Below are 72,089 nucleotides of genomic sequence, written 5' to 3'. Positions count from 1 at the left end.
TCAAAACAAGTGGCGGTACCGTCTCCAGATAGGGCCGTCCTCAAGGAGCCAACTGATAGGAGGCTGGAAAAAATCCTAAGAAGTATATACACACATACTGGTGTTATACTGCGACCAGCGATCGCCTCAGCCTGGATGTGCAGAGCTGGGGTGGCTTGGTCGGATTCCCTGACTAAAAATATTGATACCCTTGACAGGGACAGTATTTTATTGACTATAGAGCATTTAAAGGATGCATTTCTATATATACACGAGATGCACAGAGGGATATTTGCACTCTGGCATCAAGAGTAAGTGCGATGTCCATATCTGCCAGAAGATGTTTATGGACACGACAGTGGTCAGGTGATGCAGATTCCAAACGGCACAAAGAAGTATTGCCGTATAAAGGGGAGGAGTTATTTGGGGTCGGTCCATCGGACCTGGTGGCCACGGCAACTGCTGGAAAATCCACCGTTTTTACCCTAAGTCACATCTCTGCAGAAAAAGACACCGTCTTTTCAGCCTCAGTCCTTTCGTCCCCATAAGAGTCATATCTGCCCAGGGATAGAGGAAAGGGAAGAAGACTGCAGCAGGCAGCCCATTCCCAGGAACAGAAGCCTCCAGCGCTTCTGCCAAGTTTCTCAGCATGACGCTGGGGCCGTACAGGACCCCTGGATCCTACAAGTAGGATCCCAGGGGTACAGATTGGAAAGTCGAGACGTTTCCCCCTCGCAGGTTCCTGAAGTCTGCTTTACCAACGTCTCCCTCCGACAGGGAGGCAGTATTGGAAACAATTCACAAGCTGTATTCCCAGCAGGTGATAATCAAAGTACCCCTCCTACAACAAGGAAAGGGGTATTATTCCACACTATGTTGTGGTACTGAAGCCAGAAGGCTCGGTGAGACCTATTCTAAATCTGAAATATTTGAACACTTACATACAAAGGTTCAAATCAAGATGGAGTCACTCAGAGCAGTGATAGCGAACCAGGAAGAAGGGGACTATAGGGTGTCCCGGGACATCAGGGATACTTACCTCCATGTCCCAATTTGCCCTTCTCACCAAGGGTACCTCAGGTTCGTGGTACAGAACTGTCACTATCAGTTTCAGACGCTGCCGTTTGGATTGTCCACGGCACCCCGGGTCTTTACCAAGGTAATGGCCGAAATGATGATTCTTCTTCAAAGAAAATGGACGACCTCCTGATAAGAGCAAGGTCCAGAGAACAGTTGGAGGTCGGAGTAGCACTATCTCAAGTAGTTCTACGACAGCACGGGTGGATTCTAAATATTCCAAAACCGCAGTTGTTTCCGACGACACATCGGCTGTTCCTAGGGATGATTCTGGACACAGTCCAGAAAATGGTGTTTCTCCCGGAGAAGAAAGCCAGGGAGTTATCCGAGCTAGTCAGGAACCTCCTAAAACCAGGAAAAGTGTCAGTGCATCATTGCACAAGGGTCCTGGGAAAAATGGTGGCTTCTTACGAAGCGATTCCATTCGGCAGTTTTCACGCAAGAACTTTTCAGTGGGATCTGCTGGAAAAATGGTCCGGATCGCATCTTCAGATGCATCAGCGGATAACCCTGTCTCCAAGGACAAGGGTGTTTCTTCTGCGGTGGCTGCAAAGTACTCATCTACTAATGGGCCGCAGATTCGGCATTCAGGAAGGGTCCTGGTGACCAGGGATGCCAGCCTGAGAGGCTGGGGAGCAGTCACACAGGGAAAAAATTTCCAGGGAGTGTGATCAAGTCTGGAGAATTCTCTCCACATAAATATACTGGAGCTAAGGGCAAGTTACAATGCTCTAAGCTTAGCAAGACCTCTGCTTCAAGGTCAGCCGGTATTGATACAGTGGGACAACATCACGGCAGTCGCCCACGTAAACAGACAGGGCGGCACAAGAAGCAGAAGGGCAATAGCAGAAACTGCAAGGATTCTTCGCTGGGCGGAAAATCAGGTGATAGCACTGTCAGCAGTGTTCATTCCGACGCCCGGGAGAGTGGGGATTTCATCGGGAAGTCTTCCACATGATTGTGAACCATTGGGAAAGACCAAAGGTGGACATGATGGCGTCCCGCCTGAACAAAAAACTGGACAGGTATTGCGCCAGGTCAAGAGACCCTCAGGCAATAGCTGTGGACGCTCTGGTAACACCGTGGGTGTACCAGTCAGTGTATGTGTTCCCTCCTCTGCTTCTCATACCCAAGGTACTGAGAATTATAAGACGTAGAGGAGTAAGAACTATACTCGTGGCTCCGGATTGGCCAAGAAGGACTTGGTACCTGGAACTTCAAGAGATGCTCACAGAGGACTCATGGCCTCTGCCGCTAAGAAGGGACTTGCTTCAGCAAGTACCATGTCTGTTCCAAGACTTACCGCGGCTGCGTTTGACGGCATGGCGGTTGAACGCCGGATCCTAAAGGGAAAAAGGCATTCCGGAAGAGGTCATTCCTACCCTGGTCAAAGCCAGGAAGGAGGTGACCGCACAACATTATCACCACATGTGGCGAAAATATGTTGCGTGGTGTGAGGCCAGGAAGGCCCCACGAAGAAATTTCAACTCGGTCGATTCCTGCATTTCCTGCAAACAGGAGTGTCTATGGGCCTCAAATTGGGGTCCATTAAGGTTCAAATTTCGGCCCTGTCGATTTTCTTCCAGAAAGAATTGGCTTCAGTTCCTGAAGTCCAGAAGTTTGTCAAGGGAGTACTGCATATACAACCCCCTTTTGTGCCTCCAGTGGCACTGTGGGATCTCAACGTAGTTCTGGGATTCCTCAAATCACATTGGTTTAAACCGCTCAAATCTGTGGATTTGAAATATCTCACATGGAAAGTGACCATGCTGTTGGCCCTGGCCTCGGCCAGGCGAGTGTCAGAATTGGCGGCTTTGTCTCACAAAAGCCCATATCTGATTGTCCATTCGGACAGGGCAGAGCTGCGGACTAGTCCCCAGTTTCTCCCTAAGGTGGTGTCAGTGTTTCACCTGAACCAGCTTATTGTGGTACCTGCGGCTACTAGGGACTTGGAGGACTCCAAGTTGCTAGATGTCGTCAGGGCCCTGAAAATATAGGTTTCCAGGACGGCTGGAGTCAGGAAAACTGACTTGCTGTTATCCTGTATGCACCCAATAAACTGGGTGCTCTTGCTTCTAAGCAGACGATTGCTAGTTGGATGTGTAGTACAATTCAGCTTGCACATGCTGTGGCAGGCCTGCCACAGCCAAAATATGTAAATGCCCATTCCACAAGGAAGGTGGGCTCATCTTGGGCGGCTGCCCGAGGGGTCTCGGCTTTACAACTTTGCCGAGCAGCTACTTGGTCAGGGGCACACCCTGACTGAGGAGGACCTGGAGTTCTCTCATTTGGTGCTGCAGAGTCATCCGCACTCTCCCGCCCGTTTGGGAGCTTTGGTATAATCCCCATGGTCCTGACGGAGTCCCCAGCATCCACTTAGGACGTCAGAGAAAATAAGAATTTACTTACCGATAATTCTATTTCTCGTAGTCCGTAGTGGATGCTGGGCGCCCATCCCAAGTGCGGATTGTCTGCAATACTTGTACATAGTTATTGTTACAAAAATCGGGTTATTATTGTTGTGAGCCATCTTTTCAGAGGCTCCGCTGTTATCATGCTGTTAACTGGGTTCAGATCACAGGTTGTACAGTGTGATTGGTGTGGCTGGTATGAGTCTTACCCGGGATTCAAAATCCTTCCTTATTGTGTACGCTCGTCCGGGCACAGTATCCTAACTGAGGCTTGGAGGAGGGTCATAGGGGGAGGAGCCAGTGCACACCACCTGATCCTAAAGCTTTTACTTTTGTGCCCTGTCTCCTGCGGAGCCGCTAATCCCCATGGTCCTGACGGAGTCCCCAGCATCCACTACGGACTACGAGAAATAGAATTATCGGTAAGTACCGTATATACTCGAGTATAAGCCGACTTTTTCAGCACTTTTTTTTGTGCTGAAAAAGCCACCTCGGCTTATACCTCGAGTCAGTGCAGGCAGAGGCAGAGCAGTGTGAAGGAGGGACATGGAGCGCACAGCGCGCGGCGCTCCTGTGTCCCTCCTGCATCTCCGGCGGCAGCAGCGGCGGTTCTATTACAGGAAATACCCGTTCGTGACCTCTGATCACGAACCGGCACTTCCTATAATAGACCCGCCGCGGCCGCCGAAGATGCAGGAGGGACACAGGAGAGCCGCGCACGCTGTGTGCTTCGTGTCCCTCCAGAAGACAGCGCGGGATCGACGGAGGGGTAAGTAACAACACTGTGGGGCATACCTGGCACTTGGGGAGGGAACGTATCTGGCAGCACTGTGGGGGCATATCTGGCAGCACTGTGGGGGCATATCTGGCAGCACTGTGGGGGCATATCTGGCAGCACTGTGGGGGCATATCTGGCAGCACTGTGGGGGCATATCTGGCAGCACTGTGGGGGCATATCTGGCAGCACTGTGGGGGCATATCTGGCAGCACTGTGGGGGCATATCTGGCAGCACTGTGGGGGCATATCTGGCAGCACTGTGGGGGCATATCTGGCACTATGAGGGCATATCTGGCACTGAGGGCTGTGTACGGCTAGAGCTGCATTTCCCACCCTAGGCTTATACTCGAGTCAATAAGTTTTCCCAGGTTTTTGTGGTAGAATTAGGTGCCTCGGCTTATATTCGGGTCGACTTATACTCGAGTATATACGGTAAATTCTTATTTTCTCTAACGTCCTAAGTGGATGCTGGGGACTCCGTAAGGACCATGGGGATTATACCAAAGCTCCCAAACGGGCGGGAGAGTGCGGATGACTCTGCAGCACCAAATGAGAGAACTCCAGGTCCTCCTCAGCCAGGATATCAATTTTGTAGAATTTTACAAACGTATTTGCTCCTGACCAAGTAGCTGCTCGGCAAAGTTGTAAAGCCGAGACCCCTCGGGCAGCCGCCCAAGATGAGCCCACCTTCCTTGTGGAGTGGGCATTTACAGATTTTTGGCTGTGGCAGGCCTGCCACAGAATGTGCAAGCTGAATTGCACTACAAATCCAACGAGCAATAGTCTGCTTAGAAGCAGGAGCACCCAGCTTGTTGGGTGCATACAGGATAAACAGCGAGTCAGATTTCCTGACTCCAGCCCCCTGGAAACATATATTTTCAGGGCCCTGACAACGTTTAGCAACTTGGAGTCCTCCAAGTCCCTAGTAGCCGCAGGCACCACAAATAGGTTGGTTCAGGTGAAACGCTGAAACCACCTTAGGGAGAAACTGAGGACGAGTCCTCAATTCCGCCCTGTCCGAATGGAACATCAGATAAGGGCTATTTCAGGATAAAGCCGCCAATTCTGACACGCGCCTGGCCCAGGCCAGGGCCAACAGCATGACCACTTTCCATGTGAGATATTTTAACTCCACATATTTAAGTGGTTCAAACCAATGTGACTTTTGGAACCCAAAACTACATTGAGATCCCAAAGTGCCACTGGAGGCACAAAAGGAGGCTGTATATGCAGTACCCCTTTTACAAACGTCTGAACTTCAGGGACTGAAGCTAGTTCTTTTTGGAAGAAAATTGACAGGGCCGAAATTTGAACCTTAATGGACCCCAATTTCAGGCCCATAGACACTCCTGTTTGCAGGAAATGTAGGAATCGACCCAGTTGAATTTCCACCGTCGGGCCTTACTGGCCTCGCACCACGCAACATATTTTCGCCAATTGCGGTGATAATGTTTTTGCGGTTACATCCTTCCTGGCTTTGATCAGGATAGGGATGACTTCATCCGGAATGCCTTTTTTCCTTCGGGATCCGGCGTTCAACCGCCATGCCGTCAAACGCAGCCGCGGTAAGTCTTGGAACAGACAGGGTCCTTGCTGGAGCAGGTCCCTTCTTAGAGGTAGAGGCCACGGATCCTCCGTGAGCATCTCTTGAAGTTCCGGTTACCAAGTCATTCTTGGCCAATCCGGAGCCACGAATATAGTGCTTACTCCTCTCCATCTTATCAATCTCAGTACCTTGGGTATGAGAGGCAGAGGAGGGAACACATACCCTGACTGGTACACCCACGGTGTTACCAGAGCGTCTACAGCTATTGCCTGAGGGTCCCTGGACCTGGCGCAATACCTGTCGAGTTTTTCCCAACAGTTTATAATCATGTGGAAGACTTCTGGGTGAAGTCCCCACTCTCCCGGGTGGAGATCGTGCTGAGGAAGTCTGCTTCCCAGTTGTCCACTCCCGGAATGAATACTGCTGACAGTGCTATCACATGATTTTCCGCCCAGTGAAGAATCCTTGCAGCTTCTGCCATTGCCCTCCTGCTTCTTGTGCCACCCTGTCGGTTTACGTGGGTGACTGCCGTGATGTTGTCCGACTGGATCAACACCGGCTGACCTTGAAGCAGAGGTCTTGCTAAGCTTAGAGCATTGTAAATGGCCCTTAGCTTCAGGATATTTATGTGAAGTGATGTCTCCAGGCTTGACCATAAGTCCTGGATATTCCTTCCCTGTGTGACTGCTCCCCAGCCTCGCAGGCTGGCATCCGTGGTTACCAGGACCCAGTCCTGAATGCCGAATCTGCGGCCCTCTAGAAGATGAGCACTCTGCAACCACCACAGGAGGGACCCCTTGTCCTTGGTGACAGGGTTATCCGCTGATGTATCTGAAGATGCGACCCGGACCATTTGTCCAGCAGGTCCCACTGGAAAGTTCTTGCGTGGAATCTGCCGAATGGGATTGCTTCGTAGGAAGCCACCATTTTACCCAGAACCCTTGTGCATTGATGCACTGAGACTTGGCTCTGTTTTAGGAGGTTCCCGACTAGCTCGGATAACTCCCTGGCTTTCTCCTCCGGGAGAAACACCTTTTTCTGGACTGTGTCCAGGATCATCCCTAGGAACAGAAGACAAGTCGTCGGAACCAGCTGCGATTTTGGAATATTGAGAATCCAACCGTGCTGCAGCAACACTACCTGAGATAGTGCTACACCGACCTCCAACTGTTCCCTGGATCTTACCCTTATCAGGGAATTGTCCAAGTAAGGGATAACTAAAATTCCCTTCCTCTGAAGGAATATCATAATTTCGGCCATTACCTTGGTAAAGACCTGGGGTGCCGTGGACCATCCATACGGCAGCGTCTGAACTGATAGTGACAGTTCTGTACCATAAACCGGAGGTACCCTTGGTGAGAAGGGTAAATTTTGACATGAAGGTAAGCATCCTTGATGTCCCGAGACATCATGTAGTCCCCTTCTTCCAGGTTCGCAATCACTGCTCTGAGTGACTCAATCTTGAATTTGAACCTCTGTATTTAAGTGTTCAAAGATTTTAGATTTAGAATCGGTCTCACCGAGCCGTCCGGCTTCGGTACCACAACAGTGTGGAATAATACCCCGTTCCCTGTTGCAGGAGGGGTATCTTGATTATCACCTGCTGGGAATACAGCTTGTGAATGGCTTCCAAAACTGTCTCCCTGTCAGAAGGAGACATCGGTAAAGCCGACTTTAGGAAACGGCGAGGGGGAGACGTCTCGAATTCTAATTTGTACCCCTGAGATATCACTTGAAGGATCCAGGGGTCTTGAAATTCATTGAGACGGGCCCCCCACCGTGCCTGATTCTGCTTGTAAAGCCCCAGCGTATACTGAGGGCTTGGCAGAGGCGGGAGAGGGTTTCTGTTCCTGGGAACTGGCTGATTTCTGCAGCCTTTTTCCTCTCCCTCTGTCACGGGGCAGAAATGAGGAACCTTTTGCCCGCTTATCCACGAAAAGACTGCGCCTGATAATACGGCGTCTTCTCATGTTGAGAGGCGACCTGGGGTACAAACGTGGATTTCCCAGCTGTTGCCGTGGCCACCAGGTCTGAAAGACCGACCCCAAATAACTCCTCCCCTTAATAAGGCAATACTTCCAAATGCCGTTTGGAATACGCATCACCTGACCACTGACGTGTCCATAACCCTCTACTGGTAGAAATGGACAACGCACTTAGACTTGATGCCAGTCGGCAAATATTCCGCTGTGCATCACGATATATAGAAATGCATCTTTCAAATGCTCTATAGGCAAAAATATACTGTCCCTATCTAGGGAATCAATATTTTCAGTCAGGGAATCCGACCACGCCAACCCAGCACTGCACATCCAGGCTGAGGCGATTGCTGGTCGCAGTATAACACCAGTATGTGTGTAAATACATTTTAGGATACCCTCCTGCTTTTTATCAGCAGGATCCTTAAGGGCGGCCATCTCAGGAGAGGATAGAGCCCTTACAAGCGTGTGAGCGCTATATCCACCCTAGGGGGTGTTTCCCAACGCACCCTAACCTCTGGCGGGAAAGGATATAATGCCAATAACATTTTAGAAATTATCAGTTGTTATCGGGGGAAACCCACGCATCATCACACACCTCATTTAATTTCTCAGATTCAGGAAAACTACAGGTAGTTTTTCCTCACCGAACATAATACCCCTTTTTGGTGGTACTCGTATTATCAGAAATGTGTAAAACATTTTTCATTGCCTCAATCATGTAACGTGTGGCCCTACTGGAAGTCACATTTGTCTCTTCACCGTCGACACTGGAGTCAGTATCCGTGTCGGCGTCTATATCTGCCATCTGAGGTAACGGGCGCTTTAGAGCCCCTGACGGCCTATGAGACGTCTGGACAGGCACAAGCTGAGTAGCCGGCTGTCTCATGTCAACCACTGTCTTTTATACAGAGCTGACACTGTCACGTAATTCCTTCCAACAGTTCATCCACTCAGGTGTCGACCCCCCAGGGGGTGACATCACTATTACAGGCAATCTGCTCCGTCTCCACATCATTTTTCTCCTCATACATGTCGACACAAACGTACCGACATACAGAACACACACAGGGAATGCTCTGATAGAGGACAGGACCCCACTAGCCCTTTGGGGAGACAGAGGGAGAGTTTGCCAGCACACACCAGAGCGCTATATATATATATATATATATATATATATATATATATATATATATATATATATATATATATATATATATATATATATATATATATATATATATATATATATATATATATATATATATATATACACATACACATACACACACACACACACACAGGGATAACCTTATATAAGTGTTTTTCCCCTTATAGCTGCTGTATAGTTAATACTGCGCCTAATTTGTGCCCCCCTCTCTTTTTTAACCCTTTCTGTAGTGTAGTGACTGCAGGGGAGAGCTAGGGAGCTTCCCTCCAACGGAGCTGTGAGGGAAAATGGCGCCAGTGTGCTGAGGAGACAAAGCCGCCGATAAGGGGGCGGAGCCTATCTCCCGTTTTTTTATGTATTTTGGCAGGGGTTAAATGCATCCATATAGCCCAGGAGCTATATGTGATGCATTTTTTGCCATCCAAGGTGTTTATTATTGCGTCTCAGGGCGCCCCCCCCCAGCGCCCTGCACCCTCAGTGACCGGAGTGTGAAGTGTGCTGAGAGCAATGGCGCACAGCTGCAGTGCTGTGCGCTACCTTGTTGAAGACAGGACGTCTTCTGCCGCCGATTTTCCGGACCTCTTCTGCCTTCTGGCTCTGTAAGGGGGCCGGCGGCGCGGCTCTGGGACCCATCCAAGCTGGGCCTGTGATCGTCCCTCTGGAGCTAATGTCCAGTAGCCTAAGAAGCCCAATCCACTCTGCACGCAGGTGAGTTCGCTTCTTCTCCCCTTAGTCCCTCGATGCAGTGAGCCTGTTGCCAGCAGGTCTCACTGAAAATAAAAAACCTAAACTAAAACTTTCACTAAGAAGCTCAGGAGAGCCCCTAGTGTGCACCCTTCTCGTTCGGGCACAGAGATCTAACTGGGGCTTGGAGGAGGGTCATAGGGGGAGGAGCCAGTGCACACCAGATAGTCCTAAAGCTTTCTTTAGATGTGCCCAGTCTCCTGCGGAGCCGCTATTCCCCATGGTCCTTACGGAGTCCCCAGCATCCACTTAGGACGTTAGAGAAAACTATGTACCAGTATTGCAGACAATCCGCACTTGGGATGGGCGCCCAGCATCCACTACGGACTACGAGAAATAGAATTATCGGTAAGTAAATTCTTATTTTCTCTAACGTCCTAAGTGGATGCTGGGGACTCCGTAAGGACCATGGGGATTATACCAAAGCTCCCAAACGGGCGGGAGAGTGCGGATGACTCTGCAGCACCAAATGAGAGAACTCCAGGTCCTCCTCAGCCAGGGTATCAAATTTGTAGAATTTTACAAACGTATTTGCTCCTGACCAAGTAGCTGCTCGGCAAAGTTGTAAAGCCGAGACCCCTCGGGCAGCCGCCCAAGATGAGCCCACCTTCCTTGTGGAATGGGCTTTTACAGATTTTGGCTGTGGCAGGCCTGCCACAGAATGTGCAAGCTGAATAAACCAATGTGACTTTTGGAACCCAAAAACTACATTTAGATCCCAAGGTGCCACTGGAGGCACAAAAGGAGGCTGTATATACAGTACCCCTTTCACAAACATCTGAACTTCAGGGACTGAAGCTAGTTCTTTTTGGAAGAAAATTCACAGGGCCGAAATTTGAACCTTAATGGACTCCCATTTCAGGCCCATAGACACTCCTGTTTGCAGGAAATGTAGGAATCGACCTAGTTGAAAAATTCCTCCGTCGGGGCCTTACTGGCCTCGCCCCACGCAACATATTTTCGCCAAATGCGGTGATAATGTTTTGCGGTTATATCTTTCCTGGCTTTGATCAGGATAGGAATGACTTCATCCGGAATGCCTTTCTCCTTCAGGATCCGGCGTTCAACCGCCATGCCGTCAAACGCAGCCGCGGTAAGTCTTGGAACAGACAGGGTCTTTGCTGGAGCAGGTCCCTTCTTAGAGGTAGAGGTCACGGATCCTCCGTGAGCATCTCTTGAAGTTCCGGTTACCAAGTCCTTCTTGGCCAATCCGGAGCCACGAATATAGTGCTTACTCCTCTCCATCTTATAATTCTCAGTACCTTGGGTATGAGAGGCAGAGGAGGGAACACATACACTGACTGGTACACCCACTGTGTTACCAGAGCGTCCACAGCTATTGCCTGAGGGTCCCTTGACCTGGCGCAATACTTGTCGAGTTTTATAAACATGTGGAAGACTTCTGGGTGAAGTCCCCACTCTCCCGGGTGGAGGTCGTGTCTGCTGAGGAAGTCTGCTTCCCAGTTGTCCACTCCCGGAATGAATACTGCTGACAGTGCTATCACATGATTTTCCGCCCAGCGAAGAATCCTTGCAGCTTCTGCCATTGCCCCCCTGCTTCTTGTGTCACCCTGTCTGTTTACGTGGGTGACTGCCGTGATGTTGTCCGAATGGATCAACTCCGGGTGACCTTGAAGCAGAGGTCTTGCTGAGCTTAGAGCATTGTAAATGGCCCTTAGCTTCAGGATATTTATGTGAAGTGATGTCTCCAGGCTTGACCATAAGCTCTGGAAATTCCTTCCCTGTGTGACTGCTCCCCAGCCTCGCAGGCTGGCATCCGTGGTCACCAGGACCCAGTCCTGAATGTGCGGCCCTCTAGAAGATGAGCACTCTGCAACCACCACAGGAGAGACACCCTTGTGCTTGGTGACAGGGTTATCCGCTGATGCATCTGAAGATGCGACCCGGACCATTTGTCCAGCAGGTCCCACTGGAAAGTTCTCGCGTGGAATCTGCCGAATGGGATTGCTTCGTAGGAAGCCACCATTTTTCCCAGAACCATTTCCTTGATGTACTGAGACTTGGCTCGGTTATAGGAGGTTCCCGACTAGCTCGGATAACTCCCTGACTTTCTCCTCCGGGAGAAACACCTTTTTCTGGACTGTGTCCAGGATCATCCCTAGGAACAGAAGACGATCGGAATCAGCTGCGATTTTGGAATATTGAGAATCCAATCGTGCTGCCGCAACACTACCTGAGATAGTGCTACACCGACCTCCAACTGTTCCCTGGATCTTACCCTTATCAGGGAATCGTCCAAGTAAGGGATAACTAAAATTCCCTTCCTTCGAAGGAGTATCATCATTTCGGCCATTACCTTGGTAAAGACCCGGGGTGCCGTGGACCATCCATACGGCAGCGTCTGAAACTGATAGTGACAGTTCTGTACCATAAACCTGAGGTACCCTTGGTGAGAAGGGTAAATTGGGACATGAAGGTAAGCATCCTTGATGTCCCGAGACATCATGTAGTCCCCTTCTTCCAGGTTCGCAATCACTGCTCTGAGTGACTCAATCTTGAATTTGAACCTCCGTATGTAAGTGTTCAAGATTTTAGATTCAGAATCGGTCTCACCGAGCCGTCCGGCTTCGGTACCACAACAGTGTGGAATAATACCCCGTTCCCTGTTGCAGGAGGGGTACCTTGATTATCACCTGCTGGGAATACAGCTTGTGAATGGCTTCCAAAACTGCCTCCCTGTCAGAAGGAGACATCGGTAAAGCCGACTTTAGGAAACGGCGAGGGGGAGACGTCTCGAATTCCAATTTGTACCCCTGAGATATCACCTGAAGGATCCAGGGGTCTACTTGCGAGTGAGCCCACTGCGCGCTGAAATTCATTGAGACGGGCCCCCACCGTGCCTGATTCTGCTTGTAAAGCCCCAGCGTCATACTGAGGGCTTGGCAGAGGCGGGAGAGGGCTTCTGTTCCTGGGAACTGGCTGATTTCTGCAGCCTTTTTCCTCTCCCTCTGTCACGGGGCAGAAATGAGGAACCTTTTGCCCGCTTGCCCACGAAAAGACTGCGCCTGATAATACGGCGTCTTCTTATGTTGAGAGGCGACCTGGGGTACAAACGTGGATTTCCCAGCTGTTGCCGTGGCCACCAGGTCTGAAAGACCGACCCCAAATAACTCCTCCCCTTAATAAGGCAATACTTCCAAATGCCGTTTGGAATCCGCATTACCTGACCACTGTCGTGTCCATAACCCTCTACTGGCAGCAATGGACAACGCACTTAGACTTGATGCCAGTCGGCAAATATTCCGCTGTGCATCACGCATATATAGAAATGCATCTTTTAAATGCTCTATAAGCAATAATATACTGTCCCTATCTAGGGTATCAATATTTTCAGTCAGGGAATCCGACCACGCCAACCCAGCACTGCACATCCAGGCTGAGGCGATTGCTGGTCGCAGTATAACACCAGTATGTGTGTAAATACATTTTAGGATACCCTCCTGCTTTCTATCAGCAGGATCCTTAAGGGCGGCCATCTCAGGAGAGGGTAGAGCCCTTGTTCATACAAGCGTGTGAGCGCTTTATCCACCCTAGGGGGTGTTTCCCAACGCACCCTAACCTCTGGCGGGAAAGGATATAATGCCAATAACATTTTAGAAATTATCAGTTGTTATCGGGGGAAACCCACGCATCATCACACACCTCATTTAATTTCTCAGATTCAGGAAAACTACAGGTAGTTTTTCCTCACCGAACATAATACCCCTTTTTGGTGGTACTCGTATTATCAGAAATGTGTAAAACATTTTTCATTGCCTCAATCATGTAACGTGTGGCCCTACTGGAAGTCACATTTGTCTCTTCACCGTCGACACTGGAGTCAGTATCCGTGTCGGCGTCTATATCTGCCATCTGAGGTAACGGGCGCTTTAGAGCCCCTGACGGCCTATGAGACGTCTGGACAGGCACAAGCTGAGTAGCCGGCTGTCTCATGTCAACCACTGTCTTTTATACAGAGCTGACACTGTCACGTAATTCCTTCCTACAGTTCATCCACTCAGGTGTCGACCCCCTAGGGGGTGACATCACTATTACAGGCAATCTGCTCCGTCTCCACATCATTTTTCTCCTCATACATGTCGACACAAACGTACCGACACACAGCACACACACAGGGAATGCTCTGATAGAGGACAGGACCCCACTAGCCCTTTGGGGAGACAGAGGGAGAGTTTGCCAGCACACACCAGAGCGCTATATATATACAGGGATAACCTTATATAAGTGTTTTTCCCCTTATAGCTGCTGTATTTTTAATACTGCGCGTAATTAGTGCCCCCCTCTCTTTTTTAACCCTTTCTGTAGTGTAGTGACTGCAGGGGAGAGCCAGGGAGCTTCCCTCCAACGGAGCTGTGAGGGAAAATGGCGCCAGTGTGCTGAGGAGATAAGGCCGCCGAGAAGGGGGCGGAGCCTATCTCCCGTTTTTCTGTGTATTCTGGCAGGGGTTAAATTCATCCATATAGCCCAGGAGCTATATGTGATGCATTTTTTTTTTTTTTTTGCCATCCAAGGTGTTTTTATTGCGTCTCAGGGCGCCCCCCCAGCGCCCTGCACCCTCAGTGACCGGAGTGTGAAGTGTGCTGAGAGCAATGGCGCACAGCTGCAGTGCTGTGCGCTACCTTGTTGAAGACAGGACGTCTTCTGCCGCCGATTTTCCGGACCTCTTCTGTCTTCTGGCTCTGTAAGGGGGCCGGCGGCGCGGCTCTGGGACCTATCCATGGCTGGGCCTGTGATCGGTCCCTCTGGAGCTAATGTCCAGTAGCCTAAGAAGCCCAATCCACTCTGCACGCAGGTGAGTTCGCTTCTTCTCCCCTTAGTCCCTCGATGCAGTGAGCCTGTTGCCAGCAGGTCTCACTGAACATAAAAAACCTAAAACTAAACTTTTCACTAAGCAGCTCAGGAGAGCCACCTAGTGTGCACCCTTCTCGTTCGGGCACAAAAATCTAACTGAGGCTTGGAGGAGGGTCATGGGGGGAGGAGCCAGTGCACACCAGGTAGTTCTAAAGCTTTACTTTTGTGCCCAGTCTCCTGCGGAGCTGCTATTCCCCATGGTCCTTACGGAGTCCCCAGCATCCACTTAGGACGTTAGAGAAATAAGCACCTAAGGCAGTGGTTCTCAAACTTTTTGAAATGATGGCACCCTAGAGTATCAGTAAACCACACAGAAAAAGGATGATAATTTTTAAATAAAAATAAATTTTAAAAAAGTAGTACGCTGTGTGGGGCCACACTATTAAATTAAATAATTTTACATATAAAAAAAAAAAAAAAAAAAAACACAACTTAATATCACTTAAAAATGTCGTACAAACAAGTAATACACACAAACTCATTTCTAATTCTAGAATTTCTGTAATTGTGCTACAATATATCAAGCAGCGAGTTTACCTCATAAGCAGATTTTATAATCAAGAAAGTATTAAGTATAATGTGAAGCACTTACACTGTATCCGGGAGCATAGAATTTTAGCTACTTTAGCTTCCTATATGTATGAGGATTTCCCGGTTAAGTACATAATCATTTAGATATGGAAAACTAGACCACCCCCAATTATGTCAACATTAATTTCCAATTAAAGAACTTTAATTTATTGAATTATAACTTTAGATACATTTATAAAAGTCACTGGATCTCCACTGTGTAGTCACAGTATAGGATTAAGTGAAGTAACTATAATCTCATTAAACTGTAGTGGCGCGTACCTTGGGGTCAATCCAATCAGCCACAAAGTTCTTGCGGGTGTGAGCCATTGTGGCAGCAGCCACACTTTCCGGAGGCCCAAATTTGCACAGAAGTGCTCGCCCTCCCGTAGAGGTCAGAGCTGTGTAATGCTAATTCAGCCTGTGGAAGGTGCAAGATCAGCAGCAATAGCACATCGCACCCTTCGCTGCTAATTGGATTGACCCCCCCCCCCCCCCCCCCCCAAGACTGCATATATATCCCACTTTAGGATATGCAATTGACATTTAGTGCTTTATAACCATATTCCCTTCAGAGTCCTGAGTGAACATATTGTGCAGAGAAACCTCATCACGCAAAGTTTGGGGCGTTCCTCTTAACGGGCTTGCAACATCCCATGCAAAATTAGTCCTGTCCTGAAGTGGTCCTGCAGGGTAGCAATTCCTTTGTTGTTCACTTGTAAACCTATGGCTGATTACTCTGTTCCCTTGTGTATCCTGAGTGAACAGCTGACTACCCAGCCAATATGGGGAAGAACCATTTGATTCTTGGTCATACTCATCCTTGGGCAAGTCAGATAAATACAGTGGGCTTTTAGCACCAGAGGTCCAACAGTCAGAGGATTTTACAGAGTGGTCTTCTGTTCTCAATGGTGAATGATTGTTAAAGCAAGTCATCTGGTTACCAGGTTTATCTGACACACCACTAACTTCTTCATTCTCATTTTGTTCTGAATGTGCAGGATGCTGTTTATCTCTGTACAAGTTAACATCCTCTTTGTGCACGGCATGTTCATCCATGCTATACATTTGATTCAAACATACAGATGGTTCTGGTGAGGTGTAAACAAAAACAAAAAACAAAAAAAAGTTATGAAAATCACTCCTCATGTAAACACTATTTTAGGATTTCAAGATTTAATACAATCATTGCATGGATATGTGCACACCAAGTATTTTCTATACAAACATTTACCAACATTAATAATGCATAGGTCATATAGCCTTTTGGCAGCGTACGTAATAGCCCTACCTTTAACCATTTTTCCTTTGGAAAATGGACTGAAGTTGAGAAGTACTCGTATAGAACATGGTTTCTCAAGATCAACCTTCAAGTTTTCCTAGCATAGCACATTTTGAAGAGCTGGCTGTGGGAGAAGGTTGGATAATTGCTGACCCAGAAAAATAGATGAACTGACCTGTGCATGACTAAAGAAATCCAAACAAACAAACAAACTATTGGTGGTGCCTGAGAACTCTGTTCTATACAATTATATATATGGGGAAAAAAAGAAACTAGCTTAAAAAAAAAAAAAAAAAGCAAAGCCCCCACAAATGAGAAATACTGCAGCAATCCAAACTTGTGCAGAACTCACTTCAAGGCTGTGTGTCATGCTGACTACAACACTAGGGGGGTATATTCAATTGTTTTTAACGTGGCTATTGTTGCGCCATTCGGGAACAAAAAGCAGTGGATGTACACATTTCAGCTCACCACCACCCCTGGAGTTTGCGAGCTGCAATATGCAGCAAAACAGCACTTCACCCCACGCCCATTATTTTAAGCTGCTAAACCCTGATTAATTAGGCGTGATAATTAAAGGACGTCAAAAACAACTGAATTACAACATTGGGGGGGCATTAATTGTGACTTAAAAAAAAATAAGATTTTACTTACCGATAAATCTATTTCTCGTAGTCCGTAGTGGATGCTGGGGACTCCGTCAGGACCATGGGGATTAGCGGCTCCGCAGGAGACAGGGCACAAAAATAAAGCTTTAGGATCAGGTGGTGTGCACTGGCTCCTCCCCCTATGACCCTCCTCCAAGCCTCAGTTTGGATACTGTGCCCGGACGAGCGTACACAATAAGGAAGGATTTTGAATCCCGGGTAAGACTCATACCAGCCACACCAATCACACCGTACAACTTGTGATCTGAACCCAGTTAACAGTATGACAACGTAGGAGCCTCTGAACAGACGGCTCACAACAAGAACAACCCGATTTTTTTGTAACAATAACTATGTACAAGTATTGCAGACAATCCGCACTTGGGATGGGCGCCCAGCATCCACTACGGACTACGAGAAATAGATTTATCGGTAAGTAAAATCTTATTTTCTCTAACGTCCTAGTGGATGCTGGGGACTCCGTCAGGACCATGGGGATTATACCAAAGCTCCCAAACGGGCGGGAGAGTGCGGATGACTCTGCAGCACCGAATGAGAGAACTCCAGGTCCTCTTTAGCCAGGGTATCAAATTTGTAGAATTTTACAAACGTGTTCTCCCCCGACCACGTAGCTGCTCGGCAGAGTTGTAATGCAGAGACCCCTCGGGCAGCCGCCCAGGATGAGCCCACCTTCCTTGTGGAATGGGCCTTGACAGATTTAGGCTGTGGCAGGCTTGCCACAGAATGTGCAAGTTGAATTGTGCTACAAATCCAACGAGCAATCGTCTGCTTAGAAGCAGGAGCACCCAGCTTGTTGGGTGCATACAGTATAAACAGCGAGTCAGATTTTCTGACTCCAGCCGTCCTTGAAATATATATTTTCAATGCCCTGACAACGTCCAGCAACTTGGAATCCTCCAAATCGCTAGTAGCCGCAGGCACCACAATAGGCTGGTTCAGGTGAAACGCTGACACCACCTTAGGCAGAAAATGAGGACGCGTCCGCAGTTCTGCCCTGTCCGAATGGAAAATCAGATATGGGCTTTTATACGATAAAGCCGCCAATTCTGACACTCTCCTGGCTGAAGCCAGGGCCAGTAGCATGGTTACTTTCCATGTAAGATATTTCAAATCCGCCGATTTGAGTGGCTCAAACCAATGGGATTTGAGAAAATCCAAAACTACATTAAGGTCCCACGGAGCCACTGGGGGCACAACCGGGGGCTGTATATGTAGTACTCCTTTTACAAAAGTCTGGACTTCAGGAACTGAAGCCAATTCTTTCTGGAAGAAAATCGACAGGGCCGAAATTTGAACCTTAATGGACCCCAACTTGAGGCCCATAGACAATCCTGTTTGCAGGAAATGTAGGAATCGACCCAATTGAAATTCCTCCGTGGGGGCCTTCCTGGCCTCACACCACGCAACATATTTTCTCCAAATGCGGTGATAATGTTGTGCAGTCACCTCCTTCCTGGCTTTAACCAGTGTAGGAATGACCTCTTCTGGAATGCCTTTTTCCCTTAGAATTCGGCGTTCAACCGCCACGCCGTCAAACGCAGCCGCGGTAAGTCTTGGAATAGACACGGTCCCTGCTGAATCAGGTCCCGTCTTAGAGGTAGAGGCCACGGATTTTCCGTGAGCATCTCCTGAAGTTCCGGGTACCAAGTTCTTCTTGGCCAATCCGGAGCCACGAGTATCGTTCTTACTCCCCTTTGCCGTATAATTCTCAGTACTTTGGGTATGAGAGGCAGAGGAGGAAACACATACACTGACTGGAACACCCACGGTGTTACCAGAGCGTCCACAGCTATTGCCTGAGGGTCTCTTGACCTGGCGCAATACCTGTCCAGTTTTTTGTTGAGGCGAGACGCCATCATATCCACCTTTGGTTTTTCCCAACGGTTCACAATCATGTGGAAGACTTCTGGATGAAGTCCCCACTCTCCCGGGTGTAGATCGTGTCTGCTGAGGAAGTCTGCTTCCCAGTTGTCCACTCCCGGAATGAACACTGCTGACAGTGCTATCACATGATCTTCCGCCCAGCGAAGAATCCTTGCAGCTTCTGCCATTGCTCTCCTGCTTCTTGTGCCGCCCTGTCTGTTTACGTGGGCGACTGCCGTGATGTTGTCCGACTGGATCAACACCGGCTGACCCTGAAGCAGGGGTTTTGCCAGGCTTAGAGCATTGTAAATCGCTCTTAGCTCCAGTATATTTATGTGAAGAGACATCTCCAGGCTTGACCATACTCCCTGGAAGTTTCTTCCCTGTGTGACCGCTCCCCAGCCTCTCAGACTGGCATCCGTGGTCACCAGGACCCAGTCCTGTATGCCGAATCTGCGGCCTTCTAACAGATGAGCACTCTGCAACCACCACAGAAGAGACACCCTTGTCCGTGGCGATAAGGTTATCCGCTGATGCATCTGCAGATGCGATCCGGACCATTTGTCCAGCAGATCCCACTGAAAAGTTCGTGCGTGGAATCTGCCGAATGGGATTGCTTCGTAAGAAGCCACCATCTTTCCCAGGACTCTTGTGCATTGATGCACAGACACTTTTCCTGGTTTTAGGAGGTTCCTGACAAGTTCGGATAACTCCTTGGCTTTCTCCTCCGGAAGAAACACCTTTTTCTGAACCGTGTCCAGAATCATTCCCAGGAACAGCAGACGTGTTGTCGGGGTCAACTGAGATTTTGGAAAATTCAGAATCCACCCGTGTTGTTGCAGCACTACTTGGGTTAGTGCTACTCCGTCCTCCAGCTGTTCTCTGGACCTTGCCCTTATCAGGAGATCGTCCAAGTAAGGGATAATTAATACGCCTCTTCTTCGCAGAAGAATCATCATTTCGGCCATTACCTTGGTAAAGACCCGAGGTGCCGTGGACAATCCAAACGGCAGCGTCTGAAACTAATAATGACAGTTTTGCACCACGAACCTGAGGTACCCTTGATGTGAAGGGCAAATTGGGACATGCAGGTAAGCATCTTTTATGTCCAGGGACACCATAAAGTCCCCTTCTTCCAGATTCGCTATCACTGCTCTGAGTGATTCCATCTTGAACTTGAATTTTTGTATGTACAGGTTCAAAGATTTCAGATTGCCAACGTCTGAGGGAGACGTTGGCAAAGCAGACTTTAGGAACCGGCGAGGGGGAGACTTCTCGAATTCCAACCTGTAACCCTGAGATACTACCTGCAGGATCCAGGGGTCCACCTGTGAGCAAGCCCACTGCGCGCTGAAATTCTTGAGTCGACCCCCCACCGTTCCTGAGTCCGCTTGTAAAGCCCCAGCGTCATGCTGAGGGCTTTGCAGAACCCGCGGAGGGCTTCTGTTCCTGGGAAGGAGCTGCTTGCTGCCCTCTCTTACCCTTTCCTCTGCCTCGGGGCAGATATGACTGTTCTTTTGCCCGCTTCTTATAGGACCGAAAGGACTGCGGCTGAAAAGACGGTGTCTTTTTCTGTTGGGAGGGGGTCTGAGGTAAAAAGGTGGATTTCCCGGCAGTTGCCGTGGCCACCAAATCCGATAGACCGACGCCAAATAATTCCTCCCCTTTATACGGAAATACTTCCATATGCCGTTTGGAATCCGCATCACCTGACCACTGTCGTGTCCATAAACTTCTTCTGGCAGATATGGACATCGCACTTACTCTCGATGCCAGAGTGCAAATATCCCTCTGAGCATCTCGCATATAAAGAAAAGCATCCTTTAATTGCTCTAAAGTCTGTAAAATACTGTCCCTATCCAGGGTATCAATATTTTCAGTCAGGGAATCCGACCAGACCACCCCAGCACTGCACATCCAGGCTGAGGCGATGGCTGGTCGCAGTATAACACCAGTATGTGTGTATATACTTTTTAGGGTAGTTTCCAGCCTCCTATCAGCTGGATCCTTGAAGGCGGCCGTATCAGGAGACGGTAACGCCACTTGTTTTGATAAGCGTGTGAGCGCCTTATCCACCTTAGGGGGCGTTTCCCAGCGCGCCCTAACCTCTGGCGGGAAAGGGTATAATGCCAATAACTTTTTTGAAATTAGCACTTTTCTATCTGGGTTAACCCACGCTTCATCACATACATCATTCAATTCCTCTGATTCAGGAAAAACTACAGGTAGTTTTTTCACCCCCCACATAATACCCCTTTTTGTGGTACTTGTAGTATCAGAGATATGCAAAGCCTCCTTCATTGCCGTGATCATATAACGTGTGGCCCTACTGGAAAATACGTTTGTTTCTTCACCGTCGACACTAGATTCAGTGTCCGTGTCTGGGTCTGTGTCGACCGACTGAGGTAAAGGGCGTTTTACAGCCCCTGACGGTGTCTGAGACGCCTGGGCAGGTACTAACTGGTTTTCCGGCCGTCTCATGTCGTCAACTGATTTTTGTAATGTGCTGACATTATCACGTAATTCCATAAACAAAGCCATCCATTCCGGTGTCGACTCCCTGGGGGGTGACATCACCATTACCGGCAATTGCTCTGCCTCCACACCAACATCGTCCTCACACGTACCGACACACAGCAGACACACAGGGAATGCTCTATTGAAGACAGGACCCCACTAGCCCTTTGGGGAGACAGAGGGAGAGTTTGCCAGCACACACCCAAGCGCTATAATATATATGGGAACAACCCTATATAAGTGTTGTATCCTTATAGCAGCTTAAATATAGTAATATCGCCAAAAAAAAAGTGCCCCCCCTCTCTGTTTTACCCTGTTTCTGTAGTGCAGTGCAGGGGAGAGTCCTGGGAGCCTTCCTCACAGCGGAGCTGAGCAGGAAAATGGCGCTGTGTGCTGAGGAGAATAAGCCCCGCCCCCTATTTCGGCGGGCTCTTCTCCGGAGTTTGTGAGATCTGGCAGGTGGTTAAATACATCCATATAGCCTCAAGGGCTATATGTGATGTATTTTTTAGCCATAAAAAGGTATTATACATTGCTGCCCAGGGCGCCCCCCCAGCGCCCTGCACCCTCCGTGACCGCTGTGTGCTGACAACAATGGCGCACAGCTGCAGTGCTGTGCGCTACCTCAGGAAGACTGAAAAGTCTTCTGCCGCCTGCTTCTGGACCTCTTCCATCTTCGGCATCTGCAAGGGGGGTCGGCGGCGCGGCTCCGGGACCGGACTCCATGGCTGGGCCTGTGTTCGATCCCTCTGGAGCTAATGGTGTCCAGTAGCCTAAGAAGCCAATCCATCCTGCACGCAGGTGAGTTGACTTCTCTCCCCTAAGTCCCTCGATGCAGTGAGCCTGTTGCCAGGAGGACTCACTGAAAATAAAAAACCTAAAAACTTTTTCTAAGCAGCTCTTTAGGAGAGCCACCTAGATTGCACCCTGCTCGGACGGGCACAAAAACCTAACTGAGGCTTGGAGGAGGAGCCAGTGCACACCACCTGATCCTAAAGCTTTATTTTTGTGCCCTGTCTCCTGCGGAGCCGCTAATCCCCATGGTCCTGACGGAGTCCCCAGCATCCACTAGGACGTTAGAGAAATAAGAATTTACTTACCGATAATTCTATTTCTCGTAGTCCGTAGTGGATGCTGGGGACTCCGTAAGGACCATGGGGAATAGCGGCTCCGCAGGAGACTGGGCACAAAAGTAAAGCTTTAGAACTACCTGGTGTGCACTGGCTCCTCCCCCTATGACCCTCCTCCAAGCCTCAGTTAGGATACTGTGCCCGGACGAGCGTACACAATAAGGAAGGATTTTGAATCCCGGGTAAGACTCATACCAGCCACACCAATCACACCATATAACTTGTGATCTAAACCCAGTTAACAGCATGATAACAGAGGAGCCTCTAGAAAAGATGGCTCACTACAGCAATAACCCGATTTTTTTGGTAACAATAACTATGTACCAGTATTGCAGACAATCCGCACTTGGGATGGGCGCCCAGCATCCACTACGGACTACGAGAAATAGAATTATCGGTAAGTAAATTCTTATTTTCTCCGACGTCCTAGTGGATGCTGGGGACTCCATAAGGACCATGGGGATTATACCAAAGCTCCCAAACGGGCGGGAGAGTGCGGATGACTCTGCAGCACCAAATGAGAGAACTCCAGGTCCTCCTCAGCCAAGGTATCAAATTTGTAGAATTTTACAAACGTATTTGCTCCTGACCAAGTAGCTGCTCGGCAAAGTTGTAAAGCCGAGACCCCTCGGGCAGCCGCCCAAGATGAGCCCACCTTCCTTGTGGAATGGGCTTTTACAGATTTTGTCTGTGGCAGGCTTGCCACAGAATGTGCAAGCTGAATTGTACTAAAAATCCAACGAGCAATAGTCTGCTTAGAAGCAGGAGCACCCAGCTTGTTAGGTGCATACAGAATAAACAACGAGTCAGATTTTCTGACTCCAGCCGTCCTGGAAACCTATATTTCCAGGGCCCTGACAACGTCTAGCAACTTGGAGTCCTCCAAGTCCCTAGTAGCCGCAGGCACCACAATAGGTTGATTCAGGTGAAACGCTGAAAACCACCTTAGGGAGAAACTGAGGACAAGTCCTCAATTCCGCCCTGTCCGAATGGAAAATCAGATGAGGGCTTTTACAGGATAAAGCCGCCAATTCTGACACGCACCTGGCCCAGGCCAGGGCCAACAGCATGACCACTTTCCATGTGAGATATTTTAACTCCACATATTTAAGTGGTTCAAACCAATGTAACTTTTGGAACCCAAAAACTACATTTAGATCCCAAGGTGCCACTGGAGGCACAAAAGGAGGCTGTATATACAGTACCCCTTTCACAAACGTCTGAACTTCAGGGACTGAAGCTAGTTCTTTTTGGAAGAAAATTGACAGGGCCGAAATTTATACCTTAATGGACCCCCATTTCAGGCCCATAGACACTCCTGTTTGCAGGAAATGTAGGAATCGACCTAGTTGAAAATTCCTCCGTCGGGGCCTTACTGGCCTCGCACCACGCAACATATTTTCGCCAAATGCGGTGATAATGTTTTGCGGTTATATCTTTCCTGGCTTTGATCAGGATAGGAATGACTTCATCCGGAATGCCTTTCTCCTTCAGGATCCGGCGTTCAACCGCCATGCCGTCAAACGCAGTCGCGGTAAGTCTTTGAACAGACAGGGTCCTTGCTGGAGCAGGTCCCTTCTTAGAGGTAGAGGCCACGGATCCTCCGTGAGCATCTCTTGAAGTTCCGGTTACCAAGTCCTTCTTGGCTAATCCGGAGCCCGAATATAGTGCTTACTCCTCTCCATCTTATAATTCTCAGTACCTTGGGTATGAGAGGCAGAGGAGGGAACACATACACTGACTGGTACACCCACTGTGTTACCAGAGCGTCTACAGCTATTGCCGGAGGGTCCCTTGACCCGGCGCAATACTTGTCGAGTTTTATAAACACGTGGAAGACTTCTGGGTGAAGTCCCCACTTGCTGACAGTGCTATCACATGATTTTCCGCCCAGCGAAGAATCCTTGCAGCTTCTGCCATTGCCCTCCTGCTTCTTGTGTTTACGTGGGTGACTGCCGTGATGTTGTCCGAATGGATCAACTCCGGGTGACCTTGAAGCAGAGGTCTTGCTGAGCTTAGAGCATTGTAAATGGCCCTTAGCTTCAGGATATTTATGTGAAGTGATGTCTCCAGGCTTGACCATAAGCTCTGGAAATTCCTTCCCTGTGTGACTGCTCCCCAGCCTCGCAGGCTGGCATCCGTGGTCACCAGGACCCAGTCCTGAATGTCGAATCTGCGGCCCTCTAGAAGATGAGCACTCTGCAACCACCACAGAAGAGACACCCTTGTGCTTGGTGACAGGGTTATCCGCTGATGCATCTGAAGATGCGACCCGGACCATTTGTCCAGCAGGTCCCACTGGAAAGTTCTTGCGTGGAATCTGCCGAATGGGATTGCTTCGTAGGAAGCCACCATTTTTCCCAGAACCCTTTCATTGATGTACTGAGACTTGGCTCGGTTATAGGAGGTTCCCGACTAGCTCGGATAACTCCCTGACTTTCTCCTCCGGGAGAAACACCTTTTTCTGGACTGTGTCCAGGATCATCCCTAGGAACAGACGACGAGTCGTCGGAATCAGCTGCGATTTTGGAATATTGAGAATCCAATCGTGCTGCCGCAACACTACCTGAGATAGTGCTACACCGACCTCCAACTGTTCCCTGGATCTTACCCTTATCAGGGAATCGTCCAAGTAAGGGATAACTAAAATTCCCTTCCTTCGAAGGAGTATAATCATTTCGGCCATTACCTTGGTAAAGACCCGGGGTGCCGTGGACCATCCATACGGCAGCGTCTGAAACTGATAGTGACAGTTCTGTACCATAAACCTGAGGTACCCTTGGTGAGAAGGGTAAATTGGGACATGAAGGTAAGCATCCTTGATGTCCCGAGACATCATGTAGTCCCCTTCTTCCAGGTTCGCAATCACTGCTCTGAGTGACTCAATCTTGAATTTGAACCTCCGTATGTAAGTGTTCAAGATTTTAGATTCAGAATCGGTCTCACCGAGCCGTCCGGCTTCGGTACCACAACAGTGTGGAATAATACCCCGTTCCCTGTTGCAGGAGGGGTACCTTGATTATGACCTGCTGGGAATACAGCTTGTGAATGGCTTCCAAAACTGCCTCCCTGTCAGAAGGAGACATCGGTAAAGCCGACTTTAGGAAACGGCGAGGGGGAGACGTCTCGAATTCCAATTTGTACCCCTGAGATATCACCTGAAGGATCCAGGGGTCTACTTGCGAGTGAGCCCACTGCGCGCTGAAATTCATTGAGACGGGCCCCCACCGTGCCTGATTCTGCTTGTAAAGCCCCAGCGTCATACTGAGGGCTTGGCAGAGGCGGGAGAGGGCTTCTGTTCCTGGGAACTGGCTGATTTCTGCAGCCTTTTTCCTCTCCCTCTGTCACGGGGCAGAAATGAGGAACCTTTTGCCCGCTTGCCCACGAAAAGACTGCGCCTGATAATACGGCGTCTTCTTATGTGGAGAGGCGACCTGGGGTACAAACGTGGATTTCCCAGCTGTTGCCGTGGCCACCAGGTCTGAAAGACCGACCCCAAATAACTCCTCCCCTTAATAAGGCAATACTTCCAAATGCCGTTTGGAATCCGCATCACCTGACCACTGTCGTGTCCATAACCCTCTACTGGCAGAAATGGACAACGCACTTAGACTTGATGCCAGTCTGCAAATATTCCGCTGTGCATCACGCATATATAGAAATGCATCTTTTAAATGCTCTATAGGCAATAATATACTGTCCCTATCTAGGGTATCAATATTTTCAGTCAGGGAATCAGACCACGCCAACCCAGCACTGCACATCCAGGCTGAGGCGATTGCTGGTCGCAGTATAACACCAGTATGTGTGTAAATACATTTTAGGATACCCTCCTGCTTTCTATCAGCAGGATCCTTAAGGGCGGCCATCTCAGGAGAGGTTAGAGCCCTTGTTCTTACAAGCGTGTGAGCGCTTTATCCACCCTAGGGGGTGTTTCCCAACGCACCCTAACCTCTGGCGGGAAAGGATATAATGCCAATAACATTTTAGAAATTATCAGTTGTTATTGGGGGAAACCCACGCATCATCACACACCTCATTTAATTTCTCAGATTCAGGAAAACTACAGGTAGTTTTTCCTCACCGAACATAATACCCCTTTTTGGTGGTACTCGTATTATCAGAAATGTGTAAAACATTTTTCATTGCCTCAATCATGTAACGTGTGGCCCTACTGGAAGTCACATTTGTCTCTTCACCGTCGACACTGGAGTCAGTATCCGTGTCGGCGTCTATATCTGCCATCTGAGGTAACGGGCGCTTTAGAGCCCCTGACGGCCTATGAGACGTCTGGACAGGCACAAGCTGAGTAGCCGGCTGTCTCATGTCAACCACTGTCTTTTATACAGAGCTGACACTGTCACGTAATTCCTTCCAACAGTTCATCCACTCAGTTGTCGACCCCCTAGGGGGTGACATCACTATTACAGGCAATCTGCTCCATCTCCACATAATTTTTCTCCTCATACATGTCGACACAAACGTACCGACACACAGCACACACACAGGGAATGCTCTGATAGAGGACAGGACCCCACTAGCCCTTTGGGGAGACAGAGGGAGAGTTTGCCAGCACACACCAGAGCGCTATATATATACAGGGATAACCTTATATAAGTGTTTTTCCCCTTATAGCTGCTGTATTTTTAATACTGCGCGTAATTAGTGCCCCCCTCTCTTTTTTAACCCTTTCTGTAGTGTAGTGACTGCAGGGGAGAGCCAGGGAGCTTCCCTCCAACAGAGCTGTGAGGGAAAATGGCGCCAGTGTGCTGAGGAGATAAGGCCGCCGAGAAGGGGGCGGAGCCTATCTCCTGTTTTTCTGTGTATTCTGGCAGGGGTTAAATTCATCCATATAGCCCAGGAGCTATATGTGATGCATTTTTTGCCATCCAAGGTGTTTTTATTGCGTCTCAGGGCGCCCCCCCCCAGCGCCCTGCACCCTCAGTGACCGGAGTGTGAAGTGTGCTGAGAGCAATGGCGCACAGCTGCAGTGCTGTGCGCTACCTTGTTGAAGACAGGACGTCTTCTGCCGCCGATTTTCCGGACCTCTTCTGTCTTCTGGCTCTGTAAGGGGGCCGGCGGCGCGGCTCTGGGACCTATCCATGGCTGGGCCTGTGATCGGTCCCTCTGGAGCTAATGTCCAGTAGCCTAAGAAGCCCAATCCACTCTGCACGCAGGTGAGTTCGCTTCTTCTCCCCTTAGTCCCTCGATGCAGTGAGCCTGTTGCCAGCAGGTCTCACTGAACATAAAAAACCTAAAACTAAACTTTTCACTAAGCAGCTCAGGAGAGCCACCTAGTGTGCACCCTTCTCATTCGGGCACAAAAATCTAACTGAGGCTTGGAGGAGGGTCATGGGGGGAGGAGCCAGTGCACACCAGGTAGTTCTAAAGCTTTACTTTTGTGCCCAGTCTCCTGCGGAGCCGCTATTCCCCATGGTCCTTACGGAGTCCCCAGCATCCACTAGGACGTCAGAGAAAAAAAATTTGAATCCCCCCGATAAATTTGGAGTTTGTACAGTCTCCCAAGTGCTTGTATGGGATTCCTCATATTGCTGCACTACATAATATTGTGAAGCCATATAACAGGACATCTGATTTAAGACACACCTCTACAAGATTTGTGCTAAGACAGGTATTTTATCTTCCAAAACTGACCAGTATTAGTAGCACAAAGCCAACATGAAATGCTCTACTCTGCCACAGTACAATGAGATTGAGTGTGGGCTAGTGTTGTGTTGAGGACATTAGACACATACCAGAAGTTGAAGAGTTCACCTTATTTATATTTTCTGTGTTGCTTTTTTTTTTACATGAATTATTAAAATAATTTTGAACTGACGTATTAACCAGTGAATTGCAGGTCTGTTTATTTCTCGTGCCTGAAAGAGACAATATGAATATTACAAGCTTGCAGAGAAGACATGGCCAGTGGCAAGATGAATTAAAGCTAATGATAACTTCAAAATAAAAGGATGTGGTCACTTTTCCCAACCAGCTTAGCCACCTCCATATTTTACATAATGCATAAAAGGGGGAAAAAAGAAAAAGAAAAAAAAAAAAAAAAAAAAAAAAAATCGAATCTCATAAGGAAATACAGGTTGAGTATCCCATATCCAAATATTCCGAAATACGGACTTTGAGTGAGAGTGAGATAGTGAAACCTTTGTTTTCTGATGGCTCAATGTACATAAACTTTGTTTAATACACAAAGTTATTAAAAATATTGTATTAAATGACCTTCAGGCTGTGTGTATAAGGTGTATGTGAAACATAAATGAATTGTGTGACTGTAGACACACTTTGTTTAATGCACAAAGTTATAAAAAATATTAGCTAAATTGACCTTCAGGCTGTGTGTATAAGGTGTATATGTAACATAAATGCATTCTGTTCTTAGATTTAGGTCCCATTACCATGATCTCATTATGGTATGCAATTATTCCAAAATACGGAAAAATCAGATATCCAAAATACCTCTGGTCCTAAGCATTTTGGATAAGGGATACTCAACCTGTACTGTATCTTTCTCTGACGTCCTAGTGGATGCTGGGTACTCCGTAAGGACCATGGGGAATAGACGGGCTCCGCAGGAGACTGGGCACTCTAAAAGAAAGATTAGGTACTATCTGGTGTGCACTGGCTCCTCCCTCTATGCCCCTCCTCCAGACCTCAGTTAGAATCTGTGCCCGGCTCGAGCTGGTTGCACACTAGGGGCTCTCCTGAGCTTCTAGTAAAGAAAGTATTTGTTAGGTTTTTTATTTTCAGTGAGATCTGCTGGCAACAGACTCACTGCTACGAGGGACTTAGGGGAGAGAAGCGAACCTACATGCTTGCAGCTAGCTTGGGCTTCTAGGCTACTGGACACCATTAGCTCCAGAGGGATCGAACACAGGCCCAGCCTCGGTCGTCCGGTCCCGGAGCCGCGCCGCCGTGCCCCTTGCAGAGCCAGAAGCAAGAAGAACGTCCTGGAAATCAGCGGCTGAAGACTCCGGTCTTCATTAAGGTAGCGCACAGCACTGCAGCTGTGCGCCATTGCTCCCTATGCACACCACATACTCCGGTCACTGATGGGTGCAGGGCGCTGGGGGGGGGGCGCCCTGTGCTGCAATTAGAGTACCTTAAAATGGCAAAAACACACATAATATAGTCTAATAAACTATGTATGTGTAAAAATCCCCTGCCATAATATTAATAAAAGAGCGGGAGAAGTCCGCCGTGAAAGGGGCGGGGCTATCTCCCTCAGCACACTGGCGCCATTTTCTCTTCACAGTTCCGCTGGAAGACAGCTCCCCAGGCTCTCCCCTGCAGTTTCCAGGCTCAAATGGTTAAAAAGAGAGGGGGGGCACTAAATTTAGGCGCAAACTATACATGTTAAGCAGCTATAGGGAAAAATCACTTTCTGTAATAGTGTAAATCCCTAATTATATAGCACTGTGGTGTGTGCTGGCATACTCTCTCTCTGTCTCCCCAAAGGACTTTGTGGGGTCCTGTCCTCAGTCAGAGCATTCCCTGTGTGTGCGGTGTGTCGGCACGGCTGTGTCGACATGTTTGATGAGGAGGCTTATGTGGATGCGGAGCAGGTGCCGATAAATGTGATGTCACCCCCTGCGGGGTCGACACCAGAGTGGATGGATATGCGGAAGGTATTAACCGACAGTGTCAACTCCTTACATAAAAGGCTGGATGACGTAACAGCCGTGGGACAGCCGGCTTCTCAGCCCGTGCCTGCCCAGGCGTCTCAAAAACCATCAGGGGCTCACAAAACGCCCGCTACCTCAGATGGCAGATACAGATGTCGACACGGAGTCTGACTCCAGTGTCGACGAGGATGAGACATATACACAATCCACAAGGGGCATCCGTTGCATGATTACGGCAATGAAAAATGTGTTACACATTTCTGACATTAACCCAGGTACCACTAAAAAGGGTATTATGTTTGGGGAGAAAAAGCAGCCAGTGTTTTTTCCCCCATCAGATGAGTTGAATGAAGTGTGTGTAGAAGCGTGGGGTTCCCCCGATAAGAAACTAGTAATTTCTAAAAAAAATTACTGATGGCGTACCCTTTCCCGACAGAGGATAGGTCACGTTGGGAGATATCTCCTAGGGTGGATAAGGCGCTCACACGCTTGTCAAAAAAGGTGGCACTGCCGTCTCAGGATACGGCCGCCTTGAAGGAGCCTGCTGATAGAAAGCAGGAGGCTATCCTGAAGTCTGTATATACACACACTCAGGTACTATACTAAGACCTGCAATTGCTTCAGCATGGATGTGTAGTGCTGCTGCAGCGTGGTCTGATACCCTGTCAGATAATATTGATACCCTCGACAGGGATACTATTTTGCGAACCATAGAGCATATTAAAGACGTAGTCTTATATATGAGGGATGCACAGAGGGATATTTGCCGGCTGGCATCTAGAATTAATGCAATGTCCATTTCTGCCTGGAGGGTATTATGGACCCGGCAGTGGACAGGTGATGCGGATTCTAAAAGGCACATGGAGGTTTTGCCTTATAAGGGTGAGGAATTGTTTGGGGATGGTCTCTCGGACCTCGTATCCACAGCAACAGCTGGGAAATCGATATTTTTACCTCAGGCTCCCTCACAACCTAAGAAAGCACCGTACTATCAGGTACAGTCCTTTCGGCCTCAGAAAGGCAAGCGGATCAAAGGTGCTTCCTTTTCTGCCCAGAGGCAGGGGGAGAGGGAAAAGCTGCACCAGACAGCCAGTTCCCAGGAACAAAAATCCTCCCCTGCTTCTACTGAGTCCACCGCATGACGCTGGGGCTCCACAGACAGGTGCGGTGGGGGCGCGTCTCCGGAACTTCAGCGACCAGTGGGTTCGCTCACAGGTGGATCTCTGGGTTCTACAAGTGGTATCGCAGGGATACAAGCTGGAATTCGAGGCGTCTCCCCCTCGCCGTTACCTCAAATCAGCCTTGCCAACTACTCCCCAGGACAGGGAGGTAGTACTGGCGGCAATTCACAAGCTGTACCTCCAGCAGGTGATAGTAAAAGTTCCCCTCCTTCAACAGGGACGGGGTTACTATTCCACAATGTTTGTGGTACCGAAACCAGATGGTTCGGTGAGACCCAATCTAAATTTTAAATCCTTGAACACTTATATAAGGAAGTTCGAGTTCAAAATGGAAATCGCTCAGGGCGGTTATTGCAAGCCTGGAAGAGGGGGATTACATGGTATCACTGGACATCATGGATGCTTACCTACATGTCCCCATTTACCCACCTCACCAGGAGTACCTCAAGGTTGTGGTACAGAACTGCCATTACCAATTCCAGACGTTGCCGTTTGGTCTGTCCACGGCACAGAGGGTGTGTTCCAAGGTAATGGCCAAAATGAGGATATTCCATCGAAAGAAGGGAGTTTTAATTATCCCGTACTTGGACGATCTCCTTATAAAGGCGAGGTCCAAGGAGCAGTCGTTGATCGAGTAGCACTATCTCAGGAAGTGCTACAACAGCACGGCTGGATTCTGAATATCCCAAAGTCGCAGTTGGTTCCTACGACGCGTCTGCTGATATTGGGCATGTTTCTGGACACAGAACAGAAGAAGGTGTTTCTCCCGGAGGAGAAGGCCAAGGAGTTGTCATCTCGGGTCAGAGACCTCCTAAAAACCAAAACAGGTGTCGGTGCATCATTGCACGCGAGTCCTGGAAAAGGTGGTAGCTTCTTACGAAGCAATTCCCTTCGGCAGGTTCCATGCAAGGAACTTTCAGTGGGACCTGTTAGACAAGTGAGGATCGCATCTTCAGATGCGTCAGCTGATCACCCTGTCCCCGGGGCCAGGGTGTCTTTGCTGTGGTGGCTGCAGAGTGCTCATCTTCTCGAGGGCCGCAGATTCGGCATTCAGGACTGGGTCCTGGTGACCACGGATGCAAGCCTCCGAGGTTGGGGAGCAGTCACTCAGGGAAGAAATTTCCAAGGACAATGGTCGAGTCAGGAGACTTCCCTACATAAATATTCTGGACCTAAGGGCCAGTTAGAATGCCATAAGGCAAGCAGAACCCCTGCTTCAAAACCAGCCAGTGCTGATTCAGTCAGACAACACCACGGCTGTCGCCCATGTAAACCGACAAGGCGGCACAAGAAGCAGGATGGCGTTGGCAGAAGCCACAAGGATTCTCCGATGGGCGGAGTATCACGTGCTAACACTGTCAGCAGTGTTCATTCCGGGTGTGGAAAACTAGGAAGCAGACTTCCTCAGCAGGCACGACCTCCACCCGGGAGAGTGGGGACTTCATCTAGAAGTTTTCACGCAGATTGTGAACCGTTGGGAACGGCCACAGGTGGACATGATGGCGTCCCGCCTCAACAAAAATCTACAAAAGCATTGCGCCAGGTCAGGAGACCCTCAGGCGATAGCTGTGGACGCACTAGTGACACCGTGGGTGTACCAGTAGGTTTAGGTGTTCCCTCCTCTTCCTCTCATACCCAAGGTACTGAGGATAGTAAGTAAGAGAGGAGTAAGAACTATACTCGTAGTTCCGGATTGGCCAGGAAGAACTTGGTACCCAGAACTACAAGAAATGATCTCGGAGGACCCATGGCCTCTGTGTCTCAGACGGACCTGTTACTGCAGGGGCCCTGTCTGTACCAAGACTTACCGCGGTTGCGTTTGAAGGCTTGGTGGTTGAACGCAGGATCCTAACAGAAAAGGGCGTTCCAGATGAAATGATTCCTACGCTGTTAAAGGCTAGGAAAGACGCTGCCTGAAGTTCAGACGTTGTTAAGGGAGTGCTGCATGTTCAGCCCCTTTTGTGCCTCCAGTGGCACCTTGGGATCTCAACGTAGTGTTGGTTTTCCTAAAATCACATTGTTTGAGCCACTTCAGAACGTGGAGTTGAAGTATCTCACGTGGAAAGTGGTCATATATATTTGGCCTTGGCTTCGGCTAGGCGTGTGTCAGAATTGGCTGCTTTGTCATGTGAAAGCCCTTATCTGATCTTCCATAGGGGCAGGGCAGAATTGAGGATTCGTCCCCAATTTCTCCCTAAGGTGGTATCAGCGTTTCATTTGAACCAACCTTTTGTAGTGCCTGCGGCTACTCGGGACTGGAGGCCTCCAAGTTGCTGGATGTAGTCCGGGCCCTGAAAATTTTAGTTTCCAGGACGGCTAGAGTCAGAAATACTGACTCGCTGTTATCCTGCATGCACCCAACAAACTGGGTGCTCCTGCTTCTAAGCAGACTATTGCTCGCTGGATCTATAGCACGATTCAACTTGCACATTCTGCGGCTGGACTGCCGCATCCTAAATCAGTAAAAGCCCATTCCACGAAGAAGGGGGCTCTTCTTGGGCGGCTGCCCAAGGGGTCTCGGCATTACAACTTTGCCGAGCTGCTACCTGGTCGGGGTCAAACGCGTTTGCAAAATTCTACAAGTTTGATACCCTGGCTGAGGAGGACCTTGAGTTTGCTCATGCGGTGCTGCAGAGTCATCCGCACTCTCCCGCCCGTTTGGGAGCTTTGGTATAATCCCCATGGTCCTTACGGAGTACCCAGCATCCACTGGGACGTCAGAGAAAATAAGAATTTACTCACCGGTAATTCTATTTCTCGTAGTCCGTAGTGGATGCTGGGAGCCCGTCCCAAGTGCGGACTCTCTGCAATACGTGTATATAGTTATTGCTTAACTAAAGGGTTTTGTTATGAGCCATCTGTTCATGAGGCTCATTTGTTGTTCATACTGTTAACTGGGTATAGTTATCACAAGTTGTACGGTGTGATTGGTGTGGCTGGTATGAGTCTTACCCGGGATTCCAAATCCTTTCCTTGTAGTGTCAGCTCTTCCGGGCACAGTTTCCCTAACTGAGGTCTGGAGGAGGGGCATAGAGGGAGGAGCCAGTGCACACCAGATAGTACCTAATCTTTCTTTTAGAGTGCCCAGTCTCCTGCGGAGCCCGTCTATTCCCCATGGTCCTTACGGAGTACCCAGCATCCACTACGGACTACGAGAAATAGAATTACCGGTGAGTAAATTCTTATTTTTTCTCCCTCTGTACATTTGTCAGAAATAAAAGGAGAGAAGATGTCCTTACCTGGTGGTGTAAAGAACGAGTACATGGATGTCTGTTTAGTGCAGAGCGGTGTTATTTTTGTTTGAGTAAAGTCAAACACAGCAGAATCAATACGATGTCTCCTTGAAAGTGGATTAAGCCTGTTAGAAGATGTACAGGGGATCAGTGTCTACAAAGAAAATGGAAGAGAAAGAAGTAACATAATCAGGATTTTAGTAATCTTAGCAACTGTCTTTATAAAGCCAAGCGTTTACATCCTGATGTGCAATAGGAAACTAATCTTTTACATTTCAGCAACACTTTTTAGAGTACATGCCCAAACCAATGGTCAATTTAATATGCACCAGGGCACTACAATAGCCAGTAGCTAGAGGTAGATTGAAAACTAGGGGGAGAGTGGGGTATCCAATTGGGAGCGAGGCTTTGGCCACAAAAAACCTTGTGCCCAATTTTGGATTTCCGCAGGTATGCATACTTTCGGTAACCCAATACAAAAAAAAAAAAAAATACACCCCACACTCACGCACTGCTGCTGAAGGAGAAGGGATCTCAATAGGCTGGAGGAAGAAGACCTTACTTTGGAAGGTGAAGTAATTAAGGACTAATTAAGCTAATTAGATACTTCCAATTGCTTATTTAGTAATGGGGGGAGCGGGGCGAAGGGGTGCCAGAGCTAGTAATGAATTTTACAATTTTAAGAGATGAAGGAAAAAAAAAATAAGATTTTATACCTACCGGTAAATCTTTTTCTCCTAGTCCGCAGAGGATGCTGGGGACTCCGTAAGGACCATGGGGATAGACGGGCTCCGCAGGAGACATGGGCACTAAAAAAGAACTTTAGGTATGGATGTGCACTGGCTCCTCCCTCTATGCCCCTCCTCCAGACCTCAGTTAGAGAAACTGTGCCCAGAGGAGACTAACAGTACGAAGAAAGGATTTTTGTTAATCTAAGGGCAAGATTCACACCAGCCCACACCATCCACACCGTATAACTTGGAATATACGAACCAGTTAACAGTATGAAACAAAGCAGCATCAGCCAGAGACTGATCAAAACTGTAACATAACCCTTATGTAAGCAAAAACTATATACAAGTCTTGCAGATGTAGTCCGCACTGGGACGGGCGCCCAGCATCCTCTACGGACTAAGAGAAAAAGATTTACCGGTAGGTTTAAAATCTTATTTTCTCTTACGTCCTAGAGGATGCTGGGGACTCCATAAGGACCATGGGGATTATACCAAAGCTCCCAAATGGGACGGGAGAGTGCGGATGACTCTGCAGCACTGATTGAGCAAACATGAGGTCCTCCTCAGCCAGGGTATCAAACTTGTAGAACTTTGCAAAGGTGTTTGAACACGACCAAGTAGCAGCTTGGCACAGCTGTAATGCAGAGACCCCTCGGGCAGCCGCCCAAGAAGGGCCCACCTTCCTAGTGGAGTGGGCCTTTATTGATTTTGGTAACGGCAATCCAGCCGTAGAATGGGCCTGCTGAATCGTGTTACAGATCCAGCGAGCAATAGTCTGCTTCGAAGCAGGAGCGCCAACCTTGTCGGCTGCATACAGGACAAACAGTGCCTCTGTTTTTCTAACCCGAGCCGTTCTGGCCACATAAATTTTCAATGCCCTGACCACATCAAGGGACTCGGAATCCTCCAAGTTTCTCGTAGCCACAGGTACCACAATAGGTTGGTTCATATGAAAAGATGAAACCACCTTGGGCAAGAATTGAGGACGAGTCCGCAATTCTGCTCTATCCACATGGAAAACCAGATAGGGGCTTTTGTGAGACAAAGCCGCCAAATCAGACACTCGCCTAGCCGATGCCAAGGCTAACATGACCACTTTCCAAGTGAGACATTTTAATTCCACCGTTCTAAGTGGTTCAAAGCAGTGAGACGTAAGGAACCGCAACACCACGTTAAGGTCCCAGGGTGCCACTGGAGGTACAAAAGGAGGCTGAATATGCAGCACTCCCTTGACAAAAGTCTGTACTTCTGGGAGAGAAGCCAATTCCTTCTGAAAGAAAATGGACAGGGACGAAATCTGAACCTTAATGGAGCCTAAATAAAGGCCCAAATTCACTCCAGTCTGCAGGAAGTGAAGGAAACGGCCCAGATGGAATTCTTCCGGAGGAGCATTCCTGGACTCACACCAAGAAACATACTTCCGCCATATACGGTGATAATGTTCAGCCATCACGTCCTTCCTAGCCTTTATCAGAGTAGGAATGACCTCATCCGGAATGCCCTTTTCCGCTAGGATCCGGCGTTCAACCGCCATGCCGTCAAACGCAGCCGTGGTAAGTCTTGGAACAGACAGGGCCCCTGTTGTAACAGGTCCTGTCTCAGAGGAAGAGGCCACGGATCTTCTGTGAGCATTTCCTGCAGATCCGGATACCAGGCCCTTTGCGGCCAATCTGGAACAATGAGATTTGTCTGTACTCCTCTTCTTCTTATGATTCTCAACACCTTGGGGATGAGAGGAAGAGGAGGAAACACATAGACCGACTGGAACACCCACGGTGTCTCCAGGGCGTCTACTGCCAGCGCCTGCGGGTCTCTTGACCTGGCGCAATACCTCTGCAGTTTCTTGTTGAGGCGGGACGCCATCATGTCTATCTGGGGCAGGCCCCACTGACTTGCAATCTGTGCGAAGACTTCCTGATGAAGTCCCCACTCTCCTGGATGTAGATCGTGTCTGCTGAGGAAGTCTGCTTCCCAGTTTTCCACTCCCGGAATGAACACTGCTGTCAGTGCGCTTACGTGATTTTCCGCCCAGCGAAGAATCTTGGTGGCTTCCGCCATTGCCACTCTGCTCTTTGTTCCGCCTTGGCGGTTTACATGAGCCACTGCGGTTATGTTGTCTGACTGAATCAGAACTGGTAGGTCGCGAAGCAAATTCTCCGCTTGACGAAGGGCGTTGTATATGACCCTCAGCTCCAGGACATTGATGTGAAGACAAGCCTTCTGGCTTGACCAGAGACCTTGGAAATTTCTTCCCTGTGTGACTGCTCCCCAACCTCGGAGGCTCACGTCCGTGGTTACCAGAATCCAGTCCTGAATGCCGAACCTGCAACCCTCTAGAAGGTGAGCACTCTGCTGCCACCACAGGAGAGATACCCTGGCCGACAGGGTGATCATCTGATGAATCTGTAGATGTGACCCGGACCACTTGTCCAGTAGGTCCCATTGGAAAGCCCTCGCATGGAACCTGCCGAAGGGAATGGCCTCGTAAGACGCCACGATCTTTCCCAGGACTCAAGTGCAGTGATGCACGGACACCCTTTTTGGCTTCAATAGGTCCCTGACCAGAGTCATGAGTTCCTGGGCCTTTTCTATCGGAAGATAAACCCTTTTCTGGTCCGTATCCAGAATCATGCCTAAGAAGGCCAAATGAGTCGTAGGAACCAACTGTGACTTCGGGATGTTGAGAATCCAGCCGTCTTGTTGTAACACCTTCAGCGAGAGTGATACGCTGTTCAGTAACTGCTCCCGTGATCTCGCTTTTATCAGGAGATCGTCCAAGTACGGGATAATTTTGATACCCTGCTTGCGCAGGAGCACCATCATTTCCGCCATTACTTTGGTGAAAATCCTCGGGGCCATGGAAAGCCCAAACGGCAACGTCTGAAATTGGTAATGACAATCCTGTACCGCAAATCTCAGGTATGCCTGATGGAGGTGGATATATGGAAACATGAAGGTATGCATCCTTTATGTCCAGGGACACCATATAATCCCCCCTTCCAGGCTGGCGATGACCGCTCTGAGCGATTCCATCTTGAACTTGAACCTTTTTAAGTATAGGTTTAAGGATTTTAAATTTAAAATGGGTCTGACCGTACAGTCCGGTTTCGGGACTACAAACAGGGTTGAGTAATACCCCATCCCTTGTTGAAGCAGGGGAACTTTGACCACCACTTGTTGAAGACACAATTTTTGAATTGCATTTAAAACTATCTCCCTCTCTGGGGGAGAAGCTGGTAGGGCCAACTTGAAAAAGCGGCGAGGAGGCACCTCTTCGAATTCCAGCTTGTAACCCTGGGAAACAATTTCTATTGCCCAGGGATCCACCTGTGAGTGAACCCAGATGTAGCTGAAAAGTCGAAGACGTGCCCCCACTGGGGCGGACTCCCTCAGCGGAGCCCCAGCGTCATGCGGTGGATATTGTAGAGGCCGGGGAGGACTTCTGCTCCTGGGAACTAGCTGTGGTTGGCAGCTTTTCCCCCCTGCCCTTACCTCTGGCAAGAAAGGACGATCCCCGTACTCTCTTGTTTTTATGCGACCGAAAGGACTGCATCTGATAATGTGGCGCTTTCTTAGGCTGTGAGGAAACATAAGGCAAAAAAGTTTATTTACCTGCCGTGGCAACTAGGTCCGAGAGACCTTCCCCCAACAATTCCTCACCCTTGTAAGGTAAAACCTCCATATGCCTCTTCGAGTCGGCATCACCCGTCCATTGTCGGGTCCATAGGACTCGTCTAGCAGAAATCGCCATAGCGTTGACTCTAGAACCCAGTAGGCCAATGTCTCTTTGAGCAGCTCTCATATATAAGACAGCATCTTTAATATGACCCAGGGTCAATAAAATGCTTATCCAGGGTATCAAGTTCCGCCGATAAGGTATCTGTCCACGCTGCTACAAACCCAAGCAGACGCTATCGCCGGTCTGAGTAAGGTACCAGAATGTGTGTAAATGGACTTCAAGGTAGCATCCTGCTTGCGATCAGCAGGATCCCTGAGGGTTGCCGTATCTTGGGATGGCAGCGCTACCTTTTTGGATAAGCGTATCAACGCTTTGTCCACCCTTGGAGAGGATTCCCACTGTATCCTGTCCTTATTCGGGAAAGGATAAGCCATAAGAATCCTTTTGGGAATCTGCAGTTTCTTGTCTGGAGATTACGAAGCCTTTTCAAATAACTCGTTGAGCTCATGAGATGCGGGAAAAGGTTACCTCAGGTGTCTCTTCCTTAAACATGTGCACCCTCGTGTCAGGGACAGAGGGGTCATCTGTGATATGCAGTACATCCTTTATTGCAATAATCATATAGTGAATACTTTTGCCCAATTTTGGCTGTAACTTTGCATCATCGTAGTCGACACTGGAGTCAGTATCCGTGTCGGTATCAGTGTCTACTATTTGGGATAGTGGGCGCTTTTGAGACCCCGAAGGTCCCTGCGACATAGGAGCAGGCAGGGCTTGAATCCCTGGACTCAGCTTTGTCCAACCTTTTGTGCAATAAATTTACATTAGCACTTAAAACATTCCACATATCCAACCAGTCAGGTGTCGGTGTTGCCGACGGAGACACCACACTCATTTGCTCTACCTCCTCCCTAGGAGAGCCTTCTACCTCAGACATGCCAACACACGCGTACCGACACCACACACTCAGGGAATTCTTTTATCTGAAGACAGTTCCCCCACAAGGCCCTTTGGAGAGACAGAGAGAGTATGCCAGTACACACCCAGCGCCAACTTGACCCAGGGAAAAAACAATATATCTTTTACCCAGATAGCGCTATTATATTCATCTGCGCCAAAATATGTGCCCCCCCTTCTTTCAAACCCTCTTTCATCGCGTTCAGCAGCGGAGAGTCCGGGGAGCTTCCTCTCAGCTGTGTGCTGTGGAGAAAATGGCACTGGTGAGTGCTGAGGAACAAGCTCCGCCCCCTCAGCGGCGGGCTTCGGTCCAGCTGAAATCATTCAAAAAACTGGCGGGGGATCTCTTATATACAGTGTAGAGTCTGTATATACTCATTTTAGCTAGATCGGAGGGTCAAATTGCTGCCCAGGGCACCCCCCCCCTGCGCCCCGCACCCTTACCGTGCCTGCCGTGTGTATGTGTGTTGTGTGGGAGCAATGGCGCGCAGCGTTACCTCAGTGAAGATCCGAAGTCTTCTGCTGCCTCTGAAGTCTTCTTTCTTCTGATACTCACCCGGCTTCTATCTTCCGGCTCTGTGAGGACGACGGCGGCGCGGCTCCGGGATGAACGGTGAGGGCGAGACCTGCGTTCCGTTCCCTCTGGAGCTAATGGTGTCCAGTAGCCTAAGAAGCAGAGCCTAGCATTAAAGTAAGTCTGCTTCTCTCCCCTCAGTCCCTCGATGCAGGGAGTCTGTTGCCAGCAGGCTCCCTGAAAATAAAAAAACCTAACAAAATGTCTTTCTTTCAGGAAACTCAGGAGAGCTCCCTATAATGCACCCAGTCTCCTCTGGGCACAGTATCAAACAAACTGAGGTCTGGAGGAGGGGCATAGAGGAAGGAGCCAGTGCACACCCATACCTAAAATTCTTTTTTAGTGCCCATGTCTCCTGCGGAGCCCGTCTATCCCCATGGTCCTTACGGAGTCCCCAGCATCCTCTAGGACGTAAGAGAAAAAACAAAGACATCAGATTGTAAGACATAGGCGTTGTGGCAGGTTACCTAGGTTTGTTTATAGATTTGACAAATGCTTATTGCTATTAACCCATACACAAGAACGTACCCTTAAAGTGGGTACACACTGGACGATATATTCTCTTGAACGGCCGATATATTGCGGCTCCGTCAGCTAGTGTGTACGGGCGATAAGTCTGTGAACTCCGTCGTTCACAGACGTATCGCGTCGGCCCCGCAGCACAGCCGACAACCAATATATCTACCGATATATTGGCGCGTTGGTGTGTGTGTGTGTGTGTGTGTGTGTGTGTGTGTGGTCGGTCACATGCTGCGGCAGCGATTGACAGCTGAACTGGGCGGGGGTGTACACGCCCGCTTAGTTCATGACGTCAGTCCCCGACAGATCGGGCAGTGTGTATGCTCAACACACTGCCCGATCCGTCCATAGATATATCTGCCGATCAATTGATCGGCAGATATATCTACCAGTGTGTACCCACTTAGAGAGAGCAGGCATTCCCAACCTTGGTCCTCAAGGCACACTACAGCCCCATACACACTAGACAAGAAAGTAAAAGATATCGCGCGGACGGGCCATTCTGAGCGATATCTTCTACAATCTCGTCCAGTGTATACACTCAACATGGTTGACAATGCACGCTCCAGCGCATCGTTAACTATACCCTCCCTCGTCGAGGACCTTAGTGTTCACACTAGGCTGTTTTAGCAGGGCGCCTCCCCCTGCCCGATTTTAAGGCAAAATCCCTGCTAAACAGCCTGCCCGCTTCCTGCTCTCCCAGCGTGTATAGATGCCGTGCGCATAGCATCCATTCACGCTACGGGAGAGCGCTTGGGGGAAGCCCAGCACCTTCGTAGGTGCTAAGCACGCCCCCTTTAGTGACGCAGCCAGCCGCTTACGCCCCCTTTAGTGACGCCGCCAGCCGCCCACAATTTGCATAGTCACTCCCCGTTTTCAGACGCGTGCACAAGTGCCCCCACAGACCGGCGCCCTGCCCTCAAAAATTCCTAGGGGGAACACTACGACCTCATTAACAAGGGCCAGCCCCCGGTCCTGCCGTAGGCATCTGCAAGTGTGTATGCTTTTACAGATGCCAGCACCTCACCGGGTCCCCGCCCCAGCCAATATCGCCGGGTACACACAATGGTTAGTGTTTACCTGGCTTAACAGTGCAGGTTTTAGTGGTATACAGGCTTCAGCACAGATGGCCAAATCAAAATAACAGGTATTAAATCACCTGTGCTCAAGCATGGATATTGCTAACACTTGGACTAAGGACAGTGTTCAAATGTAATTTGCGCCGGTAGCCAACAGATGGAGCCCAACAAAGCTATTTAAATTGTAGCTCTGCTCAGGCGCGATCGGCTGCCGGTGCAGTCATTTCTGCTTGCACTAATTGGCATATATAACTCATTATTATCAGAATATAGAAATATACAAAAATCTACTAAAAGGAGTTTAAAATATAAAAAAATAAAATAAAATAAGAATTTACTTACCGATAATTCTATTTCTCGTAGTCCGTAGTGGATGCTGGGAACTCCGTAAGGACCATGGGGAATAGCGGCTCCGCAGGAGACTGGGCACAAAAGTAAAGCTTTAGGACTACCTGGTGTGCACTGGCTCCTCCCCCTATGACCCTCCTCCAAACCTCAGTTAGGATACTGTGCCCGGACGAGCGTACACAATAAGGAAGGATTTATGAATCCCGGGTAAGACTCATACCAGCCACACCAATCACACCGTACAACCTGTGATCTGAACCCAGTTAACAGCATGATAACAGAGGAGCCTCTGGATAGATGGCTCACAACAACAATAACCCGGTTTAGTTAACAATAACTATGTACAAGTATTGCAGACAATCCGCACTTGGGATGGGCGCCCAGCATCCACTACGGACTACGAGAAATAGAATTATCGGTAAGTAAATTCTTATTTTCTCTGACGTCCTAGTGGATGCTGGGAACTCCGTAAGGACCATGGGGATTATACCAAAGCTCCCAAACGGGCGGGAGAGTGCGGATGACTCTGCAGCACCGAATGAGAGAACTCCAGGTCCTCCTCAGCCAGGGTATCAAATTTGTAGAATTTAGCAAACGTATTTGCCCCTGACCAAATAGCTGCTCGGCAAAGTTGTAAAGCCGAGACCCCTCGGGCAGCCGCCCAAGATGAGCCCACCTTCCTTGTGGAATGGGCTTTTACAGATTTTGGCTGTGGCAGGCCTGCCACAGAATGTGCAAGCTGAATTGTATTACAAATCCAACGAGCAATAGTCTGCTTAGAAGCAGGAGCACCCAGCTTGTTGGGTGCATACAGGATAAACAGCGAGTCAGATTTTCTGACTCCAGCCGTCCTGGAAACATATTTTCAGGGCCCTGACTATGTCCATCAACTTGGAGTCCTCCAAGTCACTAGTAGCCGCAGGTACCACAATAGGTTGGTCCAGATGAAACGCTGAAACCACCTTAGGGAGAAAATGAGGACGAGTCCTCAATTCCGCCCTGTCTGAATGGAAGATCAGATAAGGGCTTTTACAGGATAAAGCCGCCAATTCTGACACGCGCCTGGCCTAGGCCAGGGCCAACAGCATGACCACTTTCCATGTGAGATATTTTAACTCCACAGATTCAAGTGGTTCAAACCATTATGACTTTAGGAACCCCAAAACTACATTGAGATCCCAAGGTGCCACTGGAGGCACAAAAGGAGGCTGTATATGCAGTACCCCTTTTACAAACGTCTGAACTTCAGGAACTGAAGCTAGTTCTTTCTGGAAGAAAATTGACAGGGCCGAAATTTGAACCTTAATGGACCCCAATTTTAGGCCCATAGACACTCCTGTTTGCAGGAAATGTAGGAATCGACCTAGTTGAAATTCCTCCATCGGGGCCTTACTGGCCTCGCACCACGCAACATATTTTCGCCTAATGCGGTGATAATGCTTTGCGGTTACATCCTTCCTGGCTTTGATCAGGGTAGGGATGACTTCATCCGGAATGCCTTTTTCCTTCAGGATCCGGCGTTCAACCGCCCTGCCGTCAAACGCAGCCGCGGTAAGTCTTGGAATAGATAGGGTCCTTGATGGAGCAGGTCCCTTCTTAGAGGTAGAGGCCACGGGTTCTCCGTGAGCATCTCTTGAAGTTCCGGGTACCAAGTCCTTCTTGGCCAATCCGGAGCCACGAGTATAGTTCTTACTCCCCTCCGTCTTATAATTCTCAATACTTTTGGTAAGAGAGGAAGAGGGAACCCATACACTGACTGGTACACCCACGGTGTTACCAGAGCGTCCACAGCTATTGCCTGAGGGTCCCTTGACCTGGCGCAATACCTGTCCAATTATTTGTTTAGGCGGGACGCCATCATGTCCACCTTTGGTTTTTCCCAACGGTTTACAATCATGTGGAAGACTTCTGCTGAGGAAGTCTGTTTCCCAGTTGTCCACTCCCGGAATGAACACTGCTGACAATGCTATCACATGATTTTCCGCCCAGCGAAAAATCCTTGCAGCTTCTCTACGTGGGCGACTGCCGTGATGTTGTCCGACTGGATCAGCACCGGATGACCTTGAAGTAGAGGTCTTGCTTGGCTTAGGGCATTGTAAATGGCCCTTAGCTCCAAGATATTTATGTGAAGTGATGTCTCCAGGCTTGACCACAAGCCCTGGAAATTTCTTCCCTGTGTGACTGCTCCCCAGCCTCGCAGGCTGGCATCCGTGGTCACCAGGACCCAGTCCTGAATGCCGAATCTGCGCCCTCTAGAAGATGAGCACTCTGCAACCACCACAGGAGAGACACCCTTGTCTTTGGTGACAGGGTTATCCGCTGATGCATCTGAAGATGCGATCCGGACCACTTTTCCAGCAGGTCCCACTGGAAAGTTCTTGCGTGGAATCTGCCGAATGGAATTGCTTCGTAGGAAGCCACCATTTTTCCCAGGACCCTTGTGCACTGCTGCACTGACACTTGGCCTGGTTTTAGGAGGTTTCTGACTAGTTCGGATAACTCCCTGGCTTTCTCCTCCTGGAGAAACACCTTTTTCTGGACTGTGTCCAGGATCATCCTTAGGAATAGAAGACGTGTCGTCGGGATCAGCTGCGATTTTGGAATATTAAGAATCCAACCGTGCTGCTGCAACACTACTTGAGATAGTGCTACCCCGACTACCAACCGTTCCCTGGATCTTGCCCTTATCCGAAGATCGTCCAAGTAAGGGATAATTAAAACTCCCTTCCTTCGAAGGAGTATCATCATTTCGGCCATTACTTTGGTAAAGACCCGGGGTGCTGTGGACAAACCAAACGGCAGCGTCTGAAACTGATAGTGACAGTTCTGTACCACAAACCTGAGGTACCCTTGGTGAGAAGGGGAAATTGGGACATGGAGATAAGCATCCTTGATGTCCAGAGACACCATATAATCCCCTTCTTCCAGGTTTGCCATCACCGCTCTGAGTGACTCCATCTTGAATTTGAACCTTTGTATGTAAGTGTTCAAGGATTTCAGATTTAAATTAGGTCTCACCGAGCCGTCCGGCTTCGGTACCACAAACAGCGTGGAATAATACCCATTTTCCTGTTGTAGGAGGGGTACCTTGATTATCACCTGCTGGGAATACAGCTTGTGAATGGCTTCCCATACCGCCTCCCTGTCGGAGGGAGACGTCGGTAAAGCAGACTTTAGGAAAACGGCGAAGGGGAGAGGGGAGACGTCTCGAATTCCAATTTGTACCCCTGAGATACCACCTGAAGGATCCAGGGGTCCCCTGTGAGTGAGCCCACTGCACGCTGAAATTTTTGAGACGGGCCCCCACCGTGCCTGAGTCCGCTTGTAAAGCCCCAGCGTCATGCTGAGGACTTGGCAGAAAACGGGAGAGGGCTTCTGTTCCTGGGAACTGGCTGTTTGCTGCAGCCTTTTTCCTCTCCCTCTGCCACGGGGCAGAAATGAGGAGCCTTTGGGCCCCATAAGGGCAAGCGGGCAAAAGGACTGCGCCTGATAATACGGCGTCTTCTTATGTTGAGAGGCTACCTGGGGTAAAAATGTGGATTTTCCAGCCGTTGCCGTGGCCACCAGGTCTGTTAGACCTACCCCAAATAACTCCTCCCTTTTATAAGGCGATACTTCCATATGCCTTTTGGAATCAGCATCACCTGACCACTGTCGCGTCCATAACCCTCTTCTGGCAGAAATGGACAGCGCACTTACTCTTGATGCCAGTCGGCAAATATCTCTCTGTGCATCACGCATATATAGAAATGCATCTTTTAAATGCTCTATAGTCAGTAATATACTGTCCCTATCTAGGGTATCAATATTGTCAGTCAGGGAATCCGACCAAGCCACCCCAGCACTGCACATCCAGGCTGAGGCGATTGCTGGTCGCAGTATCACACCCGTGTGAGTGTATATACATTTTAGGATATTTTACTGCTTTCTGTCAGCAGGTTCCTTAAGGGCGGCCGTATCCGGGGACGGTAGTGCCACCTGTTTAGACAAGCGTGTGAGCGCTTTATTCACCCTAGGGGGTGTTTCCCAACGTGCCCTATCCTCTGGCGGGAAGGGGTATGATGCTAATAACTTTTTAGGAATTAACAGTTTTTATCGGGGGAAACCCACGCATCATCACACACTTCATTTAATTCCTCAGATGCAGGAAAAACTACAGGCAGTTTTTTCTCACCCAACATAATACCCTTTTTAGTGGTACTGGTATTATCAGAAATGTGTAAAAACATTTTCCATAGCCTCAATCATGTAACGTGTGGCCCTACTGGAAGTCACATTCGTCTCTTAATCGTCGACACTGGAGTCAGTATCCGTGTCGGCGTCTGTATCTGCCATCTGCGGTAACGGGCGTTTTAGAGCCCCTGATGGCTTTTGAGACACCTGGACAGGCACAGGCTGAGTCGCCGGCTGTCTCATGTCATCAATCTTTTGTAAAGAGCTGACTCACAATTCCTTCCATAAGCTCATCCACTCAGATGTCGACTCCCTAGGGGGTGACATCTCTGTTCCAGGCAATTGCTCCGCCTCCACCTCATACATGTCGGCACAACGCACCGACACACAGGGAATGCTCTGATAGAGGACAGGACCCCACTAGCCCTTTGGGGAGACAGAGGGAGAGTATGCCAGCACACACCAGAGCGAGATAGATAGAGATAGATAGGATAGATACACATACATACATACAGGGATAACCTTATATAAGTGTTTTTCCCCTTATAGCTGCTGTATTGTTATACTGCGCCTAATTAGTGCCCCCCTCTCTTTTTTAACCCCTTTCTGTAGTGTAGTAACTGCAGGGGAGAGCCAGGGAGCTTCCCTCCAACGGAGCTGTGAGAGAAAATGGCGCCAGTGTGCTGAGGAGATAGGCTCCGCCCCCTTTCTCGGCGGCCTTTTCTCCCGTTTTTCTGTGGAATCTGGCAGGGGTTAAAATTCATCCATATAGCCCTGGGGGCTATATGTGATGTATTTTCGCCAGCTGCTGCTCAGGGCGCCCCCCCCTAGCGCCCTGCACCCTTAGTGACCGAAGTGTGAAGTGTGCTGAGGAGCAATGGCGCACAGCTGCAGTGCTGTGCGCTACCTTGGTGAAGACAGGATGTCTTCTGCCGCCGATTTTCCGGACCTCTTCTTGCTTCTGGCTCTGTAAGGGGGCCGGCGGCGCGGCTCTGGGACCGAGCTCCGAGGCTGGGCCTGTGTTCGGTCCCTCTGGAGCCAATGGTGTCCAGTAGCCTAAGAAGCCCAATCCACTCTGCACGCAGGTGAGTTCGTTTCTTCTCCCCTTAGTCCCTCGATGCAGTGAGCCTGTTGCCAGCAGGTCTCACTGAAAATAAAAAACCTAAAACTAAACTTTCACTAAGAAGCTCAGGAGAGCCCCTAGTGTGCACCCTTCTCGGCCGGGCACAAAAATCTGAGGCTTGGAGGAGGGTCATATGGGGAGGAGCCAGTGCACACCAGGTAGTCCTAAAGCTTTACTTTTGTGCCCAGTCTCCTGCGGAGCCGCTATTCCCCATGGTCCTTACGGAGTTCCCAGCATCCACTAGGACGTCAGAGAAATATATGATATAGAGAGATATAGATATATACACACACACACACATATACACTTATTGCAGATTATGCTTCGGGTGATATGTGGGTGCTGGAGCCGTGAAGACACATGGGATCGGGAACTTATCCCCTATCCCATATGTTTTTGCGCGATTGCGGGCCCGGTTTTGCCCGTTGAAAACGGACCCTAATTGGATACAGTGATAATGACCATTGGTCATTAGTCACGATATCCATCCATTTTCACCCGCCATAAACGAATCGGATATACTTGGATACCCCCCATAGTCTGTAAAATGGCAGTTAGGAGTTGATTGACTAGTACTTTATAGTTTTGATACATCTCCCCCACATCCAGTTGTAGATCACCTTCTTGAGAGCCAACAAGAAAATCTTGACATCTGTTAAAACCTATAAACTTTCCAATAAATCTGATAAAGTTGTAATAATCTGCTATGGCATAGGTCAGTGGTTCTCAGAGTACTTAGGTTGATCAGCATCCTTACACGATTTCCCCCACAGTTCTCTGGCAGCTCCTGAAGTACAATATGGTTAGGTCCGAAAAGTACTTAAATGATCTACTGTATCATAGACCTGTAAATCACCACTACTCAGATCACCTAATCTTATGTGCCGCACATAAGATCAGAGGATCCAGTATACGACCCACGGGACCGCACATCAGATCATCATTAATGAAATGCAAACAAATTTGCACTTGAACTAACGAATAAAAAAATAAATAAATTATATATCTAATTATTCCACTTGCGAATCTGTGAAGAGACCTGGAAAACGATAACTGTTTGGTGCCTTCAGGAGTGAATTTGAGAACCTGAAATCAATGTGCACCACAGGAAAGTGTGGGGCACGGGGAAGGTCCAATATACAAACATATTGTTAAAGTTAAAACAGCAAAACGTGATTGTTTAAGAAAAACACTACCACTTGTTTTTTTTCTTAATAAAAATAAAATCAAAATCCATTTTTAAAAGTAGCATGATCACAGGGATACATACAATACCAGACAGCGGCATCACATCTGCCGGAATCTCAACAGAGTCCGCCTGCCACAGGTTCTATTCCAACTCATACCATCCGACAAGAGGGTTAGGAGGAGATACTTTCCATGCATTTTGTCACTCCTCAAGGGGTAGCCTGACACAGCTCAGTTTATTCAGTTGGATAGAGGCTTTTGACTAGGAAGATCCCTCTCATGCAAATATGCCTCCATAGGTTTAAAGTGGTTCAATGGGCCCATCCATGGTACATACAGCACGATACATATAGGTCAGATCATAGTCCCCATTAATAACAACAGGGCCTGCGATCCGCAGCGCTAATGTGCCTCTACAGCAAACACCTGTGAAATATCCTGCATTAGACCATTCAGTGATACATAAACTCGTTTCCGCATCATTTTGTGAAAAACTGGCAGAATACATAGCGGCCCCTTCATCTACCTGCTGCGATCTCCTCTTCAGCTCTGCCGTGTCCAGCCACACGCCGCACTGCTCAGCATGTTGCGGGTGCTGCGGGGACCGGGCCCGTCTGCTGCTCCTGATCTTCATCTGTATACACAGACACAGCGCCCGCACACACCGACCTGTACCTACTACACTGGTATATTATTGTCTGCAGCACCAGTGCACTCACATACATTCTAATCTCCCGCCGAGTCCTCGCACATAGCTGTCCTGCACACTGCCTGCACTGTGTCATATACAATAGCTGCCTATGATGCTGCCTGATGCGGCTTCTTTACCCATACCCTGGCTGTTACTGTAATGATAATAGTGGGCATTTCTGTGTCTGTGGTGGAGCAAGCGGCACTAATATGCAGTTGGTGTAGATCATGCGCAGCTGTTGGTATGCCCAGCGCCCTAGCTACTGTCGGGCGCCCAAAGCAGCAGGCGCTAAACCAGACAAGCGGTAGCTGAATTAGTTATGGTGACAGCTGCGGGCTTTTGTTAGTTACAGTACACCATACAGTGCGGGCGTGCAGCATACTGATCCAGTTAAGTTATACACATTTATTATTAACATCATGCACAATTTTTAGATGGAGAATAAAGCTAGCCTTCTAGAGATTAGAAACGTTTTTAGTTGCCAATAGCAAACAGCTTGTAAATTTTATGTATCATTTATAGAATGCACTTTACAAGCTGCACAAGTTTACTGGTTGCTATGGGCAATTCACTCTCAGAAGACAATACATCCCCCCCCCCCCTTAATTCGTTTTTAAAATTAATATTTCAAGTTAAACTTTGCATCTAGAATGAGTACAATCCTAGTTATGAGAAGTTAGTATGTCGTTCTTAAAATGGGCACACACTAGCCAATGGGGGTCATTCCGAGTTGATCGCTAGCTGCCGTTGTTCGCAGCACAGCAATCAGGCTAAAAATTGGCATTTATGCGTATGCACCGCAATGCGCACACGCGACGTACGGGTACAAAGAGCATCGTGGTTTTGCACAGGTTATAGCGAAGCTTTCAGTCGCACGGCCGAACACAGGAAGATTGACATGAAGTGTGTTTTTCCGGGTGTCAACTGACCGTTTTCAGGGAGTGTTTGGAAAAACGCAGGCGTGGCTGGAAAAATGCAGGCGTGGCTGGGCGTTCGCTGGGCGGGTGTGTGACGTCAAAAGCCGTCCCTTCGTCGTAAGAATCAACGCACACGAAGAGTAACTACAGGGCTGGTCTTGTCCTGCACAAAATGTGTTTGCAGCCGCTCTGCTGCACAAGCGTTCGCACTTCTGCAAAGCGAAAATACACTCCCCAGTGTGCGGCGACAATGCGTTTGCACGGCTGCTAAAAACTGCTAGTGAGCGTTCAACTCGGAATGAGGGCCAATGTGAGTACCCAGCAACATAGGCAGCGACAGGACCCGACAACGTCGGCCATGCTGCCCTCGCTACCGATGTCTAATGTTGGCCCTGCATGTAGGGCCTTCGGCGGATGTCGCTTTTGACACGCAGGAACACGCATCGTCAGAGACATAGCAGGTACACACTGCAACCAATATGTCAGCCCGATCCACCTGATTGGACTACATACAGTAGTTTGTACCCAGGTAAGACCCAAATTTAACAGAATATTAATTTAAACATACAAATGGCATATCAGCATATTAAACTCAAATTTCCATTTTGTCTTGAAAGTATGAAAATGAGCATTGTTAGGGAGGGACGTACTAACTGCTGATTTCTGAGTTATGGCCATGGGTGGTCTTTAGGTTGCCGACTGTCGGGATCCCGGCGCTGGAATCCCGACAGCCCGCATACCGACAGACATTCTCCCTCGTGGGTGTCCACGACCCCCCTGGAGGGAGAATAAATAGCATAGCGCGCCATTGTGCCCGCAGCGTGGCGAGCGCAGCGAGCCCGCAAGGGGCTCATTTGCGCTCGCCACACTCTCGGTATGCTGGCGGTTGGGCTCCCGGCGCCGGTATGCTGGTCGCCGGGAGCCCGGCTACCGGCATACCATACTACACCCATGGCCATATGTACTGTTAAAACCCATTGCTTTGTCGCAAATAATTAGTTCAATCCGATCGCATGGTTCCAATGCACAAAGAAGGATTTATTCCATAATATAAAGCATAAGTACCGCCAATACAATACATAAGTGCACAGACAGCACTGCCCTCAGCTTCTATACATAACACTGCCTTCAGAACCACATTCACAATTTTATACATTTCAGTTTGAGCAAGGCATGACATCACAACTGTAAACCTATACAATAGGGGTGTGGCTCATAGGGTCGACCACACTTAGGTCGACAGTGTCTAGGTCGACCACTATTGGTCGACAGTAAGTAGGTCAACATGTTTTCTAGGTCGACAGGGTCTCTAGGTCGACATGACAGAAGGTCGACATGAGTTATTATTTTTTTGTGTTTTCTCAGTACAGTGACCGGGATCCCCAATTAGTGCACCGTGTCCCCTCGCATGGCTCGCTTCGCTCGTCATGCTTCAGATTACCACTCCCAACTGTAGTCCACGTGGATCATAAAGCATGAAAAAAATTTAAAAAATGATTTTTTTTTAAAAACTCCATGTCGATCTTCTGTCATGTTGGCATAGAACATGTTGACCTAGAGACCATGTCGACCTAGAAACCATGTCGACCTTACTGTCGACCTAAGGGTGGTCGACCTAGAGACCGGATACCATACAATAGATGTTGACATTCATAGGTTGAAGGTTCAGGACATTCCAAGTACTCGAGTTCTCATAGGTCACTTCTTCTGGCCTTTGTCCCCTGAAGTGAGTCTTTGTCCTGCCACATGTATGCACTCAGGGTCCCGCCGATAAACCTGCTAGGAAATGCATACTAATCTAACAGTTTAACTAACAGAACTTAATATCAGTCATATTTTTATAGCCGCCTGATGCGATCACCTCTGCAAGACCACTGGAGTCATTCTATTGAAATACAGAGCAGAATAAATCCAAAGAGTACACAGTTCCATACTGTGTACACAAATCACTTTTATCCCAATAGTGCACAGTGTGTGTACAGAATCTTTAAAAAGTTGTTATTACTTTTATTTGCAAATCCCTTTTAAATGTACCAATGTTATATACTGTGTTTACAAGTCATAACTGTATCCTTTATTAATCTTAATATAATACCCCTTTCAGACCGCCTGAGGCGGGTTGCACCCGGGAGCCTGACACGGAAGCTCCCAGGGTCCGAGTTTGGTGACGTCAGCGGTGATGCGGCAGGGGGGGCGCTTGGAGATCACATGATCTTCAAGCGCCTCCCATCTCCACACAGTGAACGGGAAAGGGGTCGCTTCGACATGGCTCCTGTTCACACCGCACAGCGAGCCGGGTTAAACACATGTTCAACCCTGCTCGCTACTCGAGTTGGAATACCCTGGCACCTTTCAGACCGCACATGAACACAGGTTATGCGCGTTCATGTGCCAATAACCCGTGTTCATAGCTGCCGGTCTGAAAGGGGTATAACTTGCAACCTGTATTCCACATAAATTGCAATCGCATGAAACCAAATTGCAGACAAACTGAGCGACTTGTGACCTGTATTATGAAATGTCTTCATCCAATTTATCTGACTTTAGGGCTGATTCAGACCTGATCTCTGGGCTGCAAACTTTGCTGTCCTGCCTTCAGATAGTCGTCGCCTCCAGGGGGATTGTAAATTCTCCGTGCAAGTGTGCGATCCCATGTGTACGCAGAGCTGCAAAAATCCAGTGTGTGCAGTCTCTGTGCAGCCCAGGACTTACTCCTACAGTGCGATGAGAACATGCTGATCGGGGCCGGAGCTGACGTCAGACAACCTCCCTGAAAATGCTTGGACACGCCTGCGTTTTTCCAGATACTCCCTGTAAACGGTCAGTTGCCACCCACAAACGGCCTCCTCCTGTCAATCACCTAGCAAACGCCCGTGCGTTTGAATTTTTTGCACCATCCCATCGCTGACCGGTGATGCCCTTTGTTGTTGTCCGACATGCGTGCACATTGCTACGCATACGCTGTTATGATCTGATCGCCCATGTGCGAAAACGTACAGCAGCGATCAGGTTTTAATTACCCCCTTTGACAGTACCAAGCTCCGGAACGCTTAGACCCAATAGACCTAATAGAAGCCTATGGGCTTCTTATCACAATCTTCCAGAGGGATAGTATGTGCTTTTGTGGTCACCAAGTGATATGTCTTCTGACTAGGCTTGCCTTCTCTATCGGATTCTATTCTTGTGCCCGGCTGAGCTGGATGCACACTAGGGGCTCTCCTGAGCTCCTAGAAAGAAAGTATATTTAGGTTTTTTATTTTACAGTGAGATCTGCTGGCAACAGACTCACTGCAGCGAGGGACTAAGGGGAGAAGAAGCAAACCTACCTAACAGGTGGTAGTTTGGGCTTCTTAGGCTACTGGACACCATTAGCTCCAGAGGGATCGACCGCAGGACCCGACCCTGGTGTTCGTTCCCAGAGCCGCGCCGCCGTCCCCCTTACAGAGCCAGAAGCATGAAGAGTCCGGAAAATCGGCGGCAGAAGACTTCGGTCTTCACCAAGGTAGCGCACAGCACTGCAGCTGTGCGCCATTGCTCCTCATGTACACCTCACACTCCGGTCACTGATGGGTGCAGGGCGCTGGGGGGGGCGCCCTGAGGGCAATATAAGACACCTTGGCTGGCAAATCATCACAATATATAGTCCCAGGGCTATATATGTGATAAATTACCCCTGCCAGAATCCATAAAAAAGCGGGAGAAAAGTCCGCCGAAAAAGGGGCGGGGCTTCTCCCTCAGCACACTGGCGCCATTTTCTCTTCACAGTGCAGTTGGAAGACAGCTCCCCAGGCTCTCCCCTGTAGTTTTCAGGCTCAAAGGGTTAAAAAGAAAGGGGGGGCACTAAATTTAGGCGCAATATATGTATACAAGCAGCTATTGGGGGAAAAATCACTCAGTTATAGTGTTAATCCCTGCATTATATACCGCTCTGGTGTGTGCTGGCATACTCTCTCTCTGTCTCCCCAAAGGACTTTGTGGGGTCCTGTCCTCAGTCAGAGCATTCCCTGTGTGTGTGCGGTGTGTCGGTACGGCTGTGTCGACATGTTGGATGAGGAAGGTTACGTGGAGGCGGAGCAGAGGCCGATAAATGGGATGTCGCCCCCTGTGGGGCCGACACCAGAGTGGATGGATAGGTGGAAGGTATTAACCGACAATGTCAACTCCTTACATAAAAGGCTGGATGACGTGACAGCTGTGGGACAGCCGGCTTCTCAGCCCGCGCCTGCCCAGGCGTCTCAAAGGCCATCAGGGGCTCAAAAAACGCCCGTTACCTCAGATGGCAGACACAGATGTCGGCACGGAGTCTGACTCCAGTGTCGACGAGGTTGAGACATATACACAATCCACTAGGAGCATCCCTTGCATGATCTCGGCAATGAAAAATGTGTTACGCATTTCTGACATGAACCCAAGTACCACATAAAAGGGGTTTTATTTTTGGGGAGAAAAAGCAGCCAGTGTTTTGTTCCCCCATCAGATGAATGAATGAAGTGTGTAAAGAACCGATAAGAAACTGGTAATTTCTAAAAAGTTACTGATGGCGTACCCTTTCCCGCCAGAGGATAGGTCACGTTGGGAGATATCCCTTAGGGTGGATAAGGCGCTCACACGTTTGTCAAAAAAGGTGGCACTGCCGTCTTAGGATACGGCCACCTTGAAGGAGCCTGCTGATAAAAAGCAGGAGGCTATCCTGAAGTCTGTATATACACACTCACAGCATAAATAGTGCTGCTGCAGCGTGGTCTGATATCCTGTCAGATAATATTAATACTCTAAGACAGGGATAATATTTTGCTAACATAGAGCATATTAAAGACGTCGTCTTATATATAAAGGATGCACAGAGGGATATTTACCGTCTGGCATCCAGAATTAATGCAATGTCCATTCTGCCAGGAGGGTATTAGAAACCCGGCAGTGGACAGGTGATGCTGCCTGTAAAAGGCACATGGAGATTCTGCCTTATAAGGGTGAGGAATTGTTTGGGGATGGTCTCTGGGACCTCGTATCCACATTAACAGCTGGGAAGAAAATTTTTTACCTCAGGTTTCCTCACAGCCTAAGAAAGCACCGTATTTTCAGGTACAGTCCTTTCGGCTTCAGAAAAGCAAGCGGGTCACAGGCGCTTCCTTTCTGCACAGAGACAAGGGAAGAAGGAAAAAGCTGCACCAGCAGCCAGTTCCCAGGATCAAAAATCTTCCCCCGCTTCCTCTGAGTCCACCGCATGACGCTGGGGCTCCACAGGTGGAGACAGGTGCGGTAGGGACGCGTCTCGGGAACTTCAGGGACCAGTGGGCTTGCCCACAGGTGGATCCCTAGGTTCTGCAAATAGTATCACAGGGATACAGGCTGGAGTTCGAGGCGACTCCCCCTCGCCGTTACCTCACATCAGCCTTGCCTGCTGCCCTCGGAGAAGGTGAAATCAAGGTACCCCTCCTTCAACAAGGCCGGGGTTACTATTCCAAAATGTTGTGGTACCGAAACCAGACGGTTCGGTGAGACCCATTCTAAAATTGAAAGCCTTGAACACTTATATACGAAGGTTCAAGTTCAAAATGGAATCGCTCAGGGCGATTATGGCAAGCCTGGAGAATTTCATGGTATCACTGGACATCAAGGATGATTACCTGCATGTCCCTATTTACCCTCTTCACCAGGAGTACCTCAATATTGTGGTACAGGATTGTCATTACCAATTCCAGACGTTGCCGTTGGTCTGTCCCCGGCACCGAGGTATTTACCAAGGTAATGGCCGAAATAATTATCCCGTACTTGGACGATCTCCTTATAAAGGCGAGGTCCAGGGAGCAGTTGTTCGTCGGAGTAGCACTATCTCGAGAAGTGCTACAACAGCACGGCTGGATTCTGAATATTCCAAAGTCACAGCTGGTTCCTACGACGCGTCTACTGTTCCTGGGTATGGTTCTGGACACAGAACAGGATAAAAAGGGTTTCTCCCGGAGGAGAAGTCCAAGGAGTTGTTGTCTCTAGACAGAGACCTCCTAATACGTATACAGGTGTCGGTGCATCAATGCACGCGAGGCCTGGGAAAGATGGTAGCTTCTTACGAAGAAATTCCATTCGCCAGGTCCCATGCAAGGATTTTCCAGTGGGATCTGTTGGACAAGTGGTCCGGGTCGCATCTTCAGATGCATCGGCGGATAACCCTGTCTCCAAGGGTCAGGGTGTCGCTGTTGTGGTGGCTGCAGAGTGCTCATCTTCTAGGGGGCCGCAGATTCGGCATACAGGACTGGGTCCTGGTGACCACGGATGCCAGCCTTCGAGGCTGGGGGGCAGTCACACAGGGAAGGAACTTCCAAGGCTATGGAAAAGTCAGGAGACTTCCCTACACATAAATATTCTGGAACTGAGGGCCATTTACAATGCCCTAAGTCAGGCTAGACCCCTGCTTCAACACCGGCCGGTGCTGATCCAGTCAGACAACATCACGGCGGTCGCTCATGTAAACCGACAGGGCGGCACAAGAAGCAGGATGGCGATGGCAGAAGCCACAAGGATTCTCCGATGGGCGGAAAATCATGTGTTAGCACTGTCAGCAGTATTCATTCCCGGAGTGGACAACTAAGAAACCTCCACCCGGGAGAGTGGGGACTTCATCCAGAAGTCTTCCAAATGATTGTACACCGTTGGGAAAGGCCACAGGTGGACATGATGGCGTCCCGCCTCAACTAAAAGTTACAAAGATATTGCGCCAGGTCAAGGACCCTCAGGCGATAGCTGTGGACGCTCTGGTAACACCGTGGGTGTACCAGTCGGTGTATGTGTTCCCTTCTCTGCCTCTCTTACCCAGGGTAATGAGAATAATAAGAAGGAGAGGAGTAAGAACTATACTCATTGTTCCGGGTTGGCCAAGAAGAGCTTGGTAACCAGAACTCCAAGAAATGATCTCAGAGGACCCATGGCCTCTGCCGCTCAGACAGGACCTGCTGCAGCAGGGGGCCTGTCTGTTCCAAGACGTACCGCGGCTGCGTTGACGGCATGGCGGTTGAACGCCGGATCCTGAAGGAAAAGGGAATTCCGGAGGAAGTTATCCCTACGCTATTTGAAGCTAGGAAAGAAGTGAACGCAAACCATTATCACCGCATATGGCGGAAATATGTTGCGTACTGTGAGGCCAGGAAGGCCCCAAAGGAGAAATTTCAGCTAGGTCGATTTCTACACTTCCTACAGTCAGAGGTGACTATGGGCCTAAAATTGGGTTCCATTATGGTCCAGATTTCGGCTCTATCAATTTTCTTCCAAAATTGAACTGGCTTCACTGCCTGAAGTTCAGACTTTTGTTAAGGGGCACCGTGGGATCTCAACGTGGTGTTGGATTTCCTGAAGTCGCATTGGGTTGAGCCACTTAAATCCGTGGAGCTATAATACCTCACGTGGAAAGTGGTCATTCTGTGGGCCTTGGCGTCGGCCAGGCGTGTATCAGAATTGGCGGCTTTGTCATACAAAAGCCCTTATCTGTATTTTATATGGATAAGGCGGAATTGAGGACTCGTTCCCAATTCCTTCCTAAGGTGGTATAATTTTTTAATGTGAACCAACCTATTGTGGTGCCTGCGGCTACTTGGGACTTGGAGGATTCCAAGTTACTGGATGTAGTCAGGGCCCTGAAAAGTATATGTTTCCAGGACAGCTGGAGTCAGGAAAACTGACTCGCTATTTCTCCTGTATGCACCCAACAAGCTGGGTGCTCCTGCTTCTAAGCAGACGATTGCTCGCTGGATCTGTAGCACGATTCAACTTGCACATTCTGCGGCTGGACTGCCGCACCCTAATTCTGTAAAAGCCCATTCCACGAGAAAAGTGGGCTCTTCTTGGGCGGCTGCCCGAGGGGTCTCGGCTTTACAAATTTGCCGAGCTGTTACTTGGTCGGGTTAAAACATTTTTGTAAGAGTCTACAAGTTTGATACCCTGGCTGAGGAGGACCTAGAGTTTGCTCATTCGGTGCTGCAGTCATCTGCACTCTCCCGCCCGTTTGGGAGCTTTGGTATAATCCCCATGGTCCTTACAGAGTCCCAGCATCCACTTAGGACGTCAGAGAAAATAAGATTTTACTCACCGGTAAATCTTTTTCTCGTAGTCCGTAGTGGATGCTGGGCGCCCATCCCAAGTGCGGATTGTCTGCAATACTTGTTTATAGTTATTGCCTAACTAAAGGGTTATTGTTGAGCCATCTGTTGAGAGGCTCAGTTATATTTCATACTATTAACTGGGTATAGTATCACGAGTTATACGGTGTGATTGGTGTGGCTGGTATGAGTCTTACCCGGGATTCAAAATCCTTCCTTATTGTGTCAGCTCTTCCGGGCACAGTATCCTAACTGAGGTCTGGAGGAGGGTCTTAGTGGGAGGAGCCAGTGCACACCAGGTAGTCCTAAAGCTTTCTTTAGTTGTGCCCAGTTTCCTGCGGAGCCGCTAATCCCCATGGTCCTTACAGAGTCCCAGCATCCACTACGGACTACGAGAAATAGATTTACCGGTGAGTAAAATCTTATTTTTATATGGATAAGGCGGAATTGAGGACTCGTTCCCAATTCCTTCCTAAGGTGGTATCAGTTTTTCATGTGAACCAACCTATTGTGGTGCCTGCGGCTACTTGGGACTTGGAGGATTCCAAGTTACTGGACGTAGTCAGGGCCCTGAAAAGTATATGTTTCCAGGACAGCTGGAGTCAGGAAAACTGACTCGCTATTTCTCCTGTATGCACCCAACAAGCTGGGTGCTCCTGCTTCTAAGCAGACGATTGCTCGCTGGATCTGTAGCACGATTCAACTTGCACATTCTGCGGCTGGACTGCCGCACCCTAAATCTGTAAAAGCCCATTCCACGAGGAAAGTGGGCTCTTCTTGGGCGGCTGCCCGAGGGGTCTCGGCTTTATAACTTTGCCGAGCTGTTACTTGGTCGGGTTAAAACATTTTTGTAAGAGTCTACAAGTTTGATACCCTGGGTGAGGAGGACCTACAGTTTGCTCATTCGGTGCTGCAGAGTCATCCGCACTCTCCCGCCCGTTTGGGAGCTTTGGTATAATCCCCATGGTCCTTACGGAGTCCCAGCATCCACTTAGGACGTCAGAGAAAATAAGATTTTACTCACCGGTAAATCTATTTCTCGTAGTCCGTAGTGGATGCTGGGCGCCCATCCCAAGTGCGGATTGTCTGCAATACTTGTTTATAGTTATTGCCTAACTAAAGGGTTATTGTTGAGCCATCTGTTGAGAGGCTCATTTATATTTCATACTGTTAACTGGGTATAGTATCACGAGTTATACGGTGTGATTGGTGTGGCTGGTATGAGTCTTACCCGGGATTCAAAATCCTTCCTTATTGTGTCAGCTCTTCCGGGCACAGTATCCTAACTGAGGTCTGGAGGAGGGTCTTGGTGGGAGGAGCCAGTGCACACCAGGTAGTCCTAAAGCTTTCTTTAGTTGTGCCCAGTCTCCTGCGGAGCCGCTAATCCCCATGGTCCTTACGGAGTCCCAGCATCCACTACGGACTACGAGAAATAGATTTACCGGTGAGTAAAATCTTATTTTTAATTACAGTACATATAAATATTTACAAAAAGCAAAAACAGGCATGGGCATATCTCTCCGCATTAACAGTGAGCAATTCTATAATGAAAGAGTGCTGGTACGGAGTTGAATGTAAGTCAGTTTGCGTATGGATCTTGGGTGTTATCGCACTGTGCATACTTTAGAGTGCGCACTTCTTTGGATGAGCCATACACAACTCATTCCTATCTTCACTTACAGTTTAAGGTGCGCAACTGGGTGGTAACACATAGTCTAACTTTAGGGCGGGTCGATGCTATGGACTATGCAGAACTGTGGTAGACGGAAATAAGTCTGTTTTCATATGTACCTCTTACAGCAAGGATAGGGCTGGTGCAAGTGCGCACTGATAATGAAGACAGCTACAGTTTGAAACCAAGCATATGACTAGTGGCTGTGAAGGCACATAGATGTGTACATCTCAGCCAAGTACCGCTACCTCTACTGCAACATCATCTGTGTCTTCAGCCACCGCAACGGTTCTGTAACCCTCTGACTGCAGCAGCATTGCGGGCTTCCCACAGGAGACCTATCTCTGCCTGCCACACTGCCAGCCCTAAAGTGTTCACCCTGGACAGCGCAGAGGTGAGCAAGGGCCCAGCTGCGCTGCCCGCAAAGACCCCAGGACACTGCCACTGCCAGAGGAAGACATAGAAACATAGAATTTGACAGCAGATTAGAATCTCTTGTCCCATCTAGACTGCCCCTTTTTCTTTTACACAGCTGCTTGAGTTGGAGAGGCAGGGGGGCACCATCTTGCCACCTGCACGCTACCCTGCTGGACTTTGCCTGTGTCTCTTAACACCCTGATGTTTCATGAGTGGCACCATCTGCTCTCTGCCTGCTGTTGCATATCCCGGCTACCTCTGGTCTTCACTGACACTATGGTCCACGATCCGCAGCCCCAGCACTGCATGGCACTGATCACCTTGCTGCCGTGGATGGACCTTATAGGTCTCTGGATTATGTACTGGTCCTCCTCTCTGGCCACTTCCACCTTGCTGCTGCAGCGGAAAGGCTCTGCCTCCTGCATTTGCTCTGCAGAGACTCCTAGACACTGTGACTGCCTGAGGAAATTATTTTCATCTACACTCCTGTACTCATTGCTGGACTCACCTTTATGCTGTCCACTTTGTTTGGTACACACGATTTAGCTCTCATATCAGTCTAGAACTATATACTTTTCTCATGCGTCCTAGAGGATGCTGGGGATGCTTCAAGAACCATGGGGTATAGACGGGATCCGCAGGAGACATGGGCACTTTAAGACTTTAAAAGGGGTGTGAACTGGCTCCTCCCTCTATGCCCCTCCTCCATACTCCAGTTAGATTCTGTGCCCAGTCAGACTGGATGCACACTGAGGAGCTCTCCAGAGTTTCTCAGAAAAAATACTTTTTGTTAGGTTTATTATTTTCAGGAAGACCTGCTGGCAACAGGCTCCCTGCATCATGGTACTGAGGGGAGAGAAGCAGACCTACCTCTGTGAGTTTCAAGGCTCTGCTTCTTAGGCTACTGGACACCATTAGCTCCAGAGGGTCTGATCGCTAGGTGCGCCTAGATGCTCGTTCCCGGATCCGCGCCGTCACCCCCCCTTGCAGAGCCAGAAGTCAGAAGCCGAGTGAGTAGAAGTAGATCAGAAGACTTCAGTGACAGCAGAAGATTTCAGTGACGGCTTTTGAGGTACCGCGCAGCGCGCCATGCTCCCACATACAAAGCGGCACTGCAGGGTGCAGGGCGCAGGGGGGCCACCCTGGGCAGCATAAAAACCTCAATGGCAACTGGCATCAGAGTATACAGTGAGTGGGCACTAAATACAGACCCCCGCCAGTATAAATATATAAAAATAAGCGGGACTGAAGCGCGCCATTAAGGGGGCGTGGCTTAGCCCACACAGCTCTAACCAGCGCCATTTTCTCCTCACAGAGACGCTGGTCCTTCCAAAACACTGCTGTATAGATCAGAGTGAAAAACGAGGGGGGGACAGGTGTTTGGTGCAATATAAGTTCAAAATAAAAGCACTATATCATGAGTGCGGTGTAAATGAGCTGGTAAACTCCTTATGTGTTTCTATGTCAGAATGTACTGGGGTCTATAACTTATAGCCAGTGTAATGTCGGTGAGTGTTTGGTACATGGGTGTCGGCATATCTGAGGCTGAGTGCTCTGCCACGAAGGGAATGACTATGTCGGCGCTGTCGACTCCTAATAGTACTTGGTACATGTAAATCAATGTCAGCATGTCAGTAGAGATATATTTTTCCCGAGAGAAAACTATATGGGAGACACAGACGTGGGGGGTGACCCTGTTGGCACCAACAATATCTGACTGGGTGGATATTGACATGATAATGTGATATCAGAAAGTGCTATAACTATATATGTATGTATAGTAAGGTTACATTGGTCTGTGGCACGATCACAGACGCGATAATATTTATGGAGGGAGTCATATTCATAGAATTGATTTCTCTCAGACCCCTCGGGATCGCAAAAATGTTATTTTGCCCAGTTACTACTCCCTGAGATCAACTCGAATAATGTTTTTATGTCGACCATAATGTTTCCTGATCAGATCCACAAAATCGGCATTCAGTACCTGTTTATACACATTGGAACGTAGTAACAAAAGGATATATGTATACGTATTAGATATATATATATAGATATATATATAGATATATGTGTATATAGGTGCATTTGAAGGTATATATATATATATATATATATATAAATATTTATAATGAATGCTGAGGTAAAGTTATTCCTTCTCATGGATAGAATAAAGTGAGAGTCACCCCTGTTCTGCACGGGGCTCTGTCACAAAGGATCGTATGCAAGAAGATATGTGATACTCTAATTATGTGTCCGCATGTACGTTGATTATACTAGCATTACATGCGCATGGGGGAGTAGTTGTATGCAGGGTACTCCTGAAGTTGAAAGAAAGTGTATACCCGCGCTGGCTGACAAATTAATAAGAGATGGTTTGCTTGGTGTATAAAATTATAAACAATTTATTAACATTACATATAAAAACAATTAAAAAAGGAAGGAATATATCCCTATTACCACTAATTGGTAGAGTTCATGCTCCTGAGGAAGCTGGATTATACTTGTGCCAGTGAAACGCGTTGAGATTTTCCTACATTTATCTGGACTCCACTTTCTTAACGGACTCACGGGACCTCTGTCATCCTCTGGCAAAAATTGGACTCTCCCTCCTATCACTGGATGAAATACATCTAACCGGTTGGCCCACACCTACAGCTGTAAATGGACTTGTCCTAATGCTGATGCCTACGTTTCTGTGGATCCGGTAATTATCTGCATACTACAGTGTATACATCTGGGGAGATTGTCCTAGTCATAAGGATTGGACTATTGGTCATATAAGAAAGTGGCACACTGCACAAAACAAGCTTATCCAGATAAGACGAATGAACTCTACCAATTAGTGGTAATAGGGATATATTCCTTCCTTTTTTAATTGTTTTTATATGTAATGTTAATAAATTGTTTATAATTTTATACACAAAGCAAACCATCTCTTATTAATTTGTCAGCCAGCGCGGGTATACACTTTCTTTCGCTCCAGTTTATATTTTGAGGATTTGCCCTTCCTCATACCTGCTGCTGTTGGTTGCGCACTTACACATTCTCTACTCCTGAAGTTGAGTCATGTCTATATCATTACAGCATACTGCCGTGCGACTACAAGGGATATAGGACTCTTGGGTTCGCGGGCCACTTCCATGGCGGTCTCGACTAGGATGACGTTGTGGATTCACCAATGGAATGCTGAGGCTGACTCCGAGAAGTACTGGGGTATCTTCCCTATGAAGGTGAAACCTGGTTTGGGGATGGCTTTGTTAAGTTGATCTCGGCAGATACCACTGGTAAGTCTACCTTCTTGAGTTATGTTCCCTCACAACGGTTGGTGACGCATTTTTGTAGGATGCAGTCATTTCGACCGGATGGATAAAATTTTTTCCCCCTTCTTTGCAGGTAGAGGAAAGTGAAAAGGAAAGAGGTCAGCAGCCTTTCAAGTTCGTAGAAGCAGAAATCATCCTCTGTTTCTACCACATCCACCGCATGTCGCTGGGTCTATCTTGCGGGAGCCCACACCGGTGGGACCACGTCTAATACTCTTAAGTCAGTCCTGGAATGGACATGGACCAGTGAGTTAAGGGGACATACTGGAGTTTGCAGACGATTCCCTTTACTGATTTTTCAAATAGATCTTACCGATTCTCCTCTGGACGGGGAGGTAGTATGCGACGCCATACAGGAGTTGGGTCAGGATCAGGACATTGTCCTGCTGTCCCGATCACACAAAAAAAAGCTGTTATTCTAGCTTTTTCGTGCTTCTGAGCCCGGACGGCTCGGTCAGAGCAATCCCAAAAAGTTTCTACTTAAGAAGTTGAACTACAAGATGGAATCTCTCAGGGCAGGGATCTCCAATCTGTAAAAGGAGAAAGAGGGTCTAAGTACGGTTTCTTCCGCATTAGGCTTACTTGGGTTTGCTATTCAGGATTGTCATTGCCAATTCACCGGAGTGATGGCAGTATGATGGTTTTCCTTCAATAGTAAAAGCCATTATTATTCTGTACTGGGACGCTCTCCTGACTACAGCGAGGTCAAGAAACGAGTGGTGAAAATCATTGTTTTCTCTCTGACAGTTCTTCAACACAGTGGTTGGCTCCTGAACTTGCCAGAATCACTGGCGGATGTCGGAGTTGGGAATAAGGTTAGATACGGGACTGTTGAGAGTTTGTTTCTTCCAGTGGAAAGAGCTCTGAGGATCCAGAGTCGGATCAGATTTGCAACAGTGTAAATCCATCAATACATTCCGTTGATGAAGAAGATGGTTGTGGCCTGCGAGGCCATTCGGTGAGCAGGTTAAATGTCAGAGTGGTTTTAGCGGGACCAGTTGGACATGTGGTCTGGGTCTCACCTGCACATGCACCTGAAAATAATCCTATTTCTCTATCGTCCTAAGTGGATGCTGGGGTTCCTGAAAGGACCATGGGGGGATAGCGGCTCCGCAGGAGACAGGGCACAAAAGTAAAGCTTTTACAGGTCAGGTGGTGTGTACTGGCTCCTCCCCCTATGACCCTCCTCCAGACTCCAGTTAGATTTTTGTGCCCGGCCGAGAAGGGTGCAATTCTAGGTGGCTCTCATAAAGAGCTGCTTAGAGAGTTTAGCTTAGGTTTTTTATTTTACAGTGATTCCTGCTGGCAACAGGATCACTGCAACGAGGGACAGAGGGGAGAAGAAGTGAACTCACCTGCGTGCAGGATGGATTGGCTTCTTGGCTACTGGACATGAAGCTCCAGAGGGACGATCACAGGTACAGCCTGGATGGTCACCGGAGCCACGCCGCCGGCCCCCTCACAGATGCTGAAGCAAGAAGAGGTCCAGAATCGGCGGCTGAAGACTCCTGCAGTCTTCTTAAGGTAGCGCACAGCACTGCAGCTGTGCGCCATTTTCCTCTCAGCACACTTCACACGGCAGTCACTGAGGGTGCAGGGCGCTGGGAGGGGGGCGCCCTGGGAGGCAAATGAAAACCTTTAAAAAGGCTAAAAATACCTCACATATAGCCCCAGAGGCTATATGGAGATATTTACCCCTGCCTAAATGTACTAAATAGCGGGAGACGAGCCCGCCGAAAAAGGGGCGGGGCCTATCTCCTCAGCACACGGCGCCATTTTCTGTCACAGCTCCGCTGGTCAGGAAGGCTCCCAGGTCTCTCCCCTGCACTGCACTACAGAAACAGGGTATAACAGAGAGGGGGGGCAAAATAAATGGCAATATATATTAATATAAAAGCAGCTATAAGGGAGCACTTAATCATAAGGCTATCCCTGTCATATATAGCGCTTTTTGGTGTGTGCTGGCAGACTCTCCCTCTGTCTCCCCAAAGGGCTAGTGGGTCCTGTCTTCGTATAGAGCATTCCCTGTGTGTCTGCTGTGTGTCGGTACGTGTGTGTCGACATGTATGAGGACGTTATTGGTGTGGAGGCGGAGCAATTGCCAAATATGAGGATGTCACCTCCTAGGGGGTCGACACCAGAATGGATGCCTTTATTTGTGGAATTACGGGATAGCGTCAACTCGCTTAAGCAGTCGTTTGCCGACATGAGGCGGCCGGACACTCAATTAGTGCCTGTCCAGGCGCCTCAAACACCGTCAGGGGCTGTAAAACGCCCCTTGCCTCAGTCGGTCGACACAGACCCAGACACAGGCACTGATTCCGGTGGTGAAGGTGACGAATCAACCGTATTTTCCAGTAGGGCCACACGTTATATGATTTTGGCAATAAAGGAGATGTTACATTTAGCTGATACTACAGGTACCACTAAACAGGGTATTATGTGGGGTGTGAAAAAACTACCAGTAGTTTTTACCGAATCAGAAGAATTAAATGACGTGTGTGATGAAGCGTGGGGTGCCCCGATAAAAAACTGCTAATTTCAAAGAAGTTATTGGCTTTATACCCTTTCCCGCCAGAGGTTAGGGAGCGCTGGGAAACACCTCCTAGGGTGGACAAAGCGCTAACACGCTTATCAAAACAAGTGGCGTTACCCTCTCCTGAGACGGCCGCACTTAAAGATCCATCAGATAGGAGGATGGAAAATATCCAAAAAGGTATATACACACATGCAGGTGTTATACTACGACCAGCTATTGCGACTGCCTGGATGTGCAGTGCTGGGGTAGTTTGGTCAGAGTCCCTGATCGAAAATATTGATACCCTGGACAGGGACAATATTTTACTGTCGTTAGAACAAATAAAGGATGCATTTCTTTATATGCGTGATGCACAGGGAGATATCTGCACACTGGCATCACGGGTAAGTGCTATGTCCATTTCGGCCAGAAGAGCTTTATGGACACGACAGTGGACAGGCGATGCGTAGAGGAGTTATTTGGGGTCGGTCTATCGGATTTGGTGGCCACGGCTACGGCCGGGAAATCCACCTTTCTACCTCAAGTCACTCCCCAACAGAAAAAGGCACCGACCTTTCAACCGCAGCCCTTTCGTTCCTTTAAAAATAAGAGAGCAAAGGGCTATTCATATCTGCCACGAGGCAGAGGACGAGGGAAGAGACAGCAACAGGCAGCTCCTTCCCAGGAACAGAAGCCCTCCCCGGCTTCTACAAAAGCCTCAGCATGACGCTGGGGCTTCGCAAGCGGACTCGGGGGCGGTAGGCGGTCGTCTCAAGAATTACAGCGCGCAGTGGGCTCACTCGCAGGTAAATCCCTGGATCCTGCAGATAATATCTCAGGGGTACAGGTTGAAATTAGAGACAGAGCCACCTCGCCGTTTCCTGAAGTCTGCTTTACCAACGTCCCCCTCAGAAAGGGAGACGGTTTTGGAAGCCATTCACAAGCTGTATTCTCAGCAGGTGATAGTCAAGGTACCTCTTCTACAACAAGGGAAGGGGTATTATTCCACTCTTTTTGTGGTACCGAAGCCGGATGGCTCGGTAAGGCCTATTCTAAATCTGAAGTCCTTGAACCTGTACATAAAGAAGTTCAAGTTCAAGATGGAGTCACTCAGAGCAGTGATAGCGAACCTGGAAGAAGGGGACTTTATGGTATCCTTGGACATCAAGGATGCGTATCTCCACGTTCCAATTACCCCTCACACCAGGGGTACCTCAGGTTCGTTGTACAAAACTGTCACTATCAGTTTCAGACGCTGCCGTTTGGTTTGTCCACGGCACCTCGGGTCTTTACAAAGGTAATGGCCGAGATAATATTTCTTCTTCGAAGAAAAGGCGTATTAATTATCCCATACTTGGACGATCTCCTAATAAGGGCAAGGTCCAGAGAACAGCTAGAGATGGGTTTAGCACTATCTCAAGAGGTGCTAAAGCAGCACGGATGGATTCTGAATATTCCAAAATCCCAATTAATGCCGACAACTCGTCTGCTGTTCCTGGGGATGATTCTGGACACAGTTCAGAAAAAGGTTTTTCTTCCCGAAGAAAAAGCCAAGGAGTTATCTGACCTGGTCAGGAACCTCCTAAAACCAGGAAAGGTGTCTGTACATCAATGCACAAGAGTCCTGGGAAAAAAAAAAAAAAAATGGTAGCTTCTTACGAAGCAATCCCTTTCGGCAGATTCCATGCAAAGGGATCTGTTGGACAAATGGTCAGGGTCGCATCTTCAGATGCACCTGCGGATAACCCTGTCGCCGAGGACAAGGGTATCCCTTCTGTGGTGGTTGCAGGAGGCTCATCTATTGGAGGGCCGCAGATTCGGCATGCAGGATTGGATCCTGGTGACCACGGATGCCAGCCTGAGAGGCTGGGGAGCAGTCACACAGGGAAGAAATTTCCAGGGAGTGTGGTCGAGCCTGAAAAAGTCTCTTCACATAAGCATTCTGGAACTAAGAGCAATCTACAATGCTCTAAGCCAGGCGGAACCTCTGCTTCAAGGAAGACCGGTGTTGATCCAGTCGGACAACATCACGGCAGTCGCCCATGTAAACAGACAGGGCGGCACAAGAAGCAGGAGGGCAATGGCAGAAGCTGCCAGGATCCTTCGCTGGGCGGAGAATCACGTGATAGCACTGTCAGCAGTATTCATCCCGGGCGTGGACAACTGGGAAGCAGACTTCCTCAGCAGACACGACCTTCACCCGGGAGAGTGGGGACTTCATCCAGAAGTTTTCCACATGCTATTAAACCGTTGGGTAAAACCAATGGTGGACATGATGGCGTCTCGCCTCAACAAAACACTGGACAGATATTGCGCCAGGTCAAGAGATCCGCAGGCAATAGCTGTGGACGCGCTGGTAACACCTTGGGTGTACCAGTCGGTATATGTGTTTCCTCCTCTGCCTCTCATACCAAAGGTATTGAGGATTATACGGCAAAGAGGAGTAAGACTAGTGGCTCCGGATTGGCCAAGAAGGACTTGGTACCCGGAACTTCAAGAGATGGTCACGGACGATCCGTGGCCTCTACTTCTGAGAAGGGACCTGCTTCAGCAGGGTCCTTGTCTTTTTCAAGACTTACCGCGGCTGCGTTTGACGGCATGGCGTTTGAATGCCAGATCCTAAAAGGAAAAGGCATTCCGGAAGAAGTCATTCCTACCTTGATAAAGGCAAGGAAGGAAGTCACCGCGAAGCATTATCGCCGTATTTGGCGAAAATATGTTGCGTGGTGCGAGCAGCGGAGTGCTCCGATGGAGGAATTTCAACTGGGTCGTTTTCCTACATTTCCTGCAATCAGGATTGTCTATGGGTCTCAAATTGGGATCTATTAAGGTTCAAATTTCGGCCATATCAATATTCTTCCAAAAAGAATTGGCCTCAGTCCCTGAGGTCCAGATTTTTATCAAAGGAGTACTGCATATACAGCCTCCTGTGGTGCCTAAGGTGGCACCGTGGGATCTAAATGTAGTTTTAGATTTCCTCAAATCCAATTGGTTTGAACCACTAAAGAATGTGGATTTGAAATATCTCACATGGAAAGTGACTATGTTACTGGCCCTGGCTTCGGCCGGGAGAGTATCTGAACTGGCGGCTTTGTTTTATAAAAGCCCTTATTTAATTTTCCATTCGACATAGGGCAGAGCGGCGGACGCGTCCGCATTTTCTCCCTAAGGTGGTATCAGCGTTTCACCTGAACCAGCCTATTGTAGTGCCTGCGGCTACAGACGACTTGAAGGACTCCAAGTTGTTGGACGTTGTCAGAGCCTTAAAAATATACATTTAAAGGACGGCTGGAGTCAGAAAATCTGACTCGCTGTTTATACTGTATGCACCCAACAAGTTGGGTGCACCTGCTTCTAAGCAGTCGATTGCTCGTTGGATTTGTAACAAAATTCAACTTGTACATTCTGTGGCAGGCCTGCCACAGCCTAAATCTGTTAAGGCCCATTCCGCAAGGAAGGTGGGCTCATCTTGGGCGCCTGCCCGAGGGGTCTCGGCATTACAACTCTGCCGAGCAGCTACGTGGTCAGGGGAGAACACGTTTGTAAATTTTTACAAATTTGATACCCTGGCAAAGGAGGACCTGGAGTTCTCTCATTCGGTGCTGCAGAGTCATCCGCACTCTCCCGCCCGTTTGGGAGCTTTGGTATAATCCCCATGGTCCTTTCAGGAACCCCAGCATCCACTTAGGACGATAGAGAAAATAAGAATTTACTTACCGATAATTCTATTTCTCGGAGTCCGTAGTGGATGCTGGGCGCCCATCCCAAGTGCGGATTATCTGCAATACTTGTACATAGTTATTGTTAACTAATTCGGGTTATTGTTTAGGAAGCCATCTTTCAGAGGCTCCTCTGTTATCATACTGTTAACTGGGTTTAGATCACAAGTTGTACGGTGTGATTGGTGTGGCTGGTACGAGTCTTACCCGGGATTCAAAATCCTCCCTTATTGTGTACGCTCGTCCGGGCACAGTACCTAGCTGGAGTCTGGAGGAGGGTCATAGGGGGAGGAGCCAGTACACACCACCTGACCTGTAAAAGCTTTACTTTTGTGCCCTGTCTCCTGCGGAGCCGCTATCCCCCCATGGTCCTTTCAGGAACCCCAGCATCCACTACGGACTCCGAGAAATAGAATTATCGGTAAGTAAATTCTTATTTTTCCAGGACCAGAATATCACTCCTGTGGTGGCTGCACAGTTCTCACCTCCTAGAGGGACGATGGTTCGGGATCCAGGATTGGATCCTGGTGTCCATGTATGCAAGTCTCTGAGGCTGGGGAGCAGTCTTTCAAGGGGAAGAATTTCCAGGGAAAACGGTCAAGCCGGGAATCTTGTCTGCAATAAAAATTCTGGAATTAAGGGCTATTTACAACGGCCTTCTGCAAGCGGAACATCTTCTTCGCGATCTGCCCGTCTTAATTCAGTCGGACAACTTAGCAGTGGCGTAAGTAAACTGCTAGGGCGGAACGAAGAGCAAAGCGGCAATGGCAGAAGCCACAAAAGTTTTCCGCTGGGCGGAAAGGCGTGTAAACGCTCTGTTAGCGGTCTTCATTCCGGGTGTAGACAACTGGGAAACAGACTTCCTCAGCAGACACGATCTCCATCCAGGAGAGTGGGGTCTTCATCAAGAGGTTTTCACAAAAGTGACAAGTCTTTGGGGAATTCCTCAAATAGACTTGATGGCGTCTCGCCTCAACAAGAAACTTCAGAGATATGGTTCCAGGTCGAGGGACCCTCCAGCAATAGTGGTGGACGCCCTGGTGACACCGTGGGTGTTTCAGTCGGGATGTGTGTTCCCTCCATTTCCACTCTTTCCGAGGGTGATAAAGATCATAAGAAGAACAAAGGTTCAGGCGATCCTCATTGTTCCGGACTGGCCAAGGAGGGCTTGGTATCCAGATCTTCAAGAATTACTCATAGAAGATCCCTGGCCTCTTCCTCTACGAGAGGACCTGTTACAGCAAGGACCGTGCATGTATCAAGACTTACCGCGGCTGCGTTTGACGGCATGGCGGTTGAACGCCATATCCTAGCCCGAAAGGGTATTCCCAGTGAAGTCATTCCCACACTGCTTCAGGCTAGAAAAGAAGTAACGGCGAAGCTTTACCACCGTATTTGGAGAAAATATGTGTCTTTGTGTAAATCCAAGAAGGCTCCTACGAAAAAATTTCAGCTGGGTCATTTGCTCCATTTTTTGCAAGCAGGTGTGGATGCGGGCCTAAAGTTAGGCTCCATTAATGTACAAATTTCGGCCTTATCTGTTTTCTTTCAGAAAGAATTGGCCTCCCTTCCAGAAGTTCAGACCTTTGTGAAGGGCGTGCTGCACATCCAACCTCCCTTTGTGCCCCCAGTGGCACCATAGGCTCTTAATGTGGTGTTGCAGTTCCTGCAATCTCATTGGTTTGAACCTTTATGTACGGTTGAGTTGAAATTCCTTACTTGGAAAGTGG

At 48.7% G+C, this 72,089-nt stretch overlaps 1 protein-coding gene across 2 annotated transcripts; it reads right to left on the bottom strand.

The window, feature by feature from the left end:
* Nucleotides 1-15,622: 15,622 nt before the first annotated feature.
* On the bottom strand, nt 15,623-49,950 carry AUNIP (aurora kinase A and ninein interacting protein). Of its 2 annotated transcripts, XM_063954777.1 has the most exons (4): nt 49,542-49,933; nt 34,648-34,795; nt 28,344-28,466; nt 15,623-16,218 (listed from the first exon to the last, which is right to left on the bottom strand). In XM_063954777.1, exons 1-4 carry the CDS (start codon nt 49,647-49,649, stop codon nt 15,674-15,676), a joined length of 924 nt encoding a protein of 307 aa, XP_063810847.1. In that variant the 5' UTR covers nt 49,650-49,933; the 3' UTR covers nt 15,623-15,673. The 2 variants fall into 2 exon arrangements, with proteins under 2 accessions (XP_063810847.1, XP_063810848.1); XM_063954778.1 differs by lacking the exon at nt 28,344-28,466 and having other exon boundaries at nt 49,542-49,950.
* Between the last annotated feature and the right edge of the window lie 22,139 nt (nt 49,951-72,089).

Source organism: Pseudophryne corroboree, chromosome 2 (assembly GCF_028390025.1).
Source record: "Pseudophryne corroboree isolate aPseCor3 chromosome 2, aPseCor3.hap2, whole genome shotgun sequence".
NCBI classification, from domain to species: domain Eukaryota; kingdom Metazoa; phylum Chordata; class Amphibia; order Anura; family Myobatrachidae; genus Pseudophryne; species Pseudophryne corroboree.
This window is presented reverse-complemented; position numbering and strand designations above follow the sequence as displayed.

Bases quoted from the DNA above. Each gene is read 5' to 3' on its own strand.
- AUNIP (XM_063954777.1), bottom strand. From the start codon at position 49,649: ATGAAGATCAGGAGCAGCAGACGGGCCCGGTCCCCGCAGCACCCGCAA. The intron at 34,796-49,541 runs GTAGATGAAGGG...TTTTCTTTGTAG, and splicing joins TGAAGAGGAGATCGCAGCAG to ACACTGATCCCCTGTACATC. The intron at 16,219-28,343 runs GTATGTGTCTAA...ACACCTCACCAG, and splicing joins GGTGAACTCTTCAACTTCTG to AACCATCTGTATGTTTGAAT.